Source organism: Phacochoerus africanus, chromosome 7 (assembly GCF_016906955.1).
Source record: "Phacochoerus africanus isolate WHEZ1 chromosome 7, ROS_Pafr_v1, whole genome shotgun sequence".
Classification (NCBI taxonomy): Eukaryota; Metazoa; Chordata; class Mammalia; order Artiodactyla; family Suidae; genus Phacochoerus; species Phacochoerus africanus.
In genome coordinates, this window is record NC_062550.1 from 22631030 (window position 1) to 22703118 (window position 72089).

Here is a 72089-nt window from a genome sequence, read left to right on the forward strand (position 1 = left end):
CATTAGCATTTTTTTTCTCTCATTTGCAGCGTATAATGCCAAGTGAAATAAGTCAAACAGAGATAAACAGACATTGTATATCACTTATATGTGGACTCTAAAAAATATAACAAAAAAGAAGCAGACTCACAGATATAGAGGACAAACTAGTGGCTTCCTTTGGGGAGAGGTAAGAGGAGAGGGACAATACAGGGGAAGGAGAGGAACAGGTACACACTACTAAGTGTAAAATATATTGTACAACAAGGGGAATAGAGCCAGTATTTAATGATAACTCTAGATGCAGTATAACCTTTAAAGTTATGAATCACTATATTGTACACTTGTTACTCATATAATATTGTACAGCAATTAGACTTCAATAAAAAAAAATAACCGAAAGTTGACGAGGCTTTCTGTAAGGTCCATGATCATCCAATCATTTTCTTAGACAGGTCTCAGCTATGAAGAGTGAGCTGAATAGGAATTACTCAGAAGTGACTGAGTTTATTCTGCTTGGATTCAGAACATCTCCAAAAATACAGATTCTCTTATTTTTATTCTTCTTGCTTATCTACGTGGTCATTGTGGTGGGAAATATCAGCATGTTAGCTGTCATTAAAATAGACTCCAGACTTCATACACCTATGTATTTCTTCCTCAGAAATTTGTCCTATTTAGATCTCTGCTACTCCACAGTCATTGCTCCCAAAACTCTGGCTACTTTCTTATCCAAGGACAAGCGAATTTCTTACAATGGCTGTGCAACACAGTTCTTTTTCTTTGCTCTCTTTGTTGGGACTGAAGGCTTTCTTCTAGCTGTGATGGCATATGATCGCTTTTCAGCCATTTGCTCGCCTTTCCTTTACCCTGTCCGTATGTCCCAGCAGGCTTGTGTTCGTTTGGTGATTGGCTCTTACATCTGTGGCTGCGTCAACTCCATGGTACAAACAGGGTTCACCTTCAGTTTGCATTTCTGTGGAGAAAACAGATTGGACCACTTTTTCTGTGATGTCCCAGCCCTGATCAAGATCTCATGTGTTGACACTTTTATGAATGAGATTGTACTGTTTCTTCTCTCTGCTCTCATCATCATCACCACCACAGTGATCATTCTGGTGTCCTATGCATGCATCCTCTCCACCGTCCTAAAGATCCCCTCAACCCATGGCAGGAGTAAAACCTTTTCCACTTGTACCTCTCACATTACTGTGGTGAGTTTATTCTACGGAACTGTATTCTTCATGTATGCTCAACCTGGGGCCATCTCCTCACCAGAGAAAGGCAAGATTATAGCTGTGTTCTATACTCTTATCATCCCTATGTTGAATCCTCTGATTTATAGTCTAAGGAATAGGGAGGTGAAGAATGCTGTGAAAAGGATAGTATTGAGAAAAGTATCTTCTCATTGACCTCCAGCAATCTATAAAACTGTAGACTAGACCAAAATGAATATATTCAATAATTTATATATAATAGTTTCAACTAAAGTCATCTACATTTTTGGAGATTTAAAATTTATTTTATTTTTTAACATCAATAGATTCTTTTAAAATGAATTTTTAAAAAAGTGTAGATTTTTCATATTCTTACATAATTATTTTATTGTATAATATCTGTTACATAGATTTGTTCATGCTTTTTTTTTTAGATGTATTTAAAATCGCAACTCATGGATACAGTGCCACTAAACAAATGCATACATTGAATGTATTAATATAATATCTGAAACTATATAAAAATATATACAAATATCTATTTATCGATCTATATATCTAGGGGAGGGAGAACGATGGAGACACTATTGAAATTTCTATGGAATTTGTTTTCTTCAAATCATAGTCAAGTTTGCCAGTGTCCAGTCTTAGCAAATGTTAATTGAAAGTGCCATAGTGAGGAGTTCCCGTCGTGGCACAGTGGTTAACGAATCTGACTAGGAACCATGAGGTTGCGGGTTTGGTCCCTAGCCTTGCTCAGTGGGTTAATGATGCGGCATTGCAGTGAGCTGTGGTGTAGGTTGCGGACGCGGCTTGGATCCCGCGTTGCTGTGGCCCTGCTGTAGGCCGGTGGCTCCAGCTCCGATTTGACCCCTAGCCTGGGAACCTCCATATGCCGCGGGAGCGGCTCCAGAAAAGGCAAAAAGACAAAAAAAAAAGAAGAAAGTGCCATAGTGATATAAATTATTGACTTTGTCCAAATAATTATACAAAGGAATAGTACAAAGTATTACATCTATAATATCCTTAAATCATCTAACCATTAATGATTTCACTGAGGAGCAAAAAATAAAAACAAAAAATGTGATATGGTTGCTGTAAAACTATCGTGTAATGGGAGTCTTAATAACAAATGTTCAAAAATTTCTCCAGTACTGCTTGTACTTGTTGGTCTCATTACTTTTATTCATTCTACTTTATCATTTTTATGATTTATATATTGATTGAAAATTTTTATTTTCTTCTAGATTTGAAAAAATGTTGACATGGAGTGACATAAAATACTATCTCATAATCCTTTTGACATCTGTGATTATCTATGCTTTTATTTTCATATAAATAATTCCTGGAATTTTATTCTATTATTTCCTTAATTAAATTTGCCAAGAATTTGACTTTATGCCATTAGAATTTTGAGTTCCATATCATTATTTTCAAAGTAGTTTACAATGTGATATCTAGCTGTTATATAGGTTTGCTGTTCTAGTTTTATTTTGTTTAGATGTACTCAAAATTACAACTCTAGGAGCTCCCATCATGGCTCAGTGGAAACAAATCTGCTTAGTATCCATGAGGACGCAGGTTTGATTCCTGGCCTTGCTCAGTGGGTTAAGGATCCGGCCTTGCCATGAGCTGTGGTGTAGGTTGCAGATGTATCTTGGATCTGGTGTTGCTGTAGCTGTGGCATAGGCCGGCAGCTAGAGCTCTGATTCAACCACTAGCCTGGGAACCTCCATACGTAGGTGCAGCCCTAAAAAAGACAAAAAAAAATTTGCAACTCAAATACTGTACTGTTAAGTTAATAATTATACACATTGCATTCATTAATCAATATCTGCATATACATTTGCATGTCTACATAATTATTTTAATTTATTTATCTAAGGTTTTCTAGTTTTGTTAACTTTTGTTTATGAATTCATTAGTTGAATGTTTGGTTGGTTTATATTCTGTTTTTACTTTAATGAGTTATGTTTAAAACTTTGGCATAGTTTTCAATGTAACTTGTTTTTGCCTTCATTAAAGTATAGTTTTTCTTTTCATTTTTGATGTTCTCTTTCATTGAAGGATTGTTTGGGTGAGGTTTCTTAGCACAGTAGATTCATTTCAATACTGTGTTTTTATTGTTGATTTCTAGTTTTATTATTAAATTCAGAAGATTTGAACTCAAAAAACCTTTATGGTGGAATTTCTCTAGTCATAATGTTTGCTTGATTAGCTATTACATTTTTTGTAAATATTTCACAATTTAAGGAAAGTATGTATATTCTCTTACATATTATCAAACTGAATTTTAAATGTATTAAATATAATATAGATCATCATTATGGCTAAGTTGTGCTTATGTCAGGTAGCCATTGATGTTTTAATATTAGTCAATGCAGAATTAAATTTAACATATTAACAAGTAAAATATTTTTAAAAGTATGGTCTCAAAGGATATAGAAAGAATATTTGATAAGTTGTAGCACTATTTTATGATTTTAAAAACTTAGTAAAATTAGAAAAATAACCAAACTTTATTAAGCTGTTAAATTATATTTATACGAACTGAATGAACGTACATTTTAAATGGGAAAATATTAGAAGTATTTTCTTTAAAATTAGGAAAAAGACAAAATGGCCATTATTTCCAGATGAAGTTCATATTTTATTAGAAGTCTAGCAAATGCAGTACGATAATAAATAGAAATTTAAAGTATTATAATGGGGAAAAGGCAGTCTCTTTAACAACTGGTGCTGGGAAGAGTGGACAGCTGCATGTAAATCAGTGAGACAAGAACACCCTCTTCACACCATGCGCAAAAATAAACTCAAAGTGGCTTAAAGACTAAACATGAGTAAGACACCATTAAAGTCCTAGAAGAGAGTATAGGCAAAACATTTTCTGACATCAACTGTACAAATGTTTTCTTAAGTAAGTTTTCCAAGGCAATAGAAATAAAAACAAAAATAAACCAATGGGACCTAATCAAACTTACAAGCTTTTGTGCAGCTAAGAAGACCATAAAAAAAAAAAAAAAAAGGCAACGTATGGAACGGGAGAAAATAGTTTCAAAGGTTGCAACTGAGAAGTGCTTAATCTCCAAAATATACAAACAGCTCATACAACTCAACAGCAAAAAGCAAACAACCCAACTGCAAAATGGGCAGAAGACCTAAACAGACATTTTTCTAAAGAAGACATATGGATGGCCAACAGGCACATGAAAAAAATGTTCAACATCACTTTTATTAGAGAAAATGCAAATCAAAACTACAGTGGTACACCACCTCACACCAGTCAGGATGGCCATTATTAACAAGTCTATAATTAACAAATGCTGGAGAGATTGTGGAGAAAAGGGAACCCTCCTAAACTGTTGGTGGGGTTGTAAATTGGCACAACCACTATTGAAAACTGTATGGAGATACCTCAGAAAACTAAATATAGAACTACCATACGATCCATCAATCCCATTCCTATACATATATCCAGACAAAACTTACATTCAACAAATACATGCACCCCCTATGTTCATTGCTACACTATTTACAATAGCCAAGACATGGAAACAACCTAAATGTCTGCTGACCGATGAATGGATTAAGAAGATGTGGTGCATATACACAATGGGATACTACTCAGCGATAGAAAATAATGAAATAATGACATTTGCAGCAACATGGATGGAATTAGAGACTCTCATGCTAAGTGAAGTAAGTCAGAAAGAGAAGGACAAATATCATATGATATCACTTATATGTGGAATCTAAAATATGGCACAAATGAACATATCTACAGAAAAGAAACAAACTCATGGACATGGAGAACAGATTTGTGGTTGCCAAGGGGGGAGAGAGAGGAAGTGGGATGGACTGGTAGTGTGGGGTTAGTAGATGCAAACTACTGTATTTGAAGTGAATAAGCAATGAGATCCTGCTGTATAGCACAGGGAACTATATCCAAATACTTGTGATAGAACATAATAGAAGATAATGTGAGAAAAAGAATGTATATATGTGTATAACTGATCACTTTGCTGTACAGCAGAAATTGACAGAACATTGTAAATCAGCTATAATAATTTTTTTAAATAAGTAAATTATAAGGGGTTAAATATAAGATTAAACTGTCATTCACATATGATAATTTACAAAGAAAATCTGAAAGAAGGGTGTCTGAATTAACATAAAAAATCAATTGAGGGAGTTCCCATTGTGGCTCAGTGGATTATGTAACCTGAATATTATCCATAAGGATATGGATTTGATGTCTGGTCTCATTCAGTGAGCTAAGTATCTGGCGTTGCTGTGAGCTGTGGTGTAGCTTGCAGTTGCAGCTTGGCTCCTACATTGCTGTGGCTGTTCATAGGCCATCAGCTGCAGCTTCAATTTGACCCCTAGCCTGGGAACTTCCATATGCCACAGATGCGGCCCTAAAAAGAAAAAACAATCAATTGCAGGTCCACATAACAGCAATAAACAAGTAGTATTTTAAAAGACTGCACCATTTACATGTGTATCAGAAATTATTGAGGATTTAGGAATAATTTAGCAAAAGATATAAAAACCTTATGTGGAAAATTATAAAATTCTTTAGATCATGTGGTAGAAAAATATTGTTCAAAGATTGCAAAGGGGGAGGGAGGAGTGACAGCAGCAAGATGACCAAATAAGACATCTTCCTTTCATGTTCCTTCTGAACAATGGTAATTTGGCATCCATCCAGGTACAAAAGTGCTTCTGTGGGATATTAGGGATCTAGGTAGGAGATTGTGAAACCCAGTCTGGAGAAGAGCCATATTCATTTGTTTGTTTGTTTGTTTTTGCTTTTGGGACCTGCACCTGCAGCATACGGAAATACCCAGGCTAGCAGTCTAATTGGAGCTGCAGCTGCTGGCCTACACTACGGCCACATCAATGTGGGATCCGAGTCACATCTACAACCTATTCCAGAGCTCATGGCAGGCAATGCTGGATCTTTAACCCACTGAGAAAGACCAGAGATTGAACCCGCATCCTCACAGATTCTAGTCCAGTTTGTAACCCACTGAGCCACAACTGGGAACTCCTGGAGAAGAGCCGTTTTTAGACTGCAGGCCCACATCCAGGTAGCTAACTCACTGATGTCCTGGGAAGAGCTCCATAGCCCTGAGGACTGAAATACAGCTCCTTTTGGCTTTGCCCTGTTACCAGCGCCATACCCCAAAGGATGTGGATTGGAGGGATCATGGGTCAGGTAATAGGTACATAGACTTCAGTCCTGACATAGCTCATTGACCAGTTCTAACCCCTCTCAGCCACAGTCTGAAGGCACTCAAGGGAAGACCACCAAATTCAGTCAGGATGTAAATTCTGAAATTTCCCTGTTACTGGACTCCAGCTCTTTCCAGAAGGAATCCATAAACAGTCCTTTTAGCCCAGGGACTGGGCAGAAGACACTTTGGTCTGCACCTCTAGAGATCCTGAAAGTGTCCTATATTTGGATCCAGGCCCATCATAGCTGTAGGTATAGTCCTGTAGGTCAAAGGGACCAGTGGGAGACACTCCTGTCTGCCCATATATCTGGTATCTGCTGACTAAGGATCAACCTATGGACCAAGAAGTGGATCCTCATACCAGTGTCACTCTACTGAAGAAGCTACTGGATGCCAACCCATTCACCCAAGGACTAGACAAGACTGATGCCTTCCCAAACTCCTGTTAACATGCACAACATTCAGGGATCCCACTATAAGCCTAATGACAGCCTTAAACTGGTTCCAATCCAGTATAACTGAGATTCTGGAGGAAATCCCATTAGCTCAGGAAACTTACAGGGAGAGAGCTTTACCTGCCAAAACCCAGGCATAAAGACTGAAAGATGTGTATGCTCCTTCAAATGCACGCACACCTATTCAAGGCTATATGGATAAGAATAAGATATACATGCCACTAAGCAAAGAACCTAATAAAACAAGGAAAAGGACTAGGCCATAGTCTTTGTTGGGGTCCCTGTGAGAAAGGTAAGGTGGAACAGGGTGAACAGTTTAGGATTGGATATTTTGGAAAATTTTAGTGGATTTTGTTCTATAAAGGCTCTACCTAGTTTCCTGTCCCTGAGATGATTAGGGCAGAGGAATATTTTCTGCTAGGTGTGTGAGCTCAATAGAGGTGTTATGGCTCTAGATTGGTTAGTTTAACCAAGAAGGTGAACAATCTATTGACTAAAAACAATAATGTTGATAAAAGAAATTGAAGAAGGCAAATAATGGAAAGATATCCTGTGTTCATGAGTTGGAAGAATTAATTCTGTTAAAGTGTCCATACTATCCAAAGACATTGGTAGATTTAATGGAATCCCTGTCAAAATTCCAGCCACACTTTTCCCACAGAGTAGAAGAAAAGCAATTTAAAAATTTGTATGGAACCAGAAAAGAAAATCATAGACTTGTGTAATAGACTTGTGGTTGCCAAGGGGGATGGGGAGGGAGTGGGATAGTGGGGGAGCCTGGTAACAGATACAAACTATTTATTGCCTTTGGAATAGATTAGCAATGGGATCCTGCTGTGTAGCCATGGGAGAACTATTGTCTAGTCACTTATGATGGAGCATGATAATGTGTGAATATTGAATGTGTACATGTGTGTGTAACTGGGTCACCATTCTATACAGTAGAAAAAAATTGTATTGGGGAAATAACTATTAAAAAATAATAATAATTTAAAAATCAAAAAAATTACAATAATGAAAAATTTAAAAAAATTTGTATGGAACCACTAAAGACCAGATATAGTCAAAGCAATCTGGAGAAAGAAGAACAAAGGTGGAGACACCATTTTCTGATTTTAAACTATATTGCAAAACTCTGGTAATCAGACCAGTGAGGTACTGGCATAAAAATAGATACATAGACCAGTGGAATAGAATTGAGAGCTCAGAAATAAACCCATGCATATATTGTCAATTAATGTTTGACAAGGAAGCCAGGAATAGTCAGTGGTGATAGAATAGTCTTTCCAGTAAAAGATACTGAGAGAATTGGATCTTCACTTGCAACAGAATGAAACTGGACCACTATTTTACACCACTCACATAAATTAACTCAAAAATGGATTAAGGACTTAAATATAAAACCTGAAACTATAAAACTCCTAGAAGAAAATATGCAGGAAAAAAGCTCCTTGACATCAAACTTTGCATTGACTTATTGGCTATGACACCAAAAACATAAGCAACAAAAGCAAAAATAAACAAATGGGAGTACATGAAAATAAATACTCTTCACAGCAAAGAAAATAAGTCAGACAGAGAAAGGTGAATACTGTATGATCTCATTTCTATGTGGAACTTTTTTCTCTCATAGAAACAGAGAATAGAATGGTTTTTGCCAGGGACTAGAGAGTGGTAGAATGGAATGATGATGATCAAAGGATACAAATTTCAAGTTAGAAGGTGAATATGTTCTGGGGATCTAATACATATCATGTCGGCTGTCATTAACAATATTATATAGTTGCTATGTTATATATATTATATTGAAAGTTGCTAGTAGACTAGATCTTACCTGTTCTTACTCCCCGCCCCCGCCCAAAGGCAGTTTATGTGAAGTTATGTCTGTGATAAATAACCTTATTGTGGTAATTATTTCATGATACTTACATGAATCAAGTCATTATGTTGAATGCCTTAAATTTGCACATTATTATATAAGTAAGTAATATCAAAATAAAGTTGGGGTAATAAAATATACACACAGCATGGTGCTGTGTGGAAAACAGTATTTTCCTCATAATTTTAATATAAACACATGATCCAATTTAACTTTTCTGAAACTTTCAGCTGAAAGAAAAAATTCAAAGGAAAAAAATTTCAGGGAATAAATGTAATTTTCGTCTGTTGTGCCTGGGGGAGTACAAGTTCCTTTTCTTAGTTAAAAAATAATATAAAGAGAAAATATAAAATTAACACAAAGAGCTTCCGTTATGTAAGAGCATATATATATGGAAATGTAATATAATTAAGAATTTTTTTGCCCATCCGAGAGTGCTTTATAGAAGTAAAATGGAGGCTAAAGAGTATAAAGTATATACAAGCAGAAAGTTACATACTGAGCTTTTACAAATCTGTGTGGAAGGCACAATCAACCAATATGAAATGAGAAAAATATATTAGCACAAATTTCACAGAAGAGCAACTGATGTGACCAATCGTTGGGATGTTGTATATCAATAGTTATCAGGGAAATTCAAATCAAGATTATAATAAAATCCCATTTTACACCCATTCAGTGGGAGAAATGAAGTCTGATGATGCCCATGGGGAGAGCACATGGTCTATAGGTGCATTCTCCACAGGAGGGATGTTGTCCCTAAGGGAGCAAACTTGTCTCTTGCTTGTGATGGAAAAAATCTTCTTTTCTGTGTATAATATTCTTACATATCATATCCTTTCCATTTATATATAAAATAAAAATTCTGGTCTTATATATATATATATATATATAAGCAGTTATACAGTATGTTTTTGATATTAAATTTCATGGTGATGATTACAAAAATATACAAAAATTGTCTTGGAGTGATAATGGAAAAATTAAGATCGACTCTGCAGGTGGTCTACAGGCTCTATTTTCCATTGCATTTCGTACTGTAAATAATTGGTGGAGACAGTTTTGGAAGAGTTTGTCATTATTTCCTATGGTGGATCACTTATATATCTTTAACCCAGAAATTCTATTCCTGAATAGAACCCCAAGAAAATATTGTGCACAAGTATTGGAGAAGATATGTATGAGGATGTTCACAACAACAGAGCTACCAAACGTAAATACAGAAACAAATAAAATGCTCATCAATAGGATTGTTGATCAATGAAACATGGAGTATTTATTAAGTAGAATATTATGGGAACAAGTTAATGATAGCTATATGCACAATGAAAGTGAATTTCAGCAAAAATATATTATAGGGAGAAGAGTTAGTCCTGAAACATTACATACAGTATATGCTATGTTTGAAGGCTGGTTTCCGTGTCATTCTGAAAAGTTCCTATTGATCTTTGTTGCTTATTTTCTAGCATAAGTGATGAATTCATAATTATGTTAATAATTCAATAAAGAAATGCACACATGCATACACATATATTCATAAATTTGTAAATAGAGATTTTTAATGAGGAATGTTCAAGATGAAAAATGTATCCTTTAAGTCTATAACATTATTACTAGGAAAAAAGGAAAAAAGAAGATGTGGTACAAAACAAATACAATGGAATATTACTAAGCCATAAAGAAGAATGAAATGATGCCATTTGCAGCAACATGATAGACCTAGAAATTATCATACTAAGTGAAGTAAGAGGGACAGAGAAAGACAAATATATCACTTATATGTGGAATTAAATGATACAGATGAACTTATTTACAAAACAGACTCAGACATAGAAAAGAAACTTGTGGTTACCAAAGGGAAAGTGGAGGAGGATTCACTTAGGAGTTTGGGATTAAAATATGCACATTGCTGTATCTAAAATAGATTACTAACAAGGACCTACTGTATAGCACAAGAAACTGTACTCACTATATTGTAATAACCTATAATGGAAATTAATATAAAAATTTATATGTATATATAATGTAAAATAATATTTATACACATTTGTTTCAATTTGCTATACCCTTGAAAGTAACACAACACTGTAAATCAACCATATACCAGTAAAATTTTTAAGAAAGGAAAAAAGCATTGAAAAATTGAAAAGAAATCTTATTTTGGTTTCTATGATTTTGTTATTATGCTGTACCACTACAGCATATATCATCATGTTCATAGTACTTTCAACTTTGGTACTCTACCTTTCATTTGTAATATAAGAGAATCAGAGTCAGGGCAGTTTGTATATATACAAACCATATATATATATATGAGAAATAAATGGTTGACAACCACAGTAATTCTCTATTCTAGCTTTTTATTATTTTCCTTTTCTTGATATTCATTTTAATTAATTAAATCATCAATACTTAGCTTATTTATGTGTTATTATTTTTGTAGAATAACACAATTTTAATGCAAGGTATTTAAAAATCATAGTATTTTCAATATTAGTATATTTTCATTTGACAATTTTATACATACTACTACATAAAATTATTTTCTGTTATCTCAAATTGCAAGTTTAATTTCCTAATAGAATTAAGGATTATTTTAGGTTTTGTTTGCCTTGTTTCAAAATTTGTTAATTTGAAGAAATTTGAGAAATTTCCTTTTTTCTCTTTTAAAAATTTTTTTCATGTTTTGCTACAGTTTTTTTGAAAATTTCATATTGCCCTATATTTATGTCTTATAATGTTATTTTTTAAACTTAATATGTTATCAAATCAATCATTTTCTATGGACACTTTGGGGAAATGTGTTTTATGTTTGATAAATTGTTTAATATATAACAGAAATTCATTGACTTATTTCCCATATTTTAATTTGTCTATTTATTCTGTTGCTAATTATAGGAGTATATAAATATTCCATAATATAGTTCTAATTACAGTCAAATTATCCTTATATTTAAATTTTTAAAAGTACATTTTCTATGCTGTTCATATGAGATACATATTTATTACTGTTTCCCTCTTGTGGATTGAACCAAAAACCAGTGTGAAGAAGAAAAACATGGCAGTTTTTGAAGACTCACTTAAATGTGATAACTTGTGAATGACAAGCAAAATTGTGACTCTAAAGTGAGTACTTTAAGGGAGTTGACAAATCTCTTGTTTTAGATGTTTGTTTCATTTTCTGTAAAATATGATAGGTATCTGGTCATCTGTGTTGAATATGATTCATCCAGGGGCATAGAGCAGGAAACGGAGCGTGCATTAGTTTGCATAGATTTTTAAATTTAGTCTTTAAAATAGTCTGTGATATAAGATTTGAATCCTTGAGAATTTTAAATAAGAAATCCTCAAAATGTGTTATGACTAGCCCATGTGCACATTTCTTATTGGTGTCAATTTACCACTAGAATCTAGCTCTCTTTATTCCAAATTCCATGTTTTTTTTTTTTCCACAAAACCTTACACAAGATAGATTAGATAAGAAAAGATATTTCTTGATACTTATGGTTCCCCCCCACCCCAAATCCTGAGGATCTGTGTAACTGGTAAGAGAATTTTCAGATTAATTTTTTTAGAAGAGAGTGTCCTCTTAATTATGCAAGAGGACCAAATCCCTGTATGATACCCTTTCATCTGAGGTGTCTAATGTGTCTTCTGGAGTTTATAGTAAAAAGAAAGTTACATCTTTAATGCAGTAAACCCTGGAGACCAATCAGAAACTCACATAGTACTTTTCTCTTGTGGCCATTAATCATCTTTATCCCTGGAGAGTATTTATAAGAATATTTTAAATTAAAGATGAAGTCATCCTCGGGGCAGCACGTTTGGAGCCAGTTCTACTCGGATGGCTTCCAAAGAGTGTGACTCCCCATGGATGTCTAAAATAACCCTGCATTTTCACAGCTAAGTGTGCCAGTTAGAGAGATACCTGGGAGAGATGGAATCATGCCTTAGAGAGGGTTAATTGAGAAAATGGGGCTCCATTTGTCTCAAGGTACAGTGGGGGTGTAGTGTAGCTAATTTCTCAAACCTCTTCAGACAAATTGATCTGTTTTGCCATAATTAGTTATAGGTTACACCAGGGCAACCAGGTGATTCCCACTGGTAGAGGAAAACTTTTGTATCCTGCTGTGAATTATCTTAAATAAAGCCCATGTAAAGTAATTCAGAATTTTAATCAGTTTCATTGGGCCCTATTAAAAAGTAAATTTAGGCAAAGAACAAAATTAGAAAGAAATTTAGGAAATCTCTGAGTAGGTGATTATAAGGCAAGACAAGCTTGAACTAGTTTTAAGTGGTACAGTAGATGTTTAAAAATATAGAGTTAGAGACAAGTATTTACTTATGTTTTTATGCTTGTCATACCCACAGATACACGCAAGAATCTCTTGGGTGAATGTCGGTCTTTTTGGTGTCGTTTCCAAAGAGTTCATATGTTAAAAGTAATTTTAGTGTATATGAAAACACTATTATTTTCTGACTCCTTCCATCTTTTTGTTTTTTTAAATCTATTTGAAAGAGTGATTTATAGCCTCCTGTTTAAACTTATTTTACATTTCTTAATGTCTGGAAGTTAGTTTAGAACTTATTTTCATTTATTATTCTTTCAGTGGAAATAGTGGCCTTATATTATTCATCAGGTTTAATAAATATAATCTACAAAAAATGGGGAACATAAAAACTTTCTAAAACTTTTTTCTTTATATATGGACAAATTTGAATCATTGTTTCTCTTCTAACACACACATGTAAAGTAATATTTTACCCAATTCCCACACACATGTAAGGTGATATTTTACCCAATTTCTTGGGATTTTAAATATGCATACTTAAATATATAACTTAAAAATCAGTTTGAATAGCGAGATGCAATTAAACCATTTCTCTTGAGAGGCTATTATTGGGAGAGTTGAAGATATTTCCAATAGTCAATCAGATAAACACACTATAATCTTTACTTCATTCAGTTAATGTACTCATTATTTGTATTCCCTTCAAGGTCACATATAGATTATAAATGTTTTATGTATATAATTTCCTCAGGGTTATTGTTTGATTGACTAGATTGAGCAGTTGCTTTGAACTACATTAGAATATGTTGTAGTATGATGAGGTGTTCTGAACTAGTTCTTTTAACCAGAGCAGCTATACAAAGAATAATGAATTAATTTCATCACTCATGATTCTAGGATTTGATAGCAACTAAATATCAAAATCATATCACAAGCAACCTTAATAACAATTAATTATACACAGGATTTGAGGAATGGCTACCAAAAAAAATCCTCCAAATCTTCTCAAAGACACCTACTATATTCAACCATCTGAAGGAGTTTTCTTTTCTTCCCATCACCCACCAAGTGTTTGGAATAAGTCTGGGAAGATAATTGTGGGGAGGAATTCTCTGACTGTGATGATTTAAATTGATAGATATGAAAAAGAGTGATTTGGTGAAACTGATGAGTCTGTCTAATTTACATAAAACAATATGCAAGGTATTTTTACTTATATTTTCGGAATAATTAAAAAGAAAAACAAAGCTCTTCATCAAAAATAAGACATTTTATGCCTTCTGAATGAAGCTATTTCTAGACACTAAATATTTGAGCTATAATTAAAATGTTTCTTTTACATTTTCCAGAACCTCATATCATTTAGAGGTGGGGGATTGATTATTTTAAGCAAGAGAGATAATGTTTTAAAATTTAAAGCTTTTCCCTAAAGTAGATAGAGATTGTTGTTATTTTTAAGTAAGAGAATTTCAGGTTTTTTTTTTTATTTTTTATTTTGGTAATTTAGAGCTGCACCCATGGCATACGGAGGTTCCCAGGCTAGGGGGTCAAATCAGAGCTACAGCTGCCGGCCTATACCACAGCCACAGCAAGGCCAGTTCTGAGCCGCATCTGCAATCTACACCACAGCTCACGCCAACGCCGGATCCTTAACCCACTGAGCGAGGCTAGGGATCTTACCTGAAACCTCATGGTTTTTAGTTGGATTCGTTTCTGCTACGCCATGACGGGAACTCCAAGAATTTCAGTTTTGATAATAGGTTATCAGATGATTATGGGACAGAAACTAATTATTCTTAGTGACAAGTTTAATTGTATTTGTCTATCTTATAGTATTCATTCATATAAGTTATCCCCCCAAAGATTGGAAACCATATTTCACCTAAAGATGGAGGGTGGTGGTCAGCAAAGAGGGAGACAATGGAAATTTAAATTTTAGTTACCTTCCTTTAGTATCTAACACCTTCAAATGCAAAATGTGTTGTTTTTTAAGTCAGGGATCAGCCTTAACTAATTTAACTTAAACAGTTCAAAGGGAATCCTTTGTATATATTTCCTAAATGAATAACTAATTAGGATATACTTGAATAGTCTCATCAATTGAGAATTTTGTATTTTTGAAAGTCAGCTATTTCAGTTTTAAGTGACGTTTTCTTCATAGTAAGCAGAAGGGTGCTTTCCTCTAGGTTCTTCCCACTGTTTTTAATTCTACCCTTTTCATTTTTGAGAATAAATTAAGCCTCTTGTCCTTTTCATGTGTAATGATAACAGACTTCGGTTTTCTTGTATAATATTCAGCTTCCCTAATAACTTCCATCAAACCTTAAATATCATGACCAAACATAGCATTCCTGATCACCCTTGTGTTCTGGCTGTATTATTTTATCTGGGTCTTTCAAATGTACTAACACTTAGAATTGAACAGAATGCTTATTTATTTATTTATTTATTATTTAAAAAATATATCAGTATTTAATTTTTTTTGTTTTTGTATAATGATTTTTATTTTTTCCATTATAGCTGGTTTAAAAATACTTATTTAAATCCACAAATAACAAGTGCTGGAGGGGCTGTGGAGAAAAGGGAACCCTCCTGCACTGTTGGTGGGAATGTAAACTGGTACAGCCACTATGGAGAACAGTTTGGAGATACCTCAGAAATCTATACATAGAACTTCCATATGACCCCGCAGTCCCACTCTTGGGCATCTATCCGGACAAAACTCTACTTAAAAGAGACACATGCACCCGCATGTTCATTGCAGCACTATTCACAATAGCCAAAACATGGAAACAACCCAAATGTCCATCGACAGATGATTGGATTCGGAAGAAGTGGTATATATACACAATGGAATACTACTCAGCCATAAAAAAGAACGAAATAATGCCATTTGCAGCAACATGGATGGAGCTAGAGAATCTCATCCTGAGTGAAATGAGCCAGAAAGACAAAGACAAATACCATATGATATCACTCATAACTGGAATCTAATATCCAGCACAAATGAACATCTCCTCAGAAAAGAAAATCATGGACTTGGAGAAGAGACTTGTGGCTGCCTGATGGGAGGGGGAGGGAGTGGGAGGGATCAGGAGTTTGGGCTTATCAGACGCAACTTAGAATAGATTTACAAGGAGATCCTTCTGAATAGCATTGAGAACTTTGTCTAGATACTCATGTTGCAACAGAAGAAAGGCTGGGGGGAAAATGTAATTGTAATGTATACATGTAAGGATAACCTGACCCCCTTGCTGTACAGTGGGAAAAAAAAATACTTATTTAGTTTGTGTTCCTTGAAAGATGGAGATACAGTCTGAGAATCTCTTGGATTGAATATTTTGGAAATCACTGATGGAATTGATGATGAGAGACAGTAGCTGTCTCTCCTCTTAAGCAGCTTATAAGTTATTTTGTATATTATAACTTCTGGGAAGTTATAAATGCTATTTTAGGTAATTGAGTTAGGAGACAAAAAATGAGTCATTTGTAACACACTCTTCCTTGGATGTATGCACAAAACAAAGAAGCAGAGGAGGGAATGACCCTCTTTCTTTGGGTAAATTTTAAATAATTAAATGAGGTAATACGTTTAATAAAATAGCATATGTAATATTATCTTGAGAGGTAAAATTTCACAAAGTATCAGATTTAAAAAAAATGAAGATATTCAGACTTGATCTATGTTCAGATACAATCACTACAAATTCTGTCCACCAGATGGCACTGCTGGAGGGGCTTTTCCATGGCCAAGTCCAGAGTCTTCCTAACTCTATACAGTGAAATAAACTGCCTCTGATTTTAACAAGCTGGTAGGATGGGACTATAGCTATATGTCATTACCTTCCTTAAAGGCATTTATTTGCAAGTTAGTATCTTGAAATTATTATATTGTTTATATTGTGAACACATATAATTTGGTATTAAACATACAAAATCCTATTCTGGGTTATTTTCTTTGCTACCAAATTGGTCAGTGTTGCCAGATTAGTCAATAATTATTAAACAGTATTTGGCATCTGCTTTTCCATGGTGGCAATTGTATATGGAAATTGAGAAAACATTATTTTTGAGTTTTATCTAAGCATTATTTTTAAAAATTCAAAAATTAAAACAGAACGACAGTGCACATATCCACATCTAGGAAAGGTTCTAGACACTTTAGTCTGTGTATTTGGGAAATTTTTCTTAAGTCAGGTGATCTGTCACAAAGATTACTTTTGCATCATATAATTTGTTCTGTTTTTTCCTTCTGAGGAAAATAAGAAAACCTCATAAAATTACATGTATGTGTAACTGGGTCCCCATGCTGTACAGTGGGAAAAAAAAGTGTATTGGGGGAAATAACAATAAAAAAAAATCCCTAGGAATCCTGCCAAATGGATGCCTCTGAATTGTTTATCCTATAATATATGAGTGGCATTTGTTAGAGAAATTTGCATCATTCTTGACTTACTCTTAAAGGATTTATGGATGTTTGATTAAGTAATGGAATTTATTAAAATCTATTTTAATTCATGAAATTTGTGGGGAAAACCACTGAATATTTTAACCATATAAAGACATATCAAGCTAGAAGAAGACTGTGTGGAAATAATTAATCTTTTCTAGAAGAGTAAAAAGGTAGAGTTAAAAAAAATAGCAGTTCTCCGTCTCCAGAACTTCAGTTAAAATTGCTTTTGAATTACTGAAGTTTTCATTTACTGGTGAGGAATGCCTCATCTCTGAAAGATGTAAGCAAATGGTAGAAGAGAGGGGATCATTATGGTCTCATGCAGTAGAGAATTGCAGAGTTTGTATGACTAAAGCTGGGTTTGCTGGCCTGCAAGTCATCCTGACTCAAGATAATGCAGCTCTGGGCAGTGTTTTCCTCCCATCGACATCATAGTCACATTCTCCTCTATTCTTTTGCTCCAGCCTTCGGGAGCTCCAGAGATATATTCCCAAGTTCAAGTCTAATGGAAAAGGTATTACTGTCTTCCATCAACCTAAATAAGAATTAGTTTGATTGGACCTTTCTGAGTCATGTATCAGACTTGGAGCCAGGACCCTCTGTGAGGGTCACACGCCTCTGTGCCCTATGGTGCTAGCATGTCATCTAAGAACTGGGAAACTGTGTCCAATGAAAAAGAAGGCAAAGGGACAATGGTTGCTAAGAAGATAAAAATTTGAAAAATATCTCTTACAGATTAGGATTAATAAAGGATATAGAAATGAAAGGATCCTGAAATGTATGATTAAATCGATTTCTTCCCTCCACCTCAGGGTTGGAGGAGTGTCAAGAAAATGTACAAATGGAGCATTTTATACACTTCTAATTTCCTATCAAATTTCTGAAATTACAAATACAAACTCACTAAGCTAATTTTGGGGTTGGGGGTAAGATTAGGTGTATTAATACCATATGACTGAATTGATACTCTGTATCCGTGTTGTCGCTTTAGCCTCTGGTTTCCCACCCCCCTTTTATGCTTAAGAAGCTTTATTTACCCTAACTAGTTTATTCTTCAAGTTCTAACTTCCTGAGTTCTCTGTTTCCATTATCAACAGAAAGCTTATATTTGGGATGAGGCCTAATCAGGCCCTGGGTATTTAGATAGTTGCCTGAACAAGTTATATGCTTTTCCAGTGTGCTTGCAAGCCTCATCACTACATCTATCTTATGACAATTGGGGAGTTTCCTATGAACAATTAACCAAAACACTTTAAGCATGTTTTATAAATGATTTTTCGTCATCTCTGCAATAAGCAGAAAGTGAAATACTACACCATTTAGCCACTTCTGAGTGTTAACCCTTAAGAAAAGGGTATAATTTGAAGAAAAAATGCAATAGCATGCTCTTTAAGATCATGAATTTATCATTTATAAATGGTGCTACCATTGATTAGTTTCTTAAATGCTCTGAAATAAAGATCATTATTTCATCTTTATAATGGAAATAATAATACCCTAATTGAAATGTTGAGAGGTCCAAGGGAGATAGACTTTGTAAAACACTCAGGAAAATATCTGGCCAAATGAATATTTGATCTAATTATTACTGTCCACCCTATTTTAAGGAGAGGTAGCTTGAGGTGAGATTGACACTATGTTCTCACAATGGCCAGTTGTCTAATTATAGAGAAATATTCGAAAAGTACAAGGTCCTTGGAATAATAAGTTTGGAGAAGCAGTATAAACTCGAGTATCTTAAATGGGTTAAAATCTTGAAAATAACTATACCATTTTTTCTTACTTGTATACAATGAAATTAATTGAATGTCTAGAGTGATTAGGCTGTGAATTAAATTCTGGAATACAGTAATAAACAAGACATGGCCCTGCCTTCAGAAAGCTACAGTTAAGTGAAAACACAGATATTAATAGAAGAAACACAACTAAATGAACACTTAAAGCATGTTAAATATGGAAAGAAAACACGGGACCCAATGAAAGCTAGGCAGTGTCATAAAATATGTAAATAGGAAGAAGGAATGTCATTATGGAGATAAAGGAAAAAGATTTCATAAATAAGTGGTTATTGAGTGGAGATTTGAAGGAAGAGTGTGGATTAATTCTATGAAGAGATGAGTTATTGGAGAGGGAGATTCTAGGGAGAGGAAGCACGATGAACCTTCTGTGCATGATGAGATGGTGTTCAGGAAACTAGAAGGAGTCATTGAAACTGGAACAGAGAGAACATCATGCTAGATAGGGTCTGTGAGAATAAAAAGGAACCAACTCATACAGAGACATTTTGGTCATGTTAATCATTTTAGCCTTTATCCTAAAAGTTATGGGAACTATTGTATGCACTCAAACATAGTCATGGCTTAATGAAATTTATGTTTTGCAACTATCACCATGACTAAAGTCAGTCAGACTGGCTGTAGAGGGGGAAATGATGACAGTTTGGACTATGCCAGAGAAATAAGGAGAAGTGAATGGGTTTTTATGGTTTCTGTGTATAATTGTCATTATTTTGTGATAGGTTGAACATGGTGACAAATAGAGCTGTGCTACAAGGACAACCTTAAGACTCCTGTCTTCCATACAGAGTGGATGGGATATTAGTTTGTGCTAAAAATGGAAAATTTTTACATATTCTTCAAGGTGGGGTTCACGCATAAGTTTGCTTTGGGCATGTTCAGTTGAGATGCCTTGAATTTCCATGTGAGATATCAACTAGAAACTGGACTTCGAATTTCACATTGGTGCTATGGGATGTTAGCGGTTAATGCACTGAAATTAAGATGAAGCAGAGCATTTTATTTTTTTATTTTTTGCCACAGCCATGGCATGTAGTAGTTCCCTGGCCAGGGATCAAACCTGTGCCGCGGCAGTGACCCAAGCCACTGCAGTTGCAATGCCAGATCTTTAATCCATGGTGCCACAAGAGAATTCCCCATGGGGAGTATTTTAAATGTCATTGAAACATGTATAATACTGGAGACTACATATTATGAACCAGCTTCAGGAATTGATCTTTATGTTCTCACAAATCATTTACTGAACGAGTTGGGTAAATATGAACTTTTGAGGACAAAATGGGGTTTAAAATGATAACTATCTTTAAAAGCTTTGCAGGAAACATTATGCTAATAAGCTTTTACCAAATGATATTTACAATTTCAAATATGCCCAACACCTGTTCTTCCTTTATTATTTTTCTATTGCTTTGAAATGACAGCTCCTTGCAATAAAAATGTTTCTTGATATGTGCTCTTAGAATGGCAAACATCTCCTTCTTCTATAACGTGAGGTTTGGGTTTAATGTTTCTAGTATGCATTAAAGTCTTTCTTACTAAAATAGTTGAAAATTTTTGAAAGGGTAGTAAAAGAAGAACTCTGAAGGTAAGGTAAGTTTTATGTACATTGTATTTTATGAATTTATATCTCAGCATATTAATTATAAGAAAATTACCAATTTTCCATTGATAAGATCCTCATTGTTTTTGGTAAATTCTCGTACTTGGGAAATAGTGTGGGAATAAGTGATTCTAGTCATTCAAATTTCTGCTTAAGCTAGGGTATAACATAAATGCTATCTGTAACAGGCTTTCATATAACAGAATCAAATATTTGTAACAGAAAGTTTCAATTCGTTAGGAAAACAACTATGGAATGGCTTTAGTTTTTCCCAATCACTGTTTCATATGGCTCTTTTGATTCCCCCTCCTATATATCTGAACTCTCTCTCAGTTTCGGTAACTTTCAGATGTCTTTTAATTATTGACATTTAGTGAATTGGTATTTTAAAACTTTCATCACACTTAATTCAGAACTCAGCCAATGCCTAACAGTGTCTAGACCCTATGATGTCTGGTAAATGGATGCCAGGGATGATAAATAGGAAAAGGGCACATTTCTCTACTGAGTGAGACAAAGGCAATCATAGGATGTAGTTTATAGTGAGATACAGTTGTTGCTATCGAAGCTGTTAGATTTCCATTTTTCTGATTCTTTGATTTCTTCCATCAGAGCTTTATAGTTTTTCTCGTGTCGATTTTATACATATATCGTTAAGTTTATGCATAGGTTGATTATTTTTTTCAAGTATTCGCTACTCCATTCCTTTCAAACCCTGCTTTTAGAGATTCCTACAGTGAACCTCAAAAGTGCAGCAATAATAGGGTGTGAAACAGTTCTCCCATTTTTGTTCATAGAGCCCCCAGAGTCCAGCAGGTGCAAGCAAGGTCTGTCTAGAACATTCAGTCATTCGAAGCTCCACTCAAATGGGAGTACTTCAGCTGCTCCAGGGGCCACATTTCAGCAAGCATCCAGATGGTCCAACTGCACCTTTTAATAGGCATTCTGATTTCTACAGTGATTCTCTTTGAAGCACGCTCAACCTGCTCAATATGATTTGGTGAGCTTGAAGCCCCCACCCCCTTCCCATCTAGTGTGAGAAGCAGAAGGGAAAAAGCTCATCATGAACCTGCAGTTTAACAAGTACAACTGTTCCAACTTACCTCACACCCTCCTCAGTCAGCTTTATATACAGGTGGCTGCCACCCCAGAGGTGGCTGGGGTGATCTTCTGTCTTTTTAGGAAACCCACTTATTATTGGCTCATCCACAATCTTTTCAGAATTTAAAGACCCTCTTTCCTTGAGCTTTGTCCTCTTCTGGAATGGCTAAACAAGTGAAAAAGGTCCATTCCACACATGTCCCATCTTAAAAACATAGTTCCTGTGAATGTAATGTTAAATTTACTTTATGATTTTAAAGAATGCTTTAATAGTTAAAAAACAATGATAAATGTGATGTCAGATTGTATCATGTTGGGGGTCTTGTGGAGGTACTGACTACTGAAGATTCTGGTGCTTAAGAAAATCAATCTGGTCCCTGGGAGAGATGTTAAGTAGTCTTGATGTGGGGGAGCTGTGTTGGGCACGTCTCCCAGAAGCAGGCATGGACTGGGAGGCATCTCATGGGTGTCCATATCTTTCTATTATGTAAGCTTGAGATCTGCACACGTCTTTTTTCTGAGGTTGCTTTTTTGGAGCCTCTCCTCATTCTTCTAAACCAGCTGTCAGTGTTGATATGTCTCATGGTATCTGTGGAAAATGGTCTTTTAAATTTTTACCTTGAGGAGGAACTCCTTTGAAGCTCAAGCAATAACATGGCACTCAAGTTTGGTAAAGAGATTTCTCTCATCTCTTTTCCTGGGAATTCAGCCCCACTCTGAAATCCAGGAGAACTGGAGATTGAGAAATACGTAGCCAATACTTCTGTCACAAGCATGGGTTTCTGAATAGTTTGGTAATAAGTAGCAACAGCCAGTCTTCTCTAAGTGGTTTTGGAGAACAGTGAGTGTTTAAAAATGAGGGCAAAGCAACAGAAGAGATCAGACCCTCTGTTATGACTGACAGTTGTTAGATTAACCTATGTGTTTGTGTGCACGCATGCATGGGCCTGTGCCCACATGTGCATGTGCGCACAGGTGAAGTATTTGTTTTGTGTCTCAGAGACAACTAACTAAGAGACTGCTTTGGAAGGGGAGAACCTCTGCTGTAACACAGCTCTGCCTGTGGAGCCTCAGTCACTCCTCTTCTCCCTCCCATCTGAGGTTATCACACTGTCCCATGTGTAGTTACAAACACTCACTCTCAACTGGAGAGAACACATTTGCATTGTTCAGTCATGGTACAAATATGAGTATATTTGCCCAGCTTCTACTTCCGGTGGTGTTTAGTCTCCGAGTTTAAAATGTCCAGACATGTAATTCTAATTGATAAATATTGCACAGTCTGACCATCACTGTCCTGAAACTTAGGACATGGGTGATCATGAGACTAGAATGATAATGTGAACAAAGCATTATACTGCATGTTCAATGCAGAGAAAGACATAAAACATGGTGACAAAAACACAACTACAGTTTAAAATGCATGCATAGGAGCACAGGATGAGGAAACAAGGGCTCATGGTAAACTGGACAGAGATAGCAAACAGCACAATTTCATATGGGAGGCATCAACACAAGCCAGTTTCACTACAGGCAAGCTGTTACAAAAAAAGCACTGGATCTTTCCTGTTCCGCTTGTCTGAGCACATATTTAATATACATTTCTCTAAAACCCATTCATTCATAAGAAAACCCATAAAATTAATGGATAACAGCAAAGGAAGAATCTAATTTTGGATAAGGAATCAGTGTCCCTCATTGAATTTCCTAGTTAAATACTTAGAGAGTGTATTATAGTGTACATCATTCATCAATATTTGTTAACAGTTGATGATTGAAGATGTGTGATCATTAAGATGTGCAGAGAACAGAGTAATTAGGGGAGTGTACTCCACTTAAGAAGTTAAATTATACCATCTTATACTTGTCACTGAATTATATTAATTACTTAATATTCATTTTGAATTTTTTCCACTAAAACATTACATTTTCCGTAGTCAAATGGTATGAAATATACTAACCTTAATGCTCTTACCATTGAAGAAGGGAAATATGAATGGTGTCCAGGACACTGGAGATGCTCAGCAATTTTGTTGATTGAATATGGTTGATTGAATAAATGATAAACAGTTTAAATCATTTAATAAATATAAGGTAAACAAAAGAGCCTATCAAATAATTCCCACTTTCACAAACATATTACAAATAATCCATGTCTTTATTGGTTCTCATGCTGTAAGTACCTTAGTGACAATACATATTAGAGGGGTCATGAAACCTTGGGTAACCTCTCTGTACCACAGTGTAAGTTTCAGCTATGAAGGCTGGTTTAGGCCATTTGCCTGAGAGAGTTCCTGTGCGTTAGTTTTTGGAAGGCTTCCTTCACTTCCTTGTTCCTCAAGGTGTAGATAACAGGATTCAGAGCAGGCGTGACCACCGTGTACATGAGTGCCGTTGCTTTGTCTGATGCTGGAGTGTGTGCAGTCTTTGGTTGGAGGTAGGTGAACAAGGCAGTGCCATAGAACAGAGACACAACCAGGATGTGAGAAGAGCAAGTGGAGAAAGCTTTGCGTCTGCCGGCTGCTGAGGGGATTCTCACGATGGTCACCAGAATGCGCGCATAGGAGCACAGGATGAGGAAACAGGGGCTCATAATGAACAGGACAGCGAGAACAAACATCACAGTCTCATTACGGGAGGTGTCAACACAAGCCAGTTTCACCACAGGCATGATGTCACAGAAAAAGTGCTGGATCTCTCCTGTTCCGCAGAAGGGCAGAGTGAAGATCCATGTGATCTGGGCTGCCTCCACCACGACCCCAGTGGTCCACGAGGCTGCAGCCAACTTGAGACACACTGGAGGGCCCATCAGGAGCGTGTAATGCAGAGGGTGACAGATAGCTATGAAGCGGTCATAAGCCATGGCTGCCAGCAGGCAGCACTCTGTCAGTCCCAAGATGCTAAATACGTACATCTGGGCTGCACAGCCTCCCACGCTTATGGTCTTGGTCTCCACAAGCAGGTGCACCAGCATCTGAGGCACCACGCTGGTGATATAGCACATCTCCAGGAAGGAGAGGTTAACCAGGAAGAAATACATGGGTGTGTGCAGGGCAGGGGTGACCCTGATCAAGCTGATGATGATGAGGTTTCCTCCCACTGTGAACAAGTAAATGACTAAGACCAGCACGAACAGCACGGGTTGTAACTCTGCCAGAGAGGAAAATGCCACAAGTGTGAATCTGGTGCAGAGGGACTGGTTTCCACTCATCCTCGGCCCTGAGCCAGACCTCTGTGGAGACAGCAGAGAGGGCACCTAATATGTGAAGGAATCCAGACACCTAGCCTATGTCTCGATGGAACTCCGAAATAGGAGCTTTCCTAGGATCACAGGTCCAACATGAGAACCTCTCCATAGGAAACCCTTGGATACCTGGCTAAAGCTTTCAGCACAACTGCCCAATTTCAATGCATGCAGACTTTCTTCCTGATGTGGAGTTTTGGATTTTCACAGGAAGTTAGATAAAGTAATTTCTTTAAATGACATAATCTGATTTTTTATCTTATTGTTATTTTAAACATATGTGCACATTATACACATTCCTGTTATGATGTATATGTATGCATTGGTTTTTAATTCATTTTTCATTTTTAATATACTGAGTTTTATTTTTTCCATTACAGCTGGATAACAGTGTTTTGTCAATTTTCTACTGTATAGCATGCATTCTAATTGTAAAGGAGTCTCATGAAACCCAAGTGTCTCAAGGAAGATATAGAGGAGCTATATTCAGTTCTTCTGGATTCCACAATTTTTGTTTAAAGCTACACTTAAGGTTTAGGAAGGGGGGATAGTGCTAGTCATTCACCTATTCATTTCCTTACATATTTTCTCTCCTTTGATTTGAAACAAATGAGGCCATAATTATGCCACTAAAATTCATCAAAGTCAAAATGAACAATCTCCTTTCCACAACCCCAGTGCCATTTAAGAGGAAATTTTGGATGGGAGCACGTACCTAGAACCACAAGGCAAACTTTCTGTTTCTGGTTGGGCCTCTAGATGTCCTGAAGTTCCACCTTATAATATGAGGCTATAATAGGCAGTGTTTCTACTCTGACAAGAGGCCGTAGGGATTGCATCCAGTGACCGGTTTAATTATGTCTCAAGAGTATTTGTTCCAAAGCAACAATGATGAACATTAATGTAAATTTGGTTTTCATTATTTGAATGCATTTTCCATTGGTAATCTATTGCTTGTTAGATACATCACTTAAACATCAGTGGGAAAAACTAGAAGTTAGAATGGTTTTCCGTCTTTCAGTTTACATAATTATTGAACTGTATGGATATCTGCCATAGCCCTTGTCTTGAAGTTTCTCAAATGGACACTGACAGCTCAGGTTTGCATGATATCATTAGACCCAGTGCAGGGCATAAATTGGGGTCTATAACCCCAGAGTAGCATTCAATTTATTTTTACAGGCATTCTGATTTCTACAGTGATTCTCTTTGAAGCACGCTCAACCTGCTCAATATGATTTGGTGAGCTTGAAGCCCCCACCCCCTTCCCATCTAGTGTGAGAAGCAGAAGGGAAAAAGCTCATCATGAACCTGCAGTTTAACAAGTACAACTGTTCCAACTTACCTCACACCCTCCTCAGTCAGCTTTATATACAGGTGGCTGCCACCCCAGAGGTGGCTGGGGTGATCTTCTGTCTTTTTAGGAAACCCACTTATTATTGGCTCATCCACAATCTTTTCAGAATTTAAAGACCCTCTTTCCTTGAGCTTTGTCCTCTTCTGGAATGGCTAAACAAGTGAAAAAGGTCCATTCCACACATGTCCCATCTTAAAAACATAGTTCCTGTGAATGTAATGTTAAATTTACTTTATGATTTTAAAGAATGCTTTAATAGTTAAAAAACAATGATAAATGTGATGTCAGATTGTATCATGTTGGGGGTCTTGTGGAGGTACTGACTACTGAAGATTCTGGTGCTTAAGAAAATCAATCTGGTCCCTGGGAGAGATGTTAAGTAGTCTTGATGTGGGGGAGCTGTGTTGGGCACGTCTCCCAGAAGCAGGCATGGACTGGGAGGCATCTCATGGGTGTCCATATCTTTCTATTATGTAAGCTTGAGATCTGCACACGTCTTTTTCCTTCCATGTTTTTTACCATGGGGCACCTTTTGAGGTTGCTTTTTAGGAGCCTCTCATTCTTCTAAACCAAAAGTTGGTGTGTGGGAAATGGTCTTTTTAAACTTTTACCTTGGGGAAGAACTCTTAGAAGCTCAAGCAATAAAATGGCACCCAAGTTTGGTAAAGAGATTTCTTCCGTCTCGTTTCCTGGGAATTCATCCTCACTCTGGAATCTGGGAGAACTTGAGTCACAAGCATGGGTTTCTGAATTGTTTGGTAGTAAGTAGCAAGAGCCAGTCTTTTCCAGTTGGATTTGCAGAGTAGCGAGTGTTTTAAAATGAGGGCAAAGCAGCAGAAGCGTTCAGACCGTCTGTTACGACGGACAGGTGTTAGATTAATGCGCTTGCGTGTGTTGTGTGTGTGTGTGTGTGTGTTTGTATGTGTGTGTGTGTGTGTGTGTGTGCGTGCTCACAGGTGAAGTATTTGTTGTGTGGCTCAGAGATAACTAAGGGACAACTTTGGAGGAAGAGAGGGTCTGGTGTTGTACAGCTCTGCCTGTGGAGCCTTCAGTCTCTCCCCTCTTGTGAGTTTCCTGCCTATGGTCTGAGGTTGTCACACTGTCCCATGTGTAGTCACAAATACTCGCTCTCAACAGGAGAAAGCACGTTCACGTTGTTCAGTTATGGTATATGAACATGTATGCTCAGCTTCCACTTGCAGTGGTGTTTAGTCTCTTGAGTTTAAAATGTCCAGATGTGTTCTTTCCAGGTGTAATTCTATTGATAAATATTCCAGACTCTTACCAGCACTGCCCTAAAACTTAGGGTGTGGGTGATGATGAGACTAGATTGACGACATGAACAAAGCTTTATACTGTGGACTCAGTGCTGATAGGACAGGAAAATTGGCGACAGATACAACCACAGTTTAAAAATTAGGTAGATAGGGAAGAACTTGAATAACAGGGTCATGTATTTGTCATTGGGCGGTAAATACATATGTCTAATTTTTCTTTAAACTTCATTCATAAGAAGAACCAAAATACAAGTGGATAAATCTAGTTTTGGATAAAGAAGGTCCAGTAACGTACAACATGACAAATAATATTATGCATGAAAGTTGTTAGTAGTTTTAATTCTAAGATTTGTCAACATAGGAAGTTTTTTTTCAATTTCTTTCATTTTGCATCTATGAAATGATGGCTGTCCACTAAATTTTTTGTAGTAATAATTTAATGATTACATGCAAGTTATTCATTATTCTATATGCCTTTAAGTTTATAAGGTGCTGAATGTCAGTTATGTATCAGTAAAACTGGAACAGAAAAAAATGTATCTGTGTTCCTCACTGGACTCAGAAGTTAAATACTTAGAGATGTGGTATATAATATACATCACTCATATGCATTTATTAACATTGATTACTTATGATGCATGATTATTGAGATGTATAGAGAGCAGAATAATTGAGAGAGTACTCCTCTTAAGAACTTATTCTAACAGCCTGTGTTTGAAACTAAAATTGTGTTAATTACTCTGTATTCATTTTTAATTTTTTCCACAAGAAGAACATTCATTTTCTACAGTAAAATGATGTGAAACATACTAACCTTAATCCTCTTCCGACTGAAGAAGGGAAATATGAATGGTGTCCAGGACACAGGAGATGCTCAGCAATTTTGTTGATTGAGTATAGTTGATTGATCAAATGATACACGGCTTAATGACCCTACAAAATAGTTGTCATTTGCTTAAAGACATTGTAAGACATAGAACAGATCCATCTGCCTCTTGGTTCTCATGCTGTAAGTTAGTATGTATTGGCAGAAGGATCATGAAACCCTACCCTCTCTGTACCATAGTGTAAGTTTCAGCTATGAAGGCTGGTTTAGGCCACCTGGCTGAGAGGGCTCCTGTGCGTTAGTCTTTGGAAGGCTTCCTTCACTTCCTTGTTCCTCAAGGTGTAGATAACAGGATTCAGAGCAGGCGTGACCACCGTGTACATGAGTGCCGTTGCTTTGTCTGATGCTGGAGTGTGTGCAGTCTTTGGTTGGAGGTAGGTGAACAAGGCAGTGCCATAGAACAGAGACACAACCAGGATGTGAGAAGAGCAAGTGGAGAAAGCTTTGCGTCTGCCGGCTGCTGAGGGGATTCTCACGATGGTCACCAGAATGCGCGCATAGGAGCACAGGATGAGGAAACAGGGGCTCATAATGAACAGGACAGCGAGAACAAACATCACAGTCTCATTACGGGAGGTGTCAACACAAGCCAGTTTCACCACAGGCATGATGTCACAGAAAAAGTGCTGGATCTCTCCTGTTCCGCAGAAGGGCAGAGTGAAGATCCATGTGATCTGGGCTGCCTCCACCACGACCCCAGTGGTCCACGAGGCTGCAGCCAACTTGAGACACACTGGAGGGCCCATCAGGAGCGTGTAATGCAGAGGGTGACAGATAGCTATGAAGCGGTCATAAGCCATGGCTGCCAGCAGGCAGCACTCTGTCAGTCCCAAGATGCTAAATACGTACATCTGGGCTGCACAGCCTCCCACGCTTATGGTCTTGGTCTCCACAAGCAGGTGCACCAGCATCTGAGGCACCACGCTGGTGATATAGCACATCTCCAGGAAGGAGAGGTTAACCAGGAAGAAATACATGGGTGTGTGCAGGGCAGGGGTGACCCTGATCAAGCTGATGATGATGAGGTTTCCTCCCACTGTGAACAAGTAAATGGCTAAGACCAGCACGAACAGCACGGGTTGTAACTCTGCCAGAGAGGAAAATGCCACAAGTGTGAATCTGGTGCATAGGGACTGGTTTCCACTCATCCTCGGCCCTGAGCCAGACCTCTGTGGAGACAGCAGAGAGGGCACCTAATATGTGAAGGAATCCAGACACCTAGCCTACGTCTCTATGGAACTCCGAAATAGGAGCTTTCCTAGGATCACAGGTCCAACATGAGAACCTCTCCATAGGAAACCCTTGGATACCTGGCTAAAGCTTTCAGCACAACTGCCCAATTTCAATGCATGCAGACTTTCTTCCTGATGTGGAGTTTTGGATTTTCACAGAAAGTTAGATAAAGTAATTTCTTTAAATGACATAATCTGATTTTTTATCTTATTGTTATTCTAAACATATGTACACTGTAATACAGACCCATTACTGTTATGTGAGTTATATATATATAATATTAGAATGAATCTTTCTAATTGTAAAGATGTCACATAAAACCCAAGTGTCTCGAGGAAAATGTAAAGCCACTGTATTCTGGTCTTCTGGATTCCACAGTTTTTCCTGAAAGCTATACATGTTAGGACTGGGGTATAATTCTAGTCATTTACCTATTCGTTTTCTTCCCTATTTGATTTGAAAAGGATGAGATCATAAGTAGGCCACTAAAATCCATGGAAGTCAAACTAACAAGATCTCCTTTCTGTAACCCCAATGTCATTTAAGAGGAAATTTTGAATGGGAGAACATACCTAGAACCACAAGGGAACTTTGTGTTTCTGGTTGGGCTTCTGGATATCTTACAAGTCCAACGTATAACATGGGGAAAGAACAGACCGTATTTCTGTTCTAACTAGAGACCATAGGGATTTCATCCAGTGCACAGTTTGATTATGTTTTTCTCAGGAGGAATTTGTTCCGAAGCAGCAATGATGAAGATTAATGTAAATTTGGTTTCCATTATTTGCATTTTCTATTGCTTATCTATTGCTGTTAGTTACATCACTTAAATTACAATGGGAAAACTAAAATTTTCTCAGTGATTTTCATCTTGCAATGCACATAATTACTGAACTGTCTGGATATTTTCCATAGCCATTGCCTTTAAACTTCTGAAATACACAGTGATAGGTCAGGTCTTGTGATGTCGGTAGACTCAGTATAGGACACAGAGTAGTCTCCATATACCCACAACAGCATTTACTTCGTTCATTGTCTATAATTAAATTTTAATAAATGCACCTAATTAGGGAAACAAAGTTTTTTAGATACTACATTTAAATGAGATCATATGGTATTTGTCTTTATATGTATGGTTTACTTAGCATAATGCCCCCCAGTTAAATCCATGTGGTCACAAATGGCAGGATTTCCTTCATGTTTTTATGGCCAAGCTGTATTCTTCTTTAACATTGGTCTTGCAATTATTTTTTTCATAGAAAGTGGTAGCCTACAGAATTGGAGAAAATACTTGCAAACCATATATTCAATAAGGATATCCCAAATATATAAAGAACTCAGGCAATTCACTAGCAAAAAATAAATTCATTTAAAACATAGACAAAGGACCTGAGTGTCCATTTCTCCAGAGGAGACGTATAAATAGCCAATATGTACATGAAAAGGTGCCCAACATCCCTCCTCACTGAGATATCATTTCATATCTCGTAGGATAATGATTATCAAAAAGACAGAGAGAACAAGTGCTGTGGTTCCCCTTGTGGCTCAGCAGGTTAGAAACAAGACAGAGTACCCATGAGGGTGTAGGTTTGATCCCTGACCTCACTCAGTGGGCTGCGGATCTGGTGTTGCTGCAAGTTGTGGCCATGGGTCGCAGATGTGGCTCAGTTTCAGTGTTGCTGTGGCTGTCGTGTAGGCTGGCAGCTGCAGCTCTCATATGATCCCTAGCTCAGGAACTTCTGTATGCCGCAGGTGCCACCTTAAAAAGTAAAAAAAGAGAGAGAAAATAAGTGCTGATGAGAAAAGGGTATCCTTGTGTGCAGTAGGCTGGAATGTAAATTGGCACAATCATGATGAACAACAGTATGGGAGTCCTCAAAATGTTTAAAATAGAACAACCAGATGATCCAGCAGTCCCTCTAGTGGGTATATAGTGAAAGGAAACAAAATCATTATTTCAAAAAAAAAAAAAAAAAGATCTGCACTCGCATGTCCATTGCAGCATTCTTTGCAGTAACCAAGATATGAAAACAACCCGAGTGTGTATCTTTGACATGTTTTTAATAGTCAACTATTGATGTCATAAAACAAAATAAATTGCTGATTCTATGTTTTTCTATTTAATCTCCATCTGGACTCTGTGTTGACTGTTTCTCAATCTTTGCTGACTAGTTCTGAAACCAGGGAAGAGGATTAAAAATATGAAATGTGTTCAGCTGGCCCTTGAACAACAGAGGTTTAAATGGCACATGCCCACTTATATATGAATTTTTTCAATAAGTACCTGCTACATACCTACAACATGATCCTCAGTTGGTTGAATGCACAAATGCATAACTGCAGTAAATATGGAGAATGGACTTATGTGAAGTTATCCAAGGAGTTTTGACTTCCAGCAGGGGAGGAGTGGTGCTCGTTATCCTCTGTATTGTTCAAGGGTCACTCGTATGGTTGGGTATAGGATATTTAAAAATGAAAAGCTCTCTCTCATGCTGTTTCACATATCTTTTTGCCCTGAATAACTTGGTAAGAGCCACACATTTGGTGAAGTCATGACCAGATGAGAATGAGCCCCACCCAGTTATAACAACAAAATACAGACTTCAGTTCTCATGGTAATTTCTTATATCCTTCTCTAATCTCATAGAACATGCGTTTATGAGTGGTACTGAACACAAAAGACTTGGAATGAAAGAGTGGAAAATGGCAACAGCATTTTCTAAGGCAGAAAAGAGTATTTAAAGGAGTGATTACGTATACCAAATATTTCTGAGAAGTTGAGAAAAAATAGATTTGTGTCATCTGTTTATTTTTAGCTACACACTGGCCAGTGCCAACTTCAGTAAAAAATACTTTTGAAGGAAAGGTAAGAGAAAAAAACAGATTCAAGTTATTTATGAATAAATAGAAGTTGAGAAATGGAAAAAAAATGGAAACAACATGTTGGAGACACTTGCCCATGAAAGGAGCAAGAAAGACAGAGTGATTGATACCGAAGAAAAAAATAATAGCTAAGACAAGACTACTTATGATTGTTGTTCACTGTGTTTTTAAGATGAAGAACCAGGAGCATATTTGTTAAATAGATTTGAAGGAGTCATCTAAAGTAAAATCCCTACGTATGTCCCCTGCATACACACTTTGAAAATAGAATGGCATAACTTTATTTTTAGGGTTACTAATTGGCCCAGTTTCAGTATTGTTGTATCTTAGGGAACAGAGAGGCCCATGGAGAGAAGGGAATAGCCTGTCAATCTATAGAACAGTCACATTTCTCAAGTTTCCGTCTTCTACAGGTGCAGTTCGTGGTACCCCAAAACAATTACAGTAGTAAAAATCAGAGATCACTGATAACTATTCAGCACAATAAAATGAGATATGCTTGTATAGTTACAATATTGTATATTATATTCTCAGAACTTACTTATCTTATAACTGGACATTTATATCCTTTGCCCAACATGTCCCCATTCCTCCTATCCACCACCCTGCCTCTGGAAACTATAATTCTATTTTCTGTTTCTATACTTTGGCTTTTTAAAATTCGGCATATAAGTGAGATTGTGTCTTGACTGCAACCTCGTTAAAAGTTCCGAGACAAATATCCCCAGATAAACTGTTCCTGAACTCCAGAACCACAATAATTGTGAGGTAATCATTATTTATTATTGTTTTAAGTATTGAGGTATTTAGTTACAAGAATTTCATCAAATGAGAATTCAAACCATATAATTGGGAATCTGTGTCTCTTTTACCTTTCAGACCTACTGTGCCTGCCACCTGGTAGGTGAGCCAACAAATCTATAGGTAAAGAATCATTGATTTGTTTCCAGGAAAATTCAGAATTATAACAACCATTAAGAATTCTCAGGCAAAATAATTAAGATGGACTACCCACAAGATGGCAGTAATACATAGTCAGTGAATGCCTTGTATAATCTGATTTTAGGAATTACTTAATAAAGAAGTGAAATACTCTTGAGTGGTAATTTGGACGTCTACACAGGGAGCTATGTTTTACCTGAATTTGGTGGGGAGGGGTAAAGATATTCATTTAGGAACAGGTAAGGCAGAAATAACTCCATTGAAGTTCACTTCATCTTTAGATCAAGGGGTTTTCATCATCTTCTTCTTGAGATCTAATAAAAATTTTATTTAAAAATTTTGAAAATGAAGCAAAAGCCTGAGACATGGGTCAGTAATGCACCATCTTTAATGCTGATTTTTCTTGCCTGGTGTTACAAATATATCCTTCATATTATACATATTTACAATGTGTATCTATTTCTATATTTACAAATATGTAATTGTACATGTTTACGACTATTTATTACATGAAATAAGGTATGCAAATTATAAAATGCTGATGAAAGAAATCAAAGGTGACACAAACAGATGGAAAGATATACCATGCTCTTGGACTGAAAGAATCAGTTTTGTCAAATGGGTATACTCACCAAAGCAATCCCTGGATTTAATGCAATCTCTGTCAAGTACCAGTGACATTCTTTACAAAACTAGAACAAAACATTTTAAACTTTCTATGAAAACACAAAAGACCCCAAATAGCGAAAGCAATATTGAAAAAGAAAAATGGCACTGGCAGAATCAGGCTTCCTGACTTCAAACTATGCTCTAAAACTACAGTTATCAAAAAAGTATGCTGATGGCACAAAAACAGAAATATAGATGAGTGGAAGAGGATAACAAGTCAAGAAATAAACCCATGCACCTATAGTCAACCAATCTATGACAGAGGAGGCACGAGCATACAGTGGAGCAAGGACAGTCTCTTCAATAAGTGGTGGTGGGAAGACTAGACAGGTAAACATAAAAGAATGAAATTAGAACATTCTCTAACACCATACACAAAAATAAACTCAAAATGGATTAAAGACCTAAGCATAGCCCAGATACTATAAAACTCCTAGAGGAAACAGGCAGAACTTGACATAAATTTCAGCAAGGTCTTGTTTGATCCACCTCCTAGGATAATGACAATAAAGACAAAAATAAACCAGTGAGATCTATTCAAACTTAAAAGCTTTTGCACAGAAAAGGAACCATTTAAAAAATGAAAAGACAACCCATAGAATGGGAGAAAATCTTTACAAATGGAACAGCTTTCTAAGGATTAATCTCCCAATTATAGAAACATCTCATGGATCTTTATATTAAAAAAAAAAATCCAAAAAACCCAATCGAAAAATGGACAGGAGATCCCAACAGATATTTCTCCAAAGAAGACATACAGATGGCCAAAAACACATGAAAAGATTCTCAACACCACTAATTATTAGAGAAATGCAAATAAAAACTAATGAGGTACCACTTCATACCAGTCAGAATGGCCATCATAAGTAAGTCTACAAATAAATGCTGGAGCGGGTGTGGAGAAAAGGGAAACCTTTTCCACTGTAGGAGGGAATGTAAATTGCTACAGCCACTATAGAAAACAACATGGAGGTTCTTCAGAAAAGTATATATAGAACTACCATATGATGCAGCAATCCCACTCTTGGACATATATCTGGACCAAACTTGCATTCACAAAGACACATCCACCCTTATGTTCATCGCAGCACTATTCACAGTAGCCAAGACATGGAAGCAACCTAATTGTCCATCAACAGAGGACTGGATAAGAAGTGGTATATATATATACAATGGAATATTGCTCATCCATAACAAGAAGGAAATAATGACATTTGCAGCAACATGGATGGACCTAGAAATTATCATGCTAAGTAAAGTAAGTCAGGCAGAGAAAGACAAATATCATATGATATCACTTATATGTAGAATCTAATAAAAATGATACAGAAGAACATTTAAAAAACAGACTCTTGATTTCAAAACCAATCTTACAGTTACCATATGTGAAACCACTGGCAGGAGAGAGGCATTCGGACAGTGGGAAAAACCTATACACACTACTGTATAACACAGATGACGTAGCACAGGAAAATACCCTTAATAGCTTATAATAAGCTATAGGGAAAAAAGAATGGATATATTCATAAGTATGACTGATTCACTTTGCTCTACACCTGAAACTAATACAGAATTGTAAATCAACTATACTCCAATAAAATTAAATTTTTTAAAAAAAGAGAAAAATAGATCAATTATATGTTACAACCTTTTCTTTGAAAACATTGCATATTCATTTTACTTAATTATTATTTTGTTTTATTTTGTTTTTTAGGGCTGTCCCTATGGTGCATGGAAATTCCCAGGCTAGGGGTCCAGTCAGAGCTGTAGCCGCCACCCTACACCACAGCCACAGCCACTCCGGATACTAGCTGCATCTGTGACCTACACCACAGCTCATGGCAATGCTGGATCCTTAACCCACTGAGCAAGGCCAGGGATTGAACCGACATCCTCATGGATACTAGTCAGATTTGTTACCACTGAGCCACAACAGAAACTCCCCATTTTACTTATTTTAAAGGTAGATATATCGAATTGAAGATTAAAAAAGGGATTTTTAAACTATTATACCATTGCTATTTAGTTCACTTAGAAAATAAAGATTAAGACATTTTAATTTCCACAAATGTAGGAAGCTTCCCTTTTACTTTTCCAGAAGGAAGCAAAATTAAAAGTAGTAACATTTCCTATTTAGCTATTTGTTAAATCTGCTTTTCATGTATACTTTAAACTCATGGGGCTCTTTTGAGGGTTTTTGCCCTTTAAAGATTTTGTTAAACTTTTTGAATCATTCTCACTATGCTAATTTATGACTTTTAAGTTATCTTTATTATGAGTTTGTTCTACGACAAAAATAATAAAATAACAAGAAGATTCCCTGCAGCATTGTTAGCTCATTACAAAATACTTCAAAGCAGAATGTTCTGTCTCTGCCCACTAAATTAAAACAGCCTTTGAAATTCCAAGGATAAAATATTCTAAGAATTAAAAATTTTTTATCTCTTTATGGCAATAGCCATGTTAATATTATAAGATATTGCTTTCATGGAAAAATATATGAATCTTGGTAATGTTTCCAATTTTCTCATAGTGAACCAAATCAATAGTCAAACTATTGAAGGCATAAAACAGCAATACAGTACATGCCAGTTATCAGCTTAACTTGCTTAGTTTAATCATTTAAAAAGATCATTATTAGTAAAATGCATGTTTGAAGTAATACCATTTTTAGTGAATTAAAAATAAAGTTCAAAATAATGTAAATTTCAAGGATGTGGTAGAAATTCACTCTATCAGTTTTGGACCAAAATCTACTCCACAAAAAAATACAAAAACTTTTTCAAGGAAAGCTTAAATATATATTTCTCATATTGTCATGGCCTAGCAATGTGTGAAATCCCAGGGGATTGACCAGTGTGGCCTATACACCCACCACAAATATCTATTAGTAAGAAATGCATATGGAACTGCAGCCATTGTGATTGAAAGGAAATATAAAGTTGCGTGAACATTCGATATTCTCTCCTATGAGGTAAAGCAGGTATTTAATTGGCAATGGTCCCTTCTATTAATATCCCAGGGATCATTTCCCTAAGGCCCGTCGCATTTTTAAAATATTGTTCCTAGGATATACCCACCACTTAATGCCAGTGCAAAGCAGCTAGTCTGAGCTATTTGCCTAATTCTGACCATTTTAGTTACAGATTTCAAGATCAGTTGACAGTTCTCACAAAATACTAACTTACCTTTTAAAAAAGGCGTTAAATTTGTAATGAAAGAAGTATGGGGTTTTATTTGGTAAGATATATCCGGCTACAACTTTATGATTTGTTTCTCAGTTTCTTAAAAAGTAGTTTTATTCGTGAATCTATGCATGACGAAAAAGTTTTCAGGAAAATAACTATAGGTGTTTACATGTGAAAGAAGGAGTAACTCGATGCTTTCTTAAAGTAAAAGCAAACAGAAAATAGTAGAGGTTTTGTCTAGAGAGCTATAGAATGCTAAAGAAGAGAGTACTAAGAAAACATGGTTGATATTTAAGAAATGCTGTGGATTATAAGCATACAAAGTATTTTCAACTCAGATATTGGGCTTATTTGCTCTCCAGCTTTTACTAATTTACATTTTGGGTTGTTAGAAGTGCTGTTCCAGTTAAAAAACTTTTTTCCTTTTTTTTTAAAGGCCACACCTGCAACATATGGAAGCTCCCAGGCTAGGCGATGGAGAATCCAAGCTGCGTCTGAGGCCCACACCACAGCTCAGAGCAACGCTAGATCCTAAACCCACTGAGCGAGGTCAGGAATTGAACCTGCATCCTCATGGATACTAGTTGGGTTCATTTGCGCCGAGCCACAGGGGGAATTCCCACTAGTCCGGTTCTTAACCCGCTGAGCTACAATGGGAACTCCTAGTTAGAGAAATTTAATGATGATCTCAGCTTTAGGTTGTACTCCAGATACTGATGATGTAGTTGCATTAATGTGTAATCATTGTTATGAGAAAACAGATATTTGTGAGAAAGCAGCTAGAATTAGAGATAAGGCATGTTTTCTAGAAAATTTTGAGGCTGGCTTGCTGAATGGGAAGTGAAAAAAACTCTTTGGCCTCATTAGGGCATAGCCAGTTAAATTAGTGGACTTCAGTAAATGTCATTAAATTATTAAAATTATGTTCATCAAATGAAAGAGCACATCCTATTCTTTATAGCAGTCATGACAACTACAGTTTGCAAGTTTTTATAACAGATATTGGTAAATCTGTGGTAGTGACTGCAAATCAGTGCTAATGGATTTTATTTATTTTTTTTTGGAGGATTTATGCAAAGTAATCCGTATCCTATTTTTTAGGATAAAAAAAGTATCCTATTTTTCAGGATAGTGAGAGACTGAGAGGGATACTTGGAGTTGCATTCTGTGACATTATAAAGCTCTAGTTCTCCAAAATCTTACTGAATTTAAAGTTTCCATGCAAGGTAGAATATGTACGATGCTAATTATCAAATAAAGGAATGACAGTTTTCTATGATAGCCTTGTTTGCATCTCTGTTTCACTTTGTTTTGTGATCTTCTGTTGGCTCACCCTCCTACACTCCCAGACTCTACTCAACACATGTTATTTTTATCAGAGTCACAATGCAGTGGGAAGCAGAGCTCTTTTGATGGATAGAGATTGAAATGAGTGTTGGAAGGAGGACTTCTACTGCAAGTCAGATATATTCAGGATTTTGCCTTTTTTTAAAAGCCCAACTCAAGTGATATGACTATACCTATGTGCATAGTAAGAAACTGGGGAAACCTGGGCCCAGTGAAATGAAATTATAGTCCATATTGTGGAACATATGGTGCCATGTCCAAAATCACATAAACTAGCAGTCCCACGAAAGCTATGGAAAAGCACCAAAATCGTAAGTACGTGATGCTTATGTGTTTGCTTATGTTTATTTAGTAAATTTTCCTCATGTATACATACATGTGTATGTACATGTGTGTGTACATAGAGATGAATCTATGTGTGTGTGCGTGGTGGATGGAGTGGTGTCAAGTGCACTCCATTGAGTAGAAACAAGTCATTTATGTCATCTGAGACTAGAAAAGCTAAACTAGCCCATAATTTATCTCTTTGCGTCTGCGGTATATTTTAAGATGACTCTCATTAGCTGTCTAAACTCTTTCTACTTGATCCTGAAACATAGCATGCCTCCCGATGATGAACATGAGCTGCAGGCTATGATTCCAGATGAGAGAGAAGAACTGCATGTAGGTGGAAAGCAACTAGTAGGCTTCATGCAGAGAAAGAATTTCTTTTCCTCCGGCTTGGTCTCATTGTAAACATTCCGCTTCAGAGAAATAAAATGGTAAGGACAATTGAGAATAGAGATGCATTTATGGCTTTTCCTAATATATTTGGGGTTATATTTAAAGACAAGCCTTTGGTGCACATACTTTGGTTCTTAGAAGTAAGCTAGTCTATCTAAAATATGATTTGTGAAAATCACACCCAAGTGACTCAATTTATTCTTCTCGGCTTCACAAACAACCCTGAAATGCAAGTTTCCCTCTTTGTTTTATTCCTGCTCATCTATTTGGTCACTTTGTTGGGCAACTTCCTTATTGTCACCGTTACCAGTGTGGATCCTGCTCTTCAAACACCCATGTACTTCTTTCTCAGAAACCTGTCTCTTCTTGAAGTCTGTTTCACCTTGGTCATGGTGCCGAAGATGCTGGTAGATCTAGTGTCCTCAAGGAAGAGCATCTCTTTTGTAGGCTGTGGTGCCCAGATGTACTTCTTTTTCTTCTTTGGCAGCTCAGAATGTTTCCTCCTCTCCATGATGGCTTATGATCGCTTTGTGGCCATCTGTAACCCTCTCCGTTATTCAGTCGTAATGAACAGGTCGCTGTGTTTGTGGATGGCTCTAGGTTCTTGGATGTCTGGTGTTCCTGTCTCTATGCTGCAGACAGCTTGGCTGATGGCCCATCCTTTCTGTGGACCAAACACCATAGATCACTTCTTTTGTGATGGGCCCCCAGTGTTGAAACTAGTCACCCAGGATACAACCATGTATGAAATGCAAGCACTTGCCTCCACACTGCTATTTATCATGTTTCCCTTTTCCCTCATTTTGGTCTCCTACACCCGTATTGTTAAAACCATCTTGATGATGCCCTCTGCTACTGGCCGCCAGAAGGCATTCTCCACTTGTTCATCCCACCTCATTGTGGTATCCCTTTTCTATGGAACGGCCAGCTTGACCTACCTACGACCCAAATCCAGCCAGTCCCCTGAGAGCAAGAAGCTAGTGTCATTGTCCTACACTGTCATCACACCTATGTTAAATCCTATCATCTACAGCCTGAGGAACAATGAGGTGAAGGGGGCAGTTAAGAGGACTGTCACTCGAAAAGTCTTACGGAAGTTAGATGTGCCTTGAATTCTCCTGTGTAGGATTTCTGTAAGCAAAGTAGGAGCACCAGAACCCATGAAAAAAAGCTTAAAAGGAGTGGGGAGTTTGCTCTTATTTTGTCAGGGTCAGTTACCGTGATGGGTGAACCTTATTGTCGCCGTTGGAGTCACACTTCATGTTGGGATAACTGCAAACATCTTTATGAAGGGATTATTGACAAATCGTGGGGCAGCTCATATGATGGAAATTCCGTATCTCTTGAGCTGAAGGGCAAGGAGAAGAGGTATTAACTGGAGCCTGGAGAAAAGTAGTCATCTCAGCCTAATTCTGCTGTCATTCTCTCAAATGTACTGCTGGTGCATGTTCTTAATCAAACCAAAACTGGGACGGAGTGCAAGAGTGTCCATTGATGCCACATGTATGGGATAGGCATCTGGAGCACAAGTCAGAATGGAAAGTGATGAAGAGTAAATGAAACCATCTACCACAAACCATTGTATATTCTGCAGCTAATGTGATGCAAAGACTAATCATGTAATGTGTTTTGAATGAATTTTGAAAAGAGATATTGAAAGGTGGAGATTTGTAATTCCCAAGGATTCATGGTGCAAATTCTTTATATCTGTGCCTGGTTTAAATGAGGTTACTTAATAAAATAACCTTAGTATTAATATTTGGTGATATGACTTTGGACTTCTTTGATCATTGGATAAAACAGCCATTAATTTGCAGTAATCAGCTATTGGTTAGCATTTTTTTTATTTTACTTTTTTTTAATATTTAGGGCCACACCCATGGCATATGGAGGGTCCCAGGCTAGGGGTCAACTAGGAGTTACAGCTGCTGGCCTACACCATCCAAGCCACATCTGCAACCTAGGCAACTCTCAGTGGGATCCTTAACCCATTGAGCAAGGCCGGGGATCGAACCGGCATCCTCATGGATACTAGTTGGGTTCGTTATTGCTGAGCCACAACGGAAACTCCTGGCTACTGCTTAGAATTTAAGCATCACACTTCGCTTGACAATATTGTAAAAGTGAAAGAGTAAAAGTTAATAATAGCTCACAAGATTTATCACGTTACTGCCTTCAACAAATGCACTTGCTGTGACCCAAGAGATAAGTTCTAATACACATTTATTCTTTATGAAAGACAAATTAGGATCAGAAAATTAATTTGGCAAGCAAAGAGTTATTGAGAGGTGGCCACAAGAATTTGATTACAGACCCTTCTGAATTTAAAATCCAGTATGTTAACCTCTTAAAAATCTCTGGTCACATTTTCGTCATGTTATGTCCCCACTTACATGGGAATTTCAGGCATGAAATTGCTTTGAGACAACAGAGAAGACCAAATGAGATTGAGTCAGTTTAATTTTGGAAAATCTCATATTTCCACAGGGTATACTGGCTTTGAGTATGCAATTTATGTGTAATGATATCAATTACTCTAAGTCTTCATTAGCCCATGTTTTTCTTGATTGTCCAACTTTCTCTTTAAGCAGTAACAACCCTCAATCATTCTTTGTCAATTTTCAGGAAAATTTAAAAATCATTGCAGGTTTCCAGCTTGTGACAACTATTTTGGTTTGTGATTCCCTGAGGTTTGTATCCATTGAATGTAATGGGAGTTTGGGGTAGGAAATACTGGTTCCTTAAAATCTTTCTCCTTCAACAGCCTTTTAATTCCACAAGCCCAACTGAAATATTTTGAAATTAATATTGCTAAGTTCAGTGCCCATCTGGTAAGACCGTTGCACTGGTTTCTTGCTAGTTATGTGTGATTCATTTGGAGGCCGTGAGATTATAAACTGAAGCGAGTAGTGTTTAATTAACTAGCATATAAAACATAGACTGAAATAAAACAAACAATATATGAAAAGAGCTTAAGGGAACACCTGATATATAGCAAGCACTATCTGATGCTTGGCAGTATTCTTGTTAGAATAGCTTAGAAAATATAGAGTGGGCCCCACATATTAAAGGATGTATTGTGGTCAAGCAGACGTTATCTTCTGATTGAAATGTGAATTAAATTCTTCTTATAAGATGAAAGCAGAAAAGTTTATAAGTCATGCATCTATCGCATATCTTATGTGATTTTTAATCCATGATTTTCTGCGGGGAATTTATAATATACTCACTGTGTGTTGAATAGTTTTATTAACATTGATGTAAATTACAGAATGGCAAAATCTTCATGTAGACTATTTTATAAAACCCTTTCAGCCTCAATTTACAAGTTGACTTTTTTTCTTTAACGTTCCTAAAGCTAATTAATGGAGTCATTATTATACCTAGAGATATGACTGAAGAGATTGATTTGGGGGAGGTCCCCTTGTGGCTCAGTGGTAATGAACCCAACTAGTATCCATGAGGATGTGGGTTTGATCCCTGGCCTCGCTTAGTGAGCAGGGAATCAGTGTTGCCATGAGCTGTGGTGTAGGTTGCAGACTCGGTTTGGATCTGGCCTTGTTGTGGCTGTGCCTTAGGCTGGCAGCTGCAGCTCCGATTTGACCCCTAGCCTGGGAACTTCCATATGCTCTGGGTACAGCCTTAAAATAGACCCCCTCCCCGAAAAAAAATAATAATAAGATTGAATTGGTGAGTTGTTCTCCCAAACAATTGCTAGCTAACATTTTCCTCACCAGCAGTAATTTCAGGATTTACTTTGGGCCAAATATTATTTTATCCTTGTTGCTGTGGTGGTATGACAGACTTTTTGTTTGTTTGTTTTAGTGAAGAAATGTCTTACATAGAGCCCTTCCTGTGTTTATAATGCCAAAGACCATTTCCAAATACGTGCCCCATATTCTTCTTTACAGGCAATTCTGGAAATATGTCCTCTAAATGTCTTTAAATTTAACTGTTAGATGTTGTCCTCAGAGACTGAATCTGGCACACATAATTGGTTGTTTAGTTTACATATTATCCAATGCTGTTACGTATGTGGGAGCTGAGGTAAGAAGGAAAAGTGATCAAATGTACCTGATATTTCAGTGTAGTCTAAAAAGTCCATCTTGGGTATATTTCAGTGACACTCAAGTCAAATTAATGAATCCAGTGCAATATATAACATAGCTTTTTATATTTTAATGCGAAGTAAATAAAACTGCCCTACAAGAGTTTTAGATTTGTTTAGGAGACATAAAATAGGAACCATTAGCTAGTAAAAACGCATTTGTGTAACGAAGGCATAAAGCAAAATTCTCAATCTCCAAAATCAATGCAGTAATAGCAAATACATGCACATTTATTTTTATTTATTTCTCTTAATGGCTGCAGCTGTGGCATATGGAGGTTCCCAGGCTAGGGCTGGAATCGAAGCTGCAGCTGCCAGCCTGCGCCACAGCCACAGCAACACTGGATCTGAGCCACATTTGCCACCTATGCCCCAGGAAGGGGAAACACTGGATCCTTAACCTACTAAGCGAGGCCAGGGATCAAACCTGCATCCTCGCGGATTCTGTGTTGGGTTCTAAACCTGCTAAACCAGAACGGAACTCCCCCCCACACATTTGTAAACTCTCATTGTAAATTAATATTGTGGGAGTTCCTGTCATGGTGCAGCAGAAGCGAATCCGACTAGGAACCATGAGGCTTTGGGTTTGATCCCTGGCCTCGCACAGTGGGTTAAGGATCTGGCATTGCAGTGAACTGTGGTGTAGGTCTCAGATGAGGCTCGGATCTGGCGTTGTGGCTCTGGCGTAGGCTGGCAGCAGCAGCTCCTATTAGACCCCTAGCCTGGGAACCTGCATATGCTACGGGTACACTCCTCAAAAGACAAAAGACAAAAAACTACATAAATAAAATTTAAAGATAAATGAATATTGATAGTGGGTATAGTGGATGTTCAAATAGTAGGGAGAATAAAATTTATGTCCAATGATGAATCACTGTGGAATGAGACCTGTAGACTTAGGAGTGAGAAATCACTTATTTGAATTTGGAATCCAATACTTCATAACAGTTTATCCTCCCTGAACTTTCACTTCTCCCCATTTTTGTAGCAAAATCACTTGAGTTTTTACTGTGCTGCCACAATTTAATGGGTTCATAAAAGAGGGCACTGTGAATTTTTATGCATCATTTAGCCTCTGGAGTCTTCATTTTATGATTCTTAGGGGAAAGTAGAAACCATCTCCTATGGAGAAAATGGGAAGAGCAGATAGACTATATTTGACCAGTCTCCCTTATAGCTAGTTTGTGGGCGTGTAAGCTAAACTCAGTTAATCACATTTTTGAATTGTCATTTACCCATGCAAAAAATGGGACAGTGAGGATTCACATGAAGCCAGTGGCTCCTCGTGTTCAGGGACAATGGAGATTGCAGTGGCTGTGGCAGGTTCCAGTGCCCAGGGCTGGGAATGCCAGCTTAAGTCATGGCATCTAGAGTCTGGTTGTGCCACAGAAGTGTGTTTATGCAACTGATTCTTGGAGCATTAATTGGGGTCTTCACTGTGGTCCTGTTTATTCTTGTATTTCCCTTCCCATTTTGTATGTGGTATGCTTCTAAATATATTTTCAGTGTTTCTCCTATGTAAATCATCAGGATTCATTTTAAGATTTTTAAACGAAGAATTCTAATGGATAAAAATCAGTCAGGAAACAAATGTCATTTCACTGAACTTATGTGTAAGTTTCATCATGGTGGCTCACATGGAAGCCTTTTGGAAGGAACACTGTGAATCTAGCAGCAAAAATTGTTGCATATGTTGGTATATTTGGGATATACTTCTATGTAGAGATAGAACCTCCACGTCATCATAAATTAGATGTGGATACTCTTCTGTGTGTGTCACTGGGGCCTCTGGAAAGGCTACAGAAACCATTTTAAGAAGGGCTTTTAAATGTGACTTTAAACACTACAATGGTATTTTTTAATTTTTAGATTAGTTGAATGTGTTTTCATAGTTTCTTTTTTTTTTTTAAAGATTTTTGAATGTGTTTTCTCTATATCCAGCCATTGGCAAATTTGGGGAAAGATGTCTTATAGATTTTAAAAATGAAAACTTTTTCAGTCAACTTTTCAAGTCCTAGTGTGCACCAGAACCATATACGAACAAGACAAAAGCAACATGTGGTAGAAGAAACACTAATCTTAGTTTTGAAAACCCTAAGATGCATATACATCATATACATCAACTAATATTTGACCAGAGAGCCAGAAATACTTAATGGAGGAAAAGCAGTCTCTTCAACAAATGGGGTTAAAAAACTGGCTATTCATATGTAAAAACAAAACTAAATCCCTAACTTACCCTGCTCACAAAAATGAACTCAACATAGGTTAAAAACTTGAATCTAAGACAATAAACCATAAAACTCTTAGAAGAAAATATAGGGCAGAAGCTTTTTTGACATGGGTCTTGACAGTGGTTTTTGGATGTGACACTCAAAGCAAAGCAAAACAAAACAAAACAAAAAATGAACAAGTTGGACTTCTTCAAACTAAAAAGCTTCTGCACAACCCAGTAAACAATCAGCAAAATGAAAAGGCAACCAGAGACGGAGAAAATATTTTCAAGTTATGTATTTAGTAAGAGGTCAATATAGTATCCAAAATATGTACAGAACCCCTACAACTCAATAGCAAAAAGACAATCCAATTAAAAATGGGCAAAGAATCTGAACAGGTATTTTTCAAAGGAAGATATTCAAACAACCAACCTTTGAAAGGTGCTCAGTGTCACTGATCATTAGCGGAATGCAATGAGATATCACCTCATACCTGTTAGAATGGCTGTTATCAAAACTTAATAGAGATAACCAATGATGGAAGGAAGAGGAGAAAGGGAACGCTTGTGAACTGTTGGTGGAATTATAATCTGGTGCAGCCACTATGGCAAACAACATGGAGGTTCCTCAAAAAATTAAAAATGCAGCTACCGTTTGATCCAGCAATTGCATATCTGTTTATTTATCCAAAATAAACAAAATCACTGTGTTGAAGATATATCTGCACTCCTGTGTTGACTTCAGCTTTCTTGACAATAGCCAAGACATGGAAACAACATACGGGTTCATTAGAGATGAATAGATGAGGAAAACGTGGTGTGTAGAGAGGCACCCGCACACAATGGAACCCTATAAAGCCATAAAAAAGAAGGCAATCCTGCTGTTTTGCGACATGGATGGACCTTGTGGGCATCATGCTAAGTGAGATTGTCGGACAGTTAAAGACAAACACTGCATGATTTCACTTATATGTGGAATTTAAAGAAAACCAAACTGATAGAAAAAGAGATCAGACTTGTGATTGTTCAGAGGCAGAGGGTTTGGGTGGGGAAATGGGATGAATTTGGTCAAAATGTACAACGTCCAGTTGTAAGTACTGAAGATGTACAACATAAGAACTATAGTTAATCTGCTACGTGGTATATTTGAAAGTTGCTAAGAGAGTAAATCCTAAAAGTTCTCAACACAGAAAGACATGATTTGTTTCATGACTATAGGAGGTGAAGGATGTTAACTGAACTTATTTTATGTGTATCAAAACTTTATTCTGTACACCTAAATTCATATGGTATTACATGTCAATTACATCTCAAACCGGAAGCAAAGTAAATAAATAAAACTAGTGAAATCTAAAAATAAAAGCATACATGCTGTTTATGGTTATTTCATTAACTGTCTCAGCGACTTGCATCAAGTTCAAAACTATTTGAGACTTACCTTGATCATACGTAAAAGAAGTTTCTAGAATTATGTAATACAAAAATCTGACAATAATAAATAGTATGGCATGAATTATAAATGGCAAAGTAGTTGGAGATGCGTTAGGATAAATATGGAAGAGAAGTTTAAATTTAAGTTGCGAAAGAAGCATAAAGTGCTTGCCATAGGAATGCAGATAGTGGAGGACAAAAAGAATGAAGAAATCTGAGCTTGCGTGTTAATTGGCATTTCCTTTTTTTATGTACCTGTTTATAGATTGGGCTTTTATATAATGTATGAATTTCCAGACTTATGCTTCTAGTGTGAATCAAGGAGTTTGATTTCTCTTAAGTACTTTTCATAAAACACACACACACACACACCCTGAGTATAAAAAACAGTGGTAGGTGCCAAAAACTTCCATAGGCAGACAGAGAAGGTAGTAACTACTTCTTAAATAAGAAGCGTAATTCTTATATTTCACAGAATAGAAATGCTGAAGCAGAGTTGCAAACGGAAAAGTGATTCAATGAAAGCAATTTTTAAAAAATTTGGTAGCATCCATGTGACATAGACTGAAAGAGAGAGCCAAGAGAACAGAGGGAGATGAGTAATCACTTGTCCTGTCACAATACTGAGTTTAGTGCTAAAGAAGTCACATGAGGAGATAATATATCAAAGGAGGAAAGCATGGTGTTTTTGCGGGTGTAAATCCAGGGGTGTTGAAGAGTACAATTGCCATGTTTCCCTGAGAATATATTGAAATCATTAACATGAGTATGTGTGTGAGAGTGTGGTGTCAGATAAGCAACAAGTGGCTATCTGGAAGAAGTTCAACTTGCATATGATATTTTTTTCATATTTCTATTTTGTGTATAAAAATTTTTCATTGATTATAACCGTTTTAAGTCATAGGTAAATTAGTATACACACACACACACACACACACATATATATATGCTCTATCTACCTATATATTTATATAAAAGCACTGAATGTTTATGTATTATATAGTTTATTTTTGTGTTTATTTGGTACAGTGCTTATTTTATAGACCTGATTATTTTTAAATATATAGTTGGTTTCTATGCTTCAGTATTTATTTCTCATAAATTGAACTTACACTGAAGATTTACAGATGTAAATTGGGGATTAGAGAAATCATCTATATAATTCTTTAATTACCATTTATCTATATAATTTATGAAGAATAAGACAGAGTTAGGAATATAATGATAAAGGTGACATTTTGTTTCATTTCATTTTTCTTGCATTTCCTTTGCCTCTAAACACTATTAACTATTTTGTTTGTGATGGTTGTATGTGGCTCCACATGATTCAATTAGAAGTATTAATCAGAATGATTTTTCAGGGAGAGGTTTCCCTTAATGTTAGTCCCTGAATGTGAAATGTTAGAGTGGAATCGATTTCCTTAACTGAACACTTAAGAGGGCCTTTCAAATAGTATATTTCAAATGCTTGAAAGAAGTGAAATGCTTATTTGGAGTTTGCTCACACTGTGATCTGTCAGCCTTGCCTTTTTGTATACTGAACTATTTGGGGGTTGATTTAGGGGAAAAGAATAGGTCCTTCAAAGACTATTTCTCGTAAAAGGTTAAGGAAGTATGACATCTAGGATGGCTCGTGCCTAAAGAAAATTGGTGAAAAATAAGATTCAGGTTAAAAGATGCAGTCAATACATATTTGTATAGGATTCTGAATATGTGCTAGTCACTTTCATACAGCATTCAGAAAAGTCCTTCCCTTAGAGGAGCTTACATTTTAATGAGGGTGATAGACAGTAAGCACATAAGCAAATAAAGAAATAGTAGAATTTAGGAGTGATGTGAATAATAAAAACCTTCTCTGCATACAGTATCAAGGTTAATGTGTCAGGCGGTGCCTAAGTGGTGGCTGTGTTGTGTGGCATGGTCAGGGACGCTTCCTCAAGGCATGCCTGTTTCTGAGATCCGAGTGACGTGAGGGACCTAGGCATGTGATGTCTGGAGAAAGAACACCACAGAAACAGGAACAGCAGGTGCAGAGTTGGCAAGGCTCTTACTGACCAAGAAATACCAAGAGATACACTCCGAGCAAAATGAATAAGAAAAACAGGGATAGATAAATTCTAAGAGTAAGGGAAGGGTAACAAAGGCTTGGCAGAGGATTGCAACCTACCCAAGTGCTCTACATCAGGACTGCCTTTTACTTCTTTTTACCTGCTTATTTGACCCACCTTTGTTGGGAGGAAAAGCCAGGCTATTCCTAAGGGTTTTGAGGCAGGCAAATTCTGATGGCCCAGGGATGGTTTCCCAGTGGGCCCTAAAACTTTATATTCCCCATTTCAGCCACTTCAGAAAGAGCTGATTTGGATCAAAAGTAGAACTGGTTTACCTGCTTAAGGTAGGCGAGGTCTGGGGACAGCTGCATTTAACTAGAGATGTAGCATCTCTTTATGGTGTTGTCTGTCTACCTCTCATGTTTGCTTGTTGACATAACTGCCCACACATTCTTTTTTGTTGTTGTTGTTGTTGTTTTTTTTTTGTATAAAATTTTGACTGACCTAAACAAATACCGGTTAAAGTCTCAAAACATTACAGTTTAGAAGTGAACTGTATTTTCGGGCAGGAACTATTACAGTGTACTCACACTGAATTAGAGGTTAAAGTGGTAAAATAAATCAAATCGCATTGTTTTCTGTTTTTTCCCATTTTTACTTTTCATGGATTCAGTTGTCTTAATTTTCCTCCTAAATGTAGTTTAGAACAGTGCTCCATAAATAAATAGATAGATACTTCTTAAAGCCTTGGTTTCACCACAGGAGGACACAGAGGTTAAACTTGAGAGTTATATATAATTCATTGTGGAGATGATTTTACTTTGAAAGAAGGAATTCATAACTAATGTTATCCAGCAACATTTGGGAACGTTCTTCAACATCTCCTCAACTCCAAATAAATCTTTTTTTTTTGTCTTTTTTGTCTTTTTAGGGCCGTACCCATGGCATATGGAGGTTCCCAGGCTAGGGGTCAAATGGGAGATGGAGCTGCTGGCTTACACCACAGCCACAGCAGCTTGGGATCCAAGCTGCATCTGCAGCCTACACCCCAGCTCATGGCATCGCCGGATCCTTAACACACTGAGCCAGGCCGGGGTTTGAACCTGCGTCCTCATGAATACTAGTCAGATTCGTTTCTGCTGAGCCACAATGGGAACTGCTAAATCTTCTTTTTTTAAATCTGTGTTTTGGCAGCAAATCTTTTGAAGACACCTTTTTTTGGGGGGGGGTGGGGGCAAATGAGTCTTATTTGCATGAAGTATTTATTCTTTGATCATATATGTATAAAGGTGTATATAAAATATTATTGTTTTGAAAATAGCACCAATCTTACTTTTAAAGGATTATCATCTTTTATGATGCTGAAATACATGTTTGTTATATTTTTTCTTATATAGTATTTTGTTCTTTTTTAATTAGACGATGCTATTGTTCATTTAAAAATGTTTTTGCTCTGTGTTTTGAATTCTTTTATTTATATACTGTTTCTATATGTAGGAATTATCTACAGATTTTTTGGTCAAAATACTATTTAAACAACGAAAACTTCAGAATATTGATGTGTTTTTAATGCATTAGACTGGGTTTGCTAATTTGTTGAGGATGTTTGTGTCTGTGTTCATCAGTGATAGTGGCCTGTGATTTTCTTTTTTTAGTGTTATCTTTGGTTTTGGTATCAGGGTGAGGGTAGTCTTGTAGAATGAGCATGGGAGTGTTCTTTCTTCTGCAATTTTGGGGAAGAGCTTCAGGCTCATTGGTATTAACGCTTCTGTAAATACTTGGTAGAATTTGCCCATGAAGCCGTCTGGTCCTGGACTTTTATTTATTTATGTATTTTTGGAAGTTTTTAAATCACAATTTCAATGTCAGTACTTGTGATTGATTTGTTCATCTTTTCTTTTTCTTCCCGGTTCCGTCTTGGACGGTTGTACCTTCATGAGAGTTTGTCCATTTCTTTTAGGCTGTCCATTTCATTGGCATGTAGTTGCCTGAAGTGGCCTCTTATGATCCTCCTTTTGACCTTCAGTAGATGCACAGAATTATTGTTCAAAATGATCAAGCTGAAATAACAAAAACACAAAACAACAAAACCCAGAAAACAATCAAGTTCAGTTTTATTGCTGAGGTCATACCTTGGATTATGGGTATTTGTTGGCTAGTGAACTAAGAGATTAAAAGCTAATTTAAGAAATGCCCAAGAAAACGTACTCTCAAGATTTTCTTTAGATTTGTCTATGCACATATGACAGTGTCCGATACTTTAGAGAGGAAACTTAGCATAGAATAAGAAGGAAAATGCAGCAAGTGGGAAAATAATGAGAAACACCTATTAATACGCTTTAGAAGGAATAGTTGAAAGTGTCCCTAGGAAGCAGAACCATTGTTCCCCATGAGTCAAAATAGGAAAGTGTCCAAATTGTTCCATTAGACGATGTTTCATTTAAGAAATAAGGAGAGGGCGATTCTGAGTTTTCAAGTTTGCTTCCAAGTATTTTGAGTTTGCTAAAACCTGGAGACTTTTGTTTTATTCCAATCTTTATCATTACTATTATGTTCTCCACTAATTTGTCTGAAGTTAATGATGGGAAACCAAACATCAGTGAGAGAGTTCATCCTTCTTGGAATGACAAGTGACGCCAAGCTTCAAGCTGTGATTTTCCTTTTTCTGCTCTTAACTTACATTTTAAGTATCACAGGAAACTTGACCATCATCTTTCTGACTCTGCTGGATTATCGCCTTCAAACTCCGATGTATTTCTTCCTCCGGAATTTTTCCGTTTTGGAAATATCTTTCACCTCTGTCTTTGTTCCCCAAATGTTAGTCACTATTGGAACTGGAAACAGGACCATCTCCTTTGCTGGTTGTTTCGCTCAGTATTTTTTTGCCATCCTTCTGGGAGCAACCGAATTTTACCTTTTAGCTGCCATGTCTTATGATCGCTACATTGCCATTTGCAAACCCCTGCATTACACAGCTATAATGAGCCGAAGACTCTGCTTTCAGCTGGTGCTGTGTTCCTGGTTCTCTGGTTTTTTAGTCGTCATTGTGCCACATGCAATGACTCTCCAGCTGCCTTTCTGTGCCTCCAACATCATCAATCATTATTGCTGTGACTATACTGTACTGTTGCATTTATCCTGTTCAGACACACATTTAATAGAAGTGATTGAGTTTGTCCTTGCTTCCGTTACCCTCATCTTCACCTTGATGCTAGTGATTCTTTCCTACACATACATTATCAGGACAATTCTGCGAATCCCCTCTGTTCAACAAAGAAAAAAAGCTTTTTCTACATGCTCCTCTCACGTGATTGTGATCTCACTTTCTTATGGAAGCTGCATCTTCATGTATATAAACCCCTCTGTAAAGGATGCAGCCACTTTTAATAAGGAAGTGGGTATCTTAAATACCTCTGTTGCTCCTCTCTTGAACCCTTTCATCTATACACTACGGAACAAGCAAGTGAAAATGGCCTTCAGCGATATGGTCAGTAAGATAACAATTTTTTTTCAGAAAGTAAGACTCCCTGACATTCATTATTAAAACAAATAACAAATGTTTGGAAGACAGTAAATGTACATTATTGTCACTTAAAAATATGTTCCATATTAAATAATTAATATTTCTACCTGAACACTGATACAATAAAACTTCTTATTTAATTAAGCTGATTTTATCATAACTTTACTGTTCTTAAAAATTTAGAGGTGTGTGTGTGCATGTGCATCCTCTAGCCCTTGTGTGCTTTTTTTTCTTCACTTGCGTCTCACTTTTAAAGAGCAGATTTGGAGGAAGTTAGAACTGGACATATAAATTTTAATAGCCTGTATTTTTACAACCAGATTTTCTTAATGTTCATTACCGTATTGTCCTCCATCTCTCTCTTCGTAACTGAATGATTAAATACATGCACTAAAAAATTTGCTTTAGCTTGTTAATAATAACTTAGGTGATATATGAGTGAATCAACATAATTTAGTTGATTGTTTTCAAATTATAATATTCAGATTTAAAGTCTTTTCATAATGGTTATTTAAAGAGAACCTAGGCCTACTCATTGAGGTAAGAAATTTCTAAAGAAGGGAAAATTAAAATATTTTTTAACATTGATGGGGAAATGCTTACAGATGATTTATGCACAGATTAAACTGAATGAACCCATGAAAGCACTCAAGTGATGTTTCACATTTAAGCTAATTTGGAGTGTGTCATTATAACAGATTTCATATAATTTGGTGCTGTTCATGTCATCCTTCTGATTATCATTTACAGGAATATAAGATAAATCTACAATAACATTGTGTATGCTGTTAACGATGTTACAGCCTTAACTGATATTTTTTCCTAAATTTCATGCTAGAGTTTAAATGTTTACAATCTGATATCCTTAGGCAGGGCCTCCATTGCAAGAAAAAGATGGCATTTACTGATTATTTATTGTGCGTATTCAATTTTGAGATATGGGCCAGATTCATAAGTAATTTTCAAACGTTAGGAAGCTCCAGATACTTCTACTGTAATCCCTACAAAATTCAGATGAAGAAAATTGAGTCCGAGAGTTGTTAGCAAACTTTAACTAAGACACATAGTTAATTGGTGCCAATTTTGTACTCTTGAATTCCTTTTAATACTGTAGAATCTACCATGTCGCAAAGAAGTTAGTAAACTGATGTGTCTTGGGATAGGGTGCATTGCCTAAAGATAACGTTTTTAAAATAGTACACAAAACCAGTTTGTGGAATTGCTTTGGGAGATTTCACCATGAAAGTGAATCAAACATTTAAACCTAGTGACTGAACAGAACAGGCTGTATCTCACTCAGTTCTTCTTAGAGAGTAAGAGGAACAATAACTTGTTGAAAATACCACTATGTGCAGTGTCCTTTATTAGGAAATAGTGTTAAGTCTTTTGGCTCCTGCCTGACTTAGGTTGAAGCTGAGTGTTTATAAAAGATCAGAAATATGTAGTATAGGAATTTAGAAAATTGACAGACCTGAGAAAATTGTCTTATTGCATGCATTTTTCAAACTTTGATAATTTCCTGATTAAACTGGAATCATGCATTAATAATTAATTTGGTAAATTTTTAAATTTATTCTTATATCCTAGACCTTTTTCCAAAGTGGTGCTATTTTGCTTCTAGTAAAATGCTGACATTATGCTCAAATAAAAATGTGATGTCAACAAGAGGAGTCTTGTTAGCATTATAATTACAAGGCTATAGCCATCTCTGTGCTGGTTCAAAAGGTATCATTTAGATTAACTTATTTAAGTCAAACATCCCTTCTTTCATTGTAACGAATTACTGTCTTAGCACTCCTATAGTCAAAAAATCCATATCCTATAACTTATAGCAGTGGCATTGTGAGATTGAACATGAATAAAGCTGCCTTCTGCCAAAGTTTGCACTTGGGCATCTTAACATTGTTTGTGAAATTTCGGGATTTATGGCACCCATTAGCATTTAAGTTCTCAGTGAAACTGTGAACCCAAGTTTAAAACATCAGTAGTTTAAATAGATATCAAACTTCATAAAGATAATTTTCTAATTGGGAGAAGGAGGTAAATATGAAGCAGTTAAGTCAATTAAGGAGAATCGTAGCATCCGCCAACCAATGACATTTTATCGGCTGACAGGCATTTAAAATCTTTGCCTATAAAACAGCAGCATAGCTAAGCCTTCAAAAAACCTGAGCTGAGATTTGAAACATCACTCTTATAAGGTGAGAGGGAATTCATAGTTTGGAGCCCACATGGTGTAATTGCTAGATTAAAACTATTGTCAGAGGAATGTAACAAATCATATCCTACATGACATAATATTTGCAATGTCATTGTAGGATATGTCTGAAATTCCCAATATAGAAAACCAAGGAAAATGTGGCTTCTTCTCAAGGGAAAATAAAACCAGCAGACATCAATACTGAGATGGCTATACTTAACTCTAAAGTGTTCAGACGCGTGTCTGTAACTAGGCTCACTTAATGAATAAACTTCAGCAGAAAAATACAGGAAGGAACATGACAAAAACATTTTTAACTGAAGAGTACAATATCTGAGAAAAATCACTTATGGGCATAAAAGCAGATGAAAATGGTAAAGAGTCAGGGAACTTCAAAAAGTCCTAAGGGAGAGTGGCTCAGGTGGCACAGTAGGAAGACCTTGAGCTCACTGTCTCCCACAGAAGTACCAAAATAACCATTTACAGAGAAACCATCGGTAATAATGACCTAAAGACTAGCAGAAAAAGTTTTTTTCCACAACTAAAGATATAAGAAGAAACCACAACAAGATGAATAGGAGGGGCAGAGACTCAGGGTAGTCAAGACACACACCCACAGTGAGGTGATTCACAAGTGGTTGATTAATCACAACTGCAGAGATTCTCCCCATGGAGCAAGGGATGAGAGTCACACACTGGGCTCCGCAGCTCGGAAGTCCTGCACTGAGATGACAAGACCCAGAACATTTGGCATTTATATGGGCAATTAATCTCCAACAGTGTCGCCAAGAATATACAATCAGGAAAAGATAGTGGTATTGGGAAAACTGGACAACCACACGTGAAAGAATCAAACTGGTTTACTCCCTCACACCATGCACACAAATAAATTCAAAATGAATTAAAGCCTTTATAAAGTCCTGAAACATAAAACTTCTAGAAGAAGACCTAGGCAGTTCTCTTTAGTGTGGGGTCATAGCAGTAATTTGTGATAATTCTCCTAAGGAAAGGTATAGAAGGGCAAAAATAAACATTGAACTAAAAACTCCTTTTGCATGGTGAAGGCAACTGTCCACCCACAGAAACGAGCAACCTACTGAATTGAAGAAGGTTATTACTAACAATATATTCCATTGTTTGATATCCAAAATATACAACTCAGCATTAAAAAAACAATGACCTATTAAAACATGGGGAGAGGAACTGAGTAGACATTTTTCCAAAAGAGACATCCAGATGCCAACAAGCACACGAAAAGGTGGTAAGTATCAGTAATTACGAGGGCAATGCAAATCAAAACTGCCATGAACTATGCTCACACCTAGCAGAATGGCTAATATTTTTAAAACATCCGGTTACAGTTGTTGAGAGGATGTGGAGAAAAGGGAAATTGTGTGCACTGTTGGTGGGGTTGTAATTAAGTGCAGCCACTATGTAAAACAGTATGGCGATCTCTCAAAAGATTCAAAACAGAGCTACCATATATGATCCAGAAATTCCACCCCCGACTATATCCAAATAAAAATAAAACAAAAACCAGAATATACAGGCATCCCTATGTTCTTTGCTGAATTATTTACCATAGCCACAATATGGAAGTGACCTAAGTGTCAGTCAATGAATGAGTGATAAAGAAGGTGTGGTAGCTATATCTATAACTGTATTTTATCTGTGTTTCTATCTACCTGTCCTCAATTTAGCTATACACTGGAATATTACTTAGCCATACAACAGAATGAAATGTGCCATTTGTGACAACATGGATGAAGCTAGAAGATATTATGCTAAGGGAAGTAAGTCATATATAGAGAAAAAAATGATATATGATTTTACTTATATTTGTAGTCCTTTAAAAATGAACAAATACAACAAAACAGAAACAGAGTCATAGATACAGAGAACTGGTAGTTGCTAGAGGGGAAGGAGTGGAGGAAGGAGAGACATACATGAGAGAGATTAAGATGTACAGACTTTCAGTTTGAAAATAAACGTCATGAGTATGCCATGTGGATTGTGGTATATATAGTCAGTAATTACATAGTATCTTATAATGGTGACAGCTGACAACTAAACTTTTCATGGTGATCATTTTGAAATGTATAGAAAAATGGGATCACTGTATTGTGTTCCGGGAACTAACATGGTGTTCTAGGTCAATAATATTTTACAAACAAACAAACAAACAAACAGCAACCCCGCATAAGGCTGTCAGCTGATTTCTCAGGGAAAACTCTACAGGCCCAACGGGAATGTCAAGATATATTTAAATGTCTGAAAGGGAAGAATTTGCAACCAAGAATACTCCATGCAGCAAGGCTGTCATTCGTATTCAGCAGAGAAATCAAAAGCTTTACAGATAAGCAAAACCTAAAAGAATTAAGCACCACCAAACCAGCTTTCTAACAAACACCAGGGGAACTTCTCTAGGTTGAAAAGAAAAAAAATGCCACGACTAGAAACAAGAAAATTATAAATGGGAAGGCTCACCAGTAAATGTAAACACAAAATAAAAGTAGGAAGCCATCCATAGACGAATATGTTATCCAAACCAGCAATCATGAGAAGAGGAAAGGATGAATGCAGACTACTGAAAAAGCTTTTGAAATGAAAAGACCAGCAACTTAAAACAGTGTTGTATAAAAATTGTATAAAAAACAATTATATATCATCATATATTTTATTACATGTTATTTAACATATATTAATATATAACAATTATGTTATTATAAAATTACATATATATATATATATATAAATCTAGAGCAAAGCCTCATGGGAACAACAAACCAAAAAACAACTGACACACCCATAAAAATGAAAAAGCAATTGAAATATGTCTGTAAAGAAAGTCATGAAGTCACAAGTGAAGAGAACAAAAGAGGATGGGAAAAGTCCAATGGTAAGAACTCCAAACAATTAAGAAGATGGCAATATGTACATGCATATTGACAGTTACCTTGAAAGACAATGAACGAAATGCTCCAACCAAAAGACATAAACTGGCTAAATGGATACGAAAACAAGACTCATGGATATGCTGTCTACAAGGGACTCACACATACAAACTGAAAGTGAGGAGATGGAAAAAACTTATTCCATGCAAATGGAAATCAAAAGAGAGTGGAGTAGCAATACTCATATCAGACAAAATATATTTTAAAATAAAGAGTGTTACAAGAGACAAAGGACACTACCTTGATTGGTCGAGGGATAAATCCAAGACGAAGATAGAACAATTGTAAATATAAGTGCACCCAACACAGGAGCAACTCCATATATATCAGGCAGTTGGTAACAGGCATAAAGGAGGAATCAACAGTAACACAATAATACTGGGTAAGAGTGGGGGAACTTTAATACCCACTTGCAGCAATGGACAGATCATCCAGACAGAAACGCCATAAAGAAACACAGGCCTTAAAGGACACAGTAGACCAGACAGACTAAACTGGTATTTGTAGACCATTTCACCTAAAAGCATCAGAATACACTTTCTACTCAAGTGCACATGGAACATTCTCCAGGATAGATCATATCTTGGGCCACAAATAAAGCCTCAATAAGTTTAAGAAAACTGAAAGCATATCAAGCATTTTTTTCTGACTGCAATACCACGAGACTAGAAATCAACTACAAGAAAAGAACTACAAAAGACAGAAACACACGGAGGCTAAATAATATGCTACTAAACAACCAATGGATCCCTGAAGAAATCCCAAAGAGGAAATCAAAAAATTTCTAGAGAAAATTGACAATGAAGAAGCCACCATGGTCCAAAACCTGTGGGATTCAGCAGAAGCAGTTCTAAGAGGGAAGTTTATAGCAATATAATCTCCCCTCAGGAAACAAGAAAAATCTCAAATAAATGGCCCAACCTTCCACCAAAAGCAACCAGAGAAAGCAACAAAGTTAGCAGAAGAAATTGAAGAGGGCAAAGAGATGGAAAGATATATCATGCTCTTGGGTTGGAAGAATCAACATTGTCAAAATGACTGCACTACTCAAGGCAATCTGTGGATTCAGTGCAATCCCTATGAAACTACCAATGACATTTTTCACAGAACTAGAACAGAAAATTTTTTAGTTTGTAGGAGAACACAAAAGAGAATGAATAGCTAAAGCAAGCTTGAGAAAGGAAAACAGAGCTGGGGGAATCAGGCTCCCCAACTTCAGACTTTACTACAAAGCTAGTCGTCAAACAGTATGGTACTCGCACAAAACCAGAAATGCAGATGAGTGGAATAGCATAGAAATCTCAGAAATAATGCATGCACCTGTGGCCAGTCAATTTATGACAAAAGAGGGGGTTCTCACTGTGGTGCAGTGGGCTGAGAGTTTGACTGCAGTGGCTTAGGTTGCTGTGGAGGTGTGGGTTCAGTCCCCCACCCAGTGCAATGGGTTAAAGATTTGGAATTGCCACAGCTGTTGCTTGTATTCAGTCCCTGGTCTGGGAACTTCCGTATGCCACGGGTGCATCCATTAAAAACAAAACAAAAGCAAAACAAAACAAAACAAAAAACTACAACACTATAACACAGAAAGCAGGAATATACAATAGAGAAAAGATAGCCTCTTCAATAAATGGTGCTGGGAAACCTGGGCAGCTACATGTAAAAATGAAATTAGAACACTATCTGGCACCATGTACAAAAACTCAAAATGGATTAAATATCTAAACTTAAGACCGAATACTATAAACCCTTAGAGGAAAACACAGGCAGAACACTCTTTACATAAATCGCAGCATAGTCCTTCTTGATTCCCCTCCTGGAGTGATGAAAATAAAAACAAAAATAAACACGTGGGGCCTAATTAATCTTCACAGCTCTTTCGCACCAAAGGAATCCTTGAACAAAATGAAAAGACAACCAAAGAGTGGAGAAAATATCCGCAAATGAACAACCAACAACGGATTAATGTCCAAAATATACAAACATCTCATAAGCTTTATGTCAACACAACCCAGTCAAATATCCTTCCGAATCTAAGGAGTCATTTCTGCAAAGAATACAGACAGATGGCCAAAAAGCACATGAAAAGATGCTCAACATCAGTAATTATTAGAGAAATTCAAGTCAAAAACTACAATGAGGTGTCTCCTTCCACCAGTCAGAATGGCCGTCATCAAAGTCTGCAAACAATAAATGCTGGAGATGGTGTGGAGAAAAGGGGATCCTCCTACACTGATGATAGGAAGGTTAGCTGGTGAACAGAAAGGAGACTCAATAAGGAGAACAGTATGGAGGTTCCTTAAACAGCTACACTCGGAACTTACATATGATCCAGAAATCCCACTCCTTGTCATTTTTCTGGAGGAAGCAATAATTTGAAAAGATGCATGCACCCTCGTGTTCATTGCAGCACTATTTGCAATAGCCAAAACATGCAGGCACCTAAATGTCCATCCACAGAGGACTGAATAAAAAAGATGTGGTACATATATACTCAGCCATAAGAACATGATGAAATTATATCATTTGCAGCAGCATGGTTGGACCTAGAAATCATCATCCTGAGTGAAGTAAGTCAGACAGAGAAGGACAAGTAGCATATAAGATCACTAATATGTGGAATCTATCAAAAAATGGTTAGACAAAAGAACTTGCAAAACAGGAACAGACTCAAAGATCTTGAAACCAAATTTGTGGTTACCAAAGGGGAAATGTGGGGCAGGAGGGATAAATTAGGGGATTGGGATTGACATTTACACACTACTATATAAAATAGGTAACAAGGACCTCCTACTGTAAAGCACAGGGTAGTCTACTCGATACTGTGTAATAACCTCTATGGGAAAAGAATCTGACAAGGAATGGATATATGTGTATGTATAACTGGTTTACTTTGCTGTACTTCTGAGCCTAACACAACTTTGTAAGTCCACTTTCTCAAAATTTATTTTATAAAACAAACATAAACTCATAGAGAAAAAGGTCATATTTGTAGTTGGCAGAGGTGGAGGGGGAATTGGATGAAGATAGTTAAAAGGTACAAACTTCCATTTATACGTAAGCACGAAGGATGTAATGTACAACATAGCAATATACTCGACACTTCTTTATAGTGTATATGAAAATTTTTTAAAAGGGTAAATCCGGACTTCTCAACCCAAAGGAAAACAAATTTCTATTTCCTTGGTGTAGCTATATGAGACGACAGATATTCACTAACCTTACTGGTAGTCATTTCGTGATGTATGTAAATCAACTCATTATTCTATACATATAAAACTTCTACAGTGCCGGGTGCCAGTTATATCTGTTAGCAGTGATAGAAAATTCAGCAAGGTGTACATAAAAGGTTAACATGCGGCAATTTTGCATTTTGCATTTCTTTACACCAGCAATGAAATGTCAGAAAGGGAAAATATAAAGCAATCCTTGTAAAACTCACATCAAAAAATAAAATGCTTAGGAATAAACCTGACTAAGGAGGTAAAAGACTTACATGCTTAGAACTACAAAACATTGGTAGAGGAAATTGAAGATTAAGAGAAATGGAAAGATATACCACACTCTTGGATTGAAAGAAATTATTATTATTGTTATTATTATTATTATTATTATTGGTTTTTAGGGCTGCATCCACAGCATATGGAGATTCCTAGGCTAGGGGTTGAATCGGAGCTACAGCTGCCAGCCCACACCACAGCCATAGCAATGCCAGATCCGAGCCCCATCTGCAACCTACACCACAGCTCCCGGCAACGCTGGATCCTTAACCCACTGAGTGAGGCAAGGGATCAGATCTGTAACCTTATGGTTCCTAGTCGGAATTGTTTCCACTGTGCCACGATGGGAACTCCAAAAGAATTAATATTGTTAACATGGTTATACTACCCAAAGCATTCTGTATATTTAATACGTTCCCTATCAGATTACCCATGACATTTTTCACAGAACTAGAATCAATTATCCAAAAATTTTTATATAGTATTCAAATAATACAGAATTGCCTAAGCAATCCTGAGGAAAAGAAACAAAGCTGGAGGCATAACTCTCCAGACTTCAGACAAAACTACCTAGCTATAGTAATCAAAAAAAAAAAAAAAAGAGCATTCTATTTGGCACACATGCACCACACAAACCCACGCAGACACCCACACCCACACACATATACAAACAAACAGACATCCAGATCAATGGGACAGAATAGAGACACCAGAAATAGAGACACATCCATGGTCAATTAATGTTCAACAAAGGAGGCAAGGATATGCAATGGAGAATAGACAATATCTTAAGCAAGTGGTGTTGAAAAAGCTGGATAGCCACAAGTAAATCAATGAAATTTGAACACTCCCTTACTTCATACAGAAAAGTAAACTCAAAATGTCTTAAAGACTTCACTATAAGATATGACATCATAAAACTCCTAAAAGAGAACATAGGCAAAACATTCTCTGACATAAATCGTAGCAACACTTTCTTAGGTCAGTTTCCCAACACAATGGAAATAAAAGCAGAAATAAACAAATAGGATGTCATAAAATTTGTATAAGTTTTCATACAGCAAATGAAACCATAAAGAAAATAATGACAGCTTACAGAATGGGAGAAAATATTTGCAAAGGATAAGACTGGCATGGGATTGATTTCCAAAATATACCAACAGCTCATGCAACTCAATCACAACAAACAAACAACCCAATTAAAAATGGGCAGAAGGCCTAAATATCAACAAAATCCTTTGCCTAATTCTGTTCACATATATACCTTTAAGAGTAATGGTTTGTTAAGTTTCAATGTATTCTGCAGACTGATTTATAAATCCACATATTATTGAGAATAAATCTAAAATTCTGAGAGTATTTATTTATGCTAATATATTTAAAGTAAGTTATTTGATTTTAATTGTGGATGATCTGAAATTCATTTATTAAATGTCACCATTTGAATAAAAATTTTTTCATGATTTTTAAAGAAGAGAAATTTTCCTTTCAGTTTTTAATGTAAATACATATTACAGTAGACTTGCTATATATATGCATGTATATACATATTCATATATGTATGTGTGTGTGTGTGTGTGTGTGTGTGTGTGTGTGTGTGTATTGTAATACACTCTTCTAGTGTATACCCAGGGGGTTGTGGAGCAAGAGAAAAGGTAGGTCTAAGTTGACAAAATCCTGACTTGGCAAAAAGATCTGTTTCTGACTCAAGTGACTGTGGCCATTTTAATACAATTAATTTCTTCAGAAATTGTCCTTAGTTTTGGGAAAATGTGTTTAAATACTGGGAAGAGTTTTTTCTGTGTATGGTGTTAGGGAGTATTCTAATTTCATTCTTTTACATGTAGCTGTCCAGTTTTCCCAGTACCACTTATTGAAGGGACTGTCTTTCCTCCATTGTATATTTTTGCATCCTTTGTCAGAGATTAGTTGACCATAGGTGTGTGGGTTTAATTCTGGGCTTTTGATCCTATTCCACTGATCTATATTTCAGTTTTTGTGCCAGCACCATATTGTTTTGTTGGCTATAGCTTTGTAATATAGTGTGAAGTCAGGGAGCCTGAGTCCTCCAGTTCTGTTTTCCTTTCTCAGGATGGTTTTGGCTATTCTTGGTCTTTTGTGCTTCCAAACTTTAAAATATTTTGTTCTATTTCTGTGAAAAATGTCCTTGGAAATTTGATAGGGATTGCATTGAATCTGTAGATGGCCTTTGGTAGTATAGTCATTTTGACAATATTGATTCTTCCAATCCAAGAGCAGGGTATATATTTCCATCTATCTGTGTCATTGATTTCTTTCATCAGTGTCTGATGGTTTTCAGAGTACAGGTCTTTTGTCTCCTAGGTATTTTATTCTTTTGGATGTGATGGTAAACGGGATTGCTTCCCTAATTTCTCTTTCTGATTTTTCGTTGTTAGTATATAGAAATGCCATTGATTTCTGTGTATTAATTTTATATCCTGCAACTTTGCCAAATTCGTGGATGAGCTGTAACAGTTTTCTGGTGGAGTCTTTAGGATTCTCTAGGTATAGTATCATGTCATCTGCAAAGTGATAGTTTTACTTCTTCCTTTCCAATTTGGATTCCTTTTATCTTTTTTACTTCTCAGATTGCTATGGCTAGGACTTCCAGAACTATGTTGAAGAGTAGTGGCGAGAGTGGACACCCTTGTCTTGTTCCTGATCTCAGTGGGGAATTCTTTCAGCTTTTCATATTGAGAATGATGTTTGCTGTGGTTTTGTCATATATGGCATCTATTATGTTGAGGTAGGTTCCCTCTATGCCCACTTTCTGGAGGGTTTTTACCAGAAATGGGTGTTGGATTTTTTCAAAAGCTTTCTCTGTATCTACTGAGAATATCATATGGTTTTTATTCTTCAGTTTGTTAATGTGGTGTATCACACTGAATGATTTGTAGGTATTGAAAAATCCTTGAATTCTGGGATAAATCTGACTTGATCATGGTTTATGATTCTTTTAATATATAGTTAGATTAAGTTTGCTAGTATTTTGTTGAGGATTTTTGCATCTATGTTCATCAGTCATATTGGCCCATAATTTTCTTTTTTTTTGTGGTATCTTTGTGTGGTTTTTATGTCAGGGAGATGGTGGCCTCATAGAATGAGTTTGTGAGTATTCCTTCCTTTGCAATTTTTTTGGAATAATTTCATCAGGATAGGTGTTAGCTCTTCTCTAAATGTTTGAAAAAATTTTTTCCTGTGAAGCCACCTGGTCCTGGACTTTTGTTTGTTGGAAGTTTTTTAATCACAGTTTCAATTTAAGTACTTGTGATTGGTCCATTCATCTTTTCTATTTTATCTTGGTTTAGTCTTGGAGGGTAGTACTTTTCTAAGAATTTGTCTATTTCTTCTAGTTTGCCCATTTTATTGGCATACAGTAGCTTGCAGTAGTCTCTTAGGATCCTTTGTATTTCTTTGATGTCCATTGTAACTTCTCCTTTTTCATTTCTAATTTTATTGATTTGAGTCCCCTCTCTTTTTTTTCTGATGAGTCTGGGTAAGCACTTATCAATTTTGTTGACACTTTCAAAGAATCAGCTTTTGAATTCATTTTCTTTTCTATGGTTTTCTTCATTTCTACTTCACTTATTTCTGCTCTGATCTCTATGATTTCTTTCCTTCTGGTAACTTTAAATTAATGACTGGATGCCATAAAACTCTTAGAGGAAAGCATAGGCCGAGCACTCTCCAACATAAACCACAGCAATATCTTCTCTGATCCACCTCTTAGAATAATGACAATAAAAACAAAAATAAACAAATGAGACCTAATTAAACTTAAAAGTTTTTGCATAGCGAAGGAAATCCTAAAGAAAATGAAGACAACCCACATAATGGGAGAACATATTTGCAGATGAAATGACTGATAAGGGATTAATCTCTAAAATATATAAACACCTCCTGCAGCTAAATACCAAAAAAAAAAAACCCATCAAAAATGGGCAGAAGATCTAAACAGACAGTTCTCCAAAGAAGACATGCAGATGATCAAAAAACACATGAAAAGATTTTCAACAGAAGTAATTATTAGAGAAATGCAAAACTATACTACTCTGAGGTACCACCTTATACCAGCCAGAATGGCCATCATCAAAATGTCTACAAATAATAAATTCTGGAGAGGATGTATAGAAAAGGGAACCCTCCTACACTGTTGGCGGGAGTGTAAATTGGTACAACCACTATGGAAAATAGTATGGCAATTCCTCAAAAACCCAAAAATAGAATTACCTTTTGATCCAGCAATCCCACTCCTGGGGCATCTATCCAGAGAACACCATGATGCAAAAAGATACATGTACCCCAACTTTCATTGCTGCACTATATACAATAGCTAAGACATGGAAGCAACCTTAATGTCCATTGACAAAGGAGTGGATAAAAAAGATATGGTACATATACACAATGGAATATCACTCAGCCATAAAAGGGAATGACATAATGGAATTTGCAGCCACATGGACGGACTTAGAAATTATCGTGTTAAGTGGAGTTAGTCAGACAGTGAGACACAAATGGCATGTGCTATCACTTACATGTGGAATCTAAAAAAAAAAAAGTATACAGTGAACTTCTTTGAAGAACAGAAACTGACCCACAGACTTTGACAAACTTGTCGTTATCAAAGGAGACAGGTTGGTGGGGGAGGAATGAGCTGGGGTTTGGGATAGAAATGTTGTAACATTGGGGTGTGATGATGGTTGCACAACTATAAATATAATAAAATTCATTTAGTGTTTTTTAAAATAAATACTAAGATGATGTTATTATACTTCGGTACTAACAGCCAGAATCTCCAGAGCCTTAAATATTCCCTGGAGAAAAATTTATTTTTCAAATTCTCTCTGATACCTTTTTATTAATTTATGAGTTTTCATTTTTATGTACCTTTGTTCAGAGTTTATCCTACCTCTAAGGCTTTATTCTACTTCCTAATCTGTCTTCAATGACAAGCTGAAGATTTAGCCTCTCTTTTAATATTCTTTCTTATAGAGTAGATATCCCCCAACTGATCCAAACCCCAGAGAAACCTTCCCTCCTATTCTCTAATGCCATAGAGTAAAAATGAGTCTTATTTACCCTTAAGCTTATGGAACACTATGCATTGTTATTTTCACACATGCATCCTGGCCTCTCAATACATTGGTAAACTGCAATAGTTAGGGACCTTGTCTTAATGACAAAATGCATTCTCCATGGACCTAGACATGGTTTAATAAATGTTTACTCTTAATAATGAAGTCATAAAAGAAGCAGAACTGATAATGAAGTCATCAAAGAGGAAACATGCCTCAAGGGTTGAAATGTTTATACCCAGGAGTTTTAATGGAATTTAGCGTAATAAAAGCTTATGAAATTCTCAGCCATATAATCAACTTCATTTGAATTGGCTTAGTTTTTTACTTACAGTGTTATTTCTGGGAAGACAGTATTACTTGTAAGAGTCCGAACACTTGCCCAGTCACTAATCATTAGAATAAAATTTACTGTATTCTCTCTCAGTAGAGATAAATTAAAAATTTGCTGTCTTAAGTCTATACATCAGTTAAGAAGCCAAGAGCTAAATAGAGTTCACTGTCTCATTTGAAGAAAAATCCATCTTAATGGTAGGTTTTTCTCTTTATCATCTTCCCTTACTATCTTACCTCTCTTCTACTTTTTTTTGTCTGCCTTCTCTTCTTCTCAATTCCATTTTTCCCTCTCTCTGAACACTGTTCACTTATTTTGCATTTCACTTTATTATTCTCTTCCAATTTTCATCAAATCTGTTCAGTTTTGTTCAATCAGATTGTGCTCAGATAAGTTTAATATTAATCAGAATAGAAGGTGGTAAAAGAGAGGAGTGACAGCAAAAGTGAAGAGATAGAAATAGGGACAAAATGCATGACATTGATTTATAGAAATAGAAAATCAGAAAGGACTAAGACAAAGAGATTTAGTTGAGTAGATGTGGCAAAAGGCTAAACAACTGAAGAGGTATGGATATAATTATTCTGAATTACTTCCATTTTGTATCTTAAGCCTAGAGCTGGATTTCTGTTTTCAACCATCACAAACATTTATATACCATTCGCTTCTCTATTGCCCTTACTGTCAACTCCTTGAGGTAATAATATTTATATAGTCATCAGTCATGAGTGTAAGTAGTATGACATTTCAGCCTTTGCGTATGGAAGAATGAAGAAAGTCATTTTTCATATACATGATCAGCTCTTTGCTTCATTATCATAAATATAACTAAATCAGAATATCAAGGTGGCATATAAGATATTCTTTTATTTCATCAGACTTGTAGAAAATATTTGCTTTTTCTCAAAAGGAAAGTAACAGCTTTTGCAAGAGTTAATCTTACAATATATATATCCAAAAAATACCCCTCTAGTAATTACTCATATTTTATGTTGCTATCTTCATATTTTACCTGTAATTTTATATTTTTTCTCACCATTTTTACCAGAGCAAAAGCAGATCAGAAGGCAACAATGGAAAACCATACAGCAGTGACAGTGTTTATCTTAGTAGGATTGACAGAGGACCCCAAATTGAAGATCGTGCTGTTTATCTTCCTGCTTCTCACCTACTTGCTAAGCATCACAGGCAACTTGACCATCATTACCCTCACTTTGCTGGATTCTCATCTCAAGACCCCTATGTATTTCTTTCTTCGAAATTTTTCCTTCTTAGAAATTTCTTATACAACAGTCTGTATCCCAAAATTGCTTGTTAGCATGGCAACTGGTGACAGAACCATTTCCTATAACTGTTGTGCAGCTCAGTTATTTTTTGCCTTCCTTCTTGGTGCATCTGAATTTTATCTCCTGGCTGCCATGTCCTATGATCGTTATGTTGCCATCTGTAAGCCCCTGCGCTATACTACCATCATGAGCAACAAAATCTGTACCCAGCTAGTCCTTAGCTCTTGGATGGCTGGTTTCCTCATCATTTTCCCAGGGCTCATTTTAGGCTTAGGCCTGGATTTCTGTGACTCCAATATCATTGATCATTTCTACTGTGACACTGCTCCTCTCCTGCAAATCTCTTGCACAGATACACATTTATTAGAAATGATGAGTTTCGTCTTAGCTTTGGTGACTCTCCTGATCACTTTGGTGTTAGTGATTCTATCATACACATATATTGCCCTGACAATTTTGAAAATTCCTTCTGCCAACCAGAGAAAAAAGGCCTTTTCTACTTGTTCTTCCCACATGATTGTCATCTCCCTCTCATATGGCAGCTGCATTTTTATGTACATTAAACCCTCGGTCAAACAGAGGATATCCTTAGTGAAGGGAGTTGCCATTCTCAATACCTCCGTTGCCCCACTTTTGAACCCTTTTATTTATACTCTAAGGAACCGGCAGGTGAAGCAGGCATTTAAGAACTTGCTGCAAAGAGTTCTGTCTTTATTCAAGTGAAGTCGTAAGGAAGTATACCAGAAAAATTAGTAACTCAGGGCAATGGCAAAGGAAGTCCCTGGATTGGGTTCCAATTTTCTTATTGCACATCTAATATTTGTCTTTTCACTTCTTTGTGAAGTGTCGTGGTACTTATATTAGGTGTTGTTTCACAGTAATGTCTTCCCTTTCAAAATACCGAAACTTTCCTTTTTGGTTCCATTATAAACATTCTCAAATATGACTGCTTTATTTCCCTTTTTTTCATTTAAAAATAGCAAATATTTGAAAGGTTATTTTAATCAACTTTGTGTATCATTTCATGGAAACTGTAAATTATTTCTATATTTATGTAGTTTATTTTGTTCCTAGATTTGATTTTCTATAAAATCCTAATAAGTTCAAAACAGTTATATAATGTGGCTTCTTTGAGATTTTGTTTTTCCCTGGCTTTATATCCTGATACACATTTTCTATTTTTTTAAAGATATTAAAAGTGAGAAGTTGAGATTAAAATATTAATATCATTGAGAATTTTAAAAAACACCCTATGCTAGTGTAATAAAAATCATACAGTATATTATATTGCAGTTTGCAGTTGTTCTATATAGGTAAATAATATTGAATCACATGTGCATACTAAATCTAGGTAACTTTGATTAAGAGTAAAATGCAGCCTAGAGAGATCATATTTGATACTTTACCAGCTCTTCCTTAGTCATATTGGAACTATGTTTCTTAGATTCTACATGATAACACAAATTATATAACTAATAATATAATAATAAGCAGTTAATCTATTTTTGGATAAAAGTATAAAATGCTGGATGAAACGTAACATTTCTTATTGATTTATATTATCATGTATTTTAGTTTATACTCTTAGGAAAACAGCAAAATAGACCTCATGAATCCTTTTCTTTAGAAGCATGTAATTTAGTTATAAATAAAAAATAGTTAAAACAGAAATAAGAAAATCACATCACTTTATTTAATTGTACCAGGTAGTTAAAGTGAGATCATAAGCATGTAAAGTTTAATTTAAAAAGGCTTTTGATAAAATTAAAATTGTATATTTTAAAATACTTAAAAATCAGGTGTCTACAGGCAATTACCATTTTAAAGGAAATATAGGGCATGATGATCATGTTAAATAACATCATAATAATCCACACTATTCAGTTTAGAAAGTGGCATGTTCTAAAAAGTTCCCTGGTAACCTAGTGGGTTAAGGATCTAATGTTGTCACTGCATGTGGCTCAGATCACTGCTGTGGCACAGGTTAAATCCCTGGTCTGAGAACTTCTGCACGCTGTGGGCACGGGCAAAAAAAGAAAGTAGGTGTTTTTCTTTTTTTTTTGTTTTTTTTTAGGGCCATACCCGCGGCATAAGGAAGTTCCCAGGCTAGGGGTTGAATCGGAGCTGTAGCTGCCAGCCTACACCACAACCACAGCCATGGCAATGTGGGATCCAAGCCGTGTCTGTGACTTAATCACAGCTTATGGCCAGAGCCTCCACCCACTGAACGAGGCCTGGAATCTAACCCGCATTCTTATGGATACTAGTCAGGTTTCTTAGCGCTTAGCCACAATGGGAACTCCAAAGTGGTGTATTTTATATTAAAATAACATGATTATGTCAACAAACCAAAAAACATAAAAATGATGCTAGGAGATATTATTCTAGATTTTTTTTAAATTAAAGAAATCCATCAAATGAAACATAAGGACTTCAGATTGATACTAACAATCAAATAAACTACAAAGTGGCATTTTTAAGGGATTGGATGATTTTAAAATATATAGAGTATGATAATGTCATGTTTTAAAATTTCTTATCTGTTAAATAATGAGGTATGTAGGGATGAGATGATACGGTATCTGTTGTTTGTTTTAAAATTGTGCTCTAAAAATATTCGAGAGACATAAACTAAAAAAATCATAATGTTTGTAATAGTTGAAGCTGGATAATGGGTTCATGGGTGCTCGTTATACTGTTATCCCTACTGTGCATATTAATAAATTTACATAACAAATATTTTATAATACAAATTAGCTGAGGAAAAGTTAGGTATATGACTTAGTTAAAGGTTCCAATTTATGTAATTTTTTCAACTATCTCCCAATCTATTTCACACATTTGATTAACTTATCCATGTGCTTTTCTTAATTTTCAAATATTATAGCAATAAAGAAGACTCTTGGGGTTAGTAAGTGTAAACTATTACATTTAGAATGGATAAACAATTAGGTCCTACTGTACAGCACAGGTACCTGTATCCAGTCTCCTGATGGAAAAGAATATAAAAAATAATGTGTTTGTATATATACATATATATATATATATACACACACACACATGTGTGTGTGTGTAACTGAGTCACTTTGCTGTATAGCAGAAATTGGCACACATTGTAAATTAACTATACTTTAATAAAAAATTTTTTAAAAGAAGACTCAGTATATAAGTGAAAAAGGGAGAACTAATGTATTAATTCAATGAAAAGTCTTATTCCTTTATGTATTGTTTACTGGAAATATTCCATACAATTCTAAACTCCGATCACCTCAATTTCTGCAACTATTGAACATGATACTAAAGATAGTTACGCAGCAATAGTGGTGACAGACACTTTTTACTTATGAATAAGACCTCTTCCAAATCCCTAATAGTGGCCTGCTATATAGTAAGGTAGGCTAAAAATATTATTTAATATTATTTGGGTCATTAATAAGAACTAAGATTTTTGTGCAGACATCATTTTCTGAATTTTCAAAATCAAAACAAACAAAACCTATAACATAAATTATCCTTATTTTATCTTGTAAAAAAATGAACTTCAAAGAGTTACAGTGTATCACCCCATTTTGCATTGCTACTTAATAAGAGAAACAGTATTCAAATTCATTTCTCTTTGATTCCAAAGCCAATGTT

The 72089-nt window shown here is 36.2% G+C and overlaps 6 protein-coding genes across 6 annotated transcripts; 4 read left to right on the forward strand and 2 right to left on the reverse strand.

Annotated features, from left to right (window-relative positions):
• Window positions 1–443: 443 nt before the first annotated feature.
• Window positions 444–1391, forward strand: LOC125131681 (olfactory receptor 12-like). Its single transcript, XM_047788450.1, has one exon. The coding sequence runs from the start codon at window positions 444–446 to the stop codon at window positions 1389–1391; it is 948 nt and encodes a 315-aa protein (XP_047644406.1).
• Window positions 1392–24281: 22890 nt separating this feature from the next.
• On the reverse strand, window positions 24282–28671 carry LOC125130343 (olfactory receptor 10C1-like). The gene is made up of 2 exons (XM_047785718.1): window positions 28630–28671; window positions 24282–25244 (listed from the first exon to the last, which is right to left on the reverse strand). Exons 1-2 carry the CDS (start codon window positions 28669–28671, stop codon window positions 24282–24284), a joined length of 1005 nt encoding a protein of 334 aa, XP_047641674.1.
• A 311-nt stretch (window positions 28672–28982) lies between these two features.
• On the reverse strand, window positions 28983–31013 carry LOC125130344 (olfactory receptor 10C1-like). The gene is made up of 2 exons (XM_047785719.1): window positions 30900–31013; window positions 28983–29945 (listed from the first exon to the last, which is right to left on the reverse strand). The coding sequence occupies exons 1-2, from the start codon at window positions 31011–31013 to the stop codon at window positions 28983–28985; spliced, it is 1077 nt and encodes a 358-aa protein (XP_047641675.1).
• Window positions 31014–39922: 8909 nt separating this feature from the next.
• Window positions 39923–40873, forward strand: LOC125131772 (olfactory receptor 10A7). Its single transcript, XM_047788540.1, has one exon. The coding sequence runs from the start codon at window positions 39923–39925 to the stop codon at window positions 40871–40873; it is 951 nt and encodes a 316-aa protein (XP_047644496.1).
• An 11271-nt stretch (window positions 40874–52144) lies between these two features.
• Window positions 52145–53107, forward strand: LOC125130345 (olfactory receptor 2AP1-like). Its single transcript, XM_047785720.1, has one exon. The coding sequence runs from the start codon at window positions 52145–52147 to the stop codon at window positions 53105–53107; it is 963 nt and encodes a 320-aa protein (XP_047641676.1).
• Window positions 53108–68240: 15133 nt separating this feature from the next.
• LOC125131682 (olfactory receptor 6C74-like) lies at window positions 68241–69176 on the forward strand. The gene has a single exon (XM_047788452.1). It carries the CDS (start codon window positions 68241–68243, stop codon window positions 69174–69176), a length of 936 nt encoding a protein of 311 aa, XP_047644408.1.
• Window positions 69177–72089: the final 2913 nt, after the last annotated feature.

Coding starts and splice junctions, on each gene's coding strand:
- LOC125131681 (XM_047788450.1), top strand. CDS start 444: ATGAAGAGTGAGCTGAATAGGAATTACTCAGAAGTGACTGAGTTTATT.
- LOC125130343 (XM_047785718.1), bottom strand. CDS start 28,671: ATGAATGTTCTTCTTGTGGAAAAAATTAAAAATGAATACAGA. Junction 25,245..28,629: donor AAATTAAAAATGAATACAGA/GTAATTAACACA, acceptor CTGTCTCCACAG/AGGTCTGGCTCAGGGCCGAG.
- LOC125130344 (XM_047785719.1), bottom strand. CDS start 31,013: ATGGAGACTACTCTGTGTCCTATACTGAGTCTACCGACATCACAAGAC. Junction 29,946..30,899: donor GAAAATATCCAGACAGTTCA/GTAATTATGTGC, acceptor CTGTCTCCACAG/AGGTCTGGCTCAGGGCCGAG.
- LOC125131772 (XM_047788540.1), top strand. CDS start 39,923: ATGATTTGTGAAAATCACACCCAAGTGACTCAATTTATTCTTCTCGGC.
- LOC125130345 (XM_047785720.1), top strand. CDS start 52,145: ATGGGAAACCAAACATCAGTGAGAGAGTTCATCCTTCTTGGAATGACA.
- LOC125131682 (XM_047788452.1), top strand. CDS start 68,241: ATGGAAAACCATACAGCAGTGACAGTGTTTATCTTAGTAGGATTGACA.